Source organism: Mytilus galloprovincialis, chromosome 1 (genome assembly GCF_965363235.1).
Source record: "Mytilus galloprovincialis chromosome 1, xbMytGall1.hap1.1, whole genome shotgun sequence".
Lineage (NCBI taxonomy): Eukaryota > Metazoa > Mollusca > Bivalvia > Mytilida > Mytilidae > Mytilus > Mytilus galloprovincialis.
Window position 1 is genome coordinate 107,525,467 of NC_134838.1, and position 72,089 is coordinate 107,597,555.

At 31.6% G+C, this 72,089-nt stretch overlaps 3 protein-coding genes and 1 long non-coding RNA gene across 4 annotated transcripts in view; 3 read left to right on the top strand and 1 right to left on the bottom strand.

Moving 5' to 3' along the window:
• Positions 1–2,020: 2,020 nt before the first annotated feature.
• On the top strand, positions 2,021–18,830 carry LOC143053568 (uncharacterized). The gene is made up of 4 exons (XM_076226398.1): positions 2,021–2,088; positions 13,750–13,996; positions 16,567–16,743; positions 18,621–18,830. Exons 2-4 carry the CDS (start codon positions 13,774–13,776, stop codon positions 18,722–18,724), a joined length of 504 nt encoding a protein of 167 aa, XP_076082513.1. The 5' UTR covers positions 2,021–2,088; positions 13,750–13,773; the 3' UTR covers positions 18,725–18,830.
• Positions 18,831–34,655: 15,825 nt separating this feature from the next.
• LOC143053674 (uncharacterized) lies at positions 34,656–36,765 on the bottom strand. The gene is made up of 2 exons (XM_076226495.1): positions 36,460–36,765; positions 34,656–35,279 (listed from the first exon to the last, which is right to left on the bottom strand). The coding sequence occupies exons 1-2, from the start codon at positions 36,658–36,660 to the stop codon at positions 34,863–34,865; spliced, it is 618 nt and encodes a 205-aa protein (XP_076082610.1). The 5' UTR covers positions 36,661–36,765; the 3' UTR covers positions 34,656–34,862.
• A 20,189-nt stretch (positions 36,766–56,954) lies between these two features.
• Positions 56,955–57,982, top strand: LOC143049706 (uncharacterized). Its single transcript, XR_012970293.1, has 2 exons — positions 56,955–57,230; positions 57,773–57,982. It is a non-coding gene; the product is annotated as an uncharacterized LOC143049706 (long non-coding RNA).
• A 12,642-nt stretch (positions 57,983–70,624) lies between these two features.
• LOC143049709 (uncharacterized) overlaps positions 70,625–72,089 on the top strand; it is a 1,546-nt gene continuing 81 nt past the window's right edge. The window contains exons 1-3 of the mRNA XM_076223387.1: positions 70,625–70,883; positions 71,108–71,546; positions 71,965–72,089. The exon at positions 71,965–72,089 is cut by the window's right edge and continues 81 nt beyond it. Of these exons, the coding sequence (XP_076079502.1) occupies positions 70,671–70,883; positions 71,108–71,365 (471 nt within the window). The 5' untranslated portion in view covers positions 70,625–70,670 and the 3' untranslated portion in view covers positions 71,366–71,546; positions 71,965–72,089. The remainder of the gene's footprint in view (positions 70,884–71,107; positions 71,547–71,964) is intronic.

The window sequence follows — 72,089 nt, forward strand, 5'->3', positions numbered from 1 at the left end:
ATTGTGTACATCAAACACAGTACCCTAAGATTATTTGAAGATGACAGTATAATTTACAAAACAACACGAAACAAAGAAGACACACAAAAACTGCAAGAAGACACACAAAAACTGCAAGAAGACCTTACATCGACAGCAAAATGGGAGAAGGACTGGCTCAAGTCATTCCATCCAGACAAATGCTCAGTCCATCAGATAATAACCAAGAAAACCCATTAAAACTCGACTATACTCTCCATCAACATGTGCTGCAAAAAGAAACATCAATGCATAAGATATCAGGGCATAACCATACAAACTGACCTAAAATGGAACAAACCTGTAAACAACATCACAGCTGCAGCCACACAAAAGCTGAACTTCATTAAGAGAAATTTAAAGGTAAATTCAAAAACAGTTAAAGAAAAAGCATATATATATATAGCACTTGTTAGACCAAAGCAGTTTAGCTAGAATACAGCAGATGCGTCTGGGACCCACATACCAAATCACAAACACACAAACTTTAGATGGTTTAGCGCAGAGCACCTAGGTACACATGGAACCTTAGTGCAACAGATACCTTAACACCAGCTCAGTCGCTGAAATGGTACAAACACTATATTGGATAGCATCTTCTTCTACAAATTAGTACACCATCTTGCAGTCATATACCCGTAAGATCTCTCACACAATCTGATACAAGGACACGACAACATTCACATACTAGTATTCTTTCAGACCTATACATACCACTAAAGATTCATACAAATACTCAGTTTACCCAAGAACAATATTGCAATGGAACCCTTCTTCCAGTAGCTGCAGTTCAATGCACTACTCTTGACAGTTTCCGAGAACAGATTCCATATGTTCTCAATGTACATCTAAACATATAAATGAAGTCTACAAAGTATATAGTTTTAACCAAAATGTATAGTACAAAAACTATAATTATTTGTATAAGACTTTTTCTGTTTCTGTGTTATATCTGTTCCGAGGTGAACATTGATTATTATTAGTCATTAAAAGATCGAGGCGTCTTCTTGTTTCTGTTTTAGCTATTGATAATTATGTTAGCAGAGATTATAATTGGTCACGGTAACGTTTGACTTTTTCTTCGTTCTGTGTTAGCAGTTAATATGTTAGCAGTCGTTATTATTGTTAAAGGCCGAAGTGTCTTTCTGTTTCGATGTTAGCTGTTTTGATATATTAGCAGTTGTTATTATTTGTAAAGATCGAGGCATCTTCTACGTTCTGTGTTAGCTGTTGGTATGTTAGCAGTTGCTATTATTTGTATTTGTGTTTCTGTGGTATCTGTTGGTATACTATCAGTGTATGGTTTTTTTCTGTAAAGATCGAGGCATTTTCTTGTTTCTGTGTTATATTACTATTGGTATGTGAGCAGTTTTATTATTCGTATTTGTGTTTCTGTGTTATCTGTTGGTATGCTAGCATTATATGGTTATTATTTATAAAGATCGAGGCGTCTTATTGTTTCTGTGTTAGCTGAAGTTATTACTTGCTCGTTCATTTTCGTAATCAAAATTTGCAGTTGCAACCTGCCTCATAGGAATATTTAGTCAATGACATTTTTGTGTCGTTTCAATCTGTATTGTCAGTCTGAACAATAACAAGCTTATATAACTATGCACGATAGTTTCTAACATCTGACTTAACTGTTTAAATTACAAATCATTTATATTACTATATTTGGAACTTGGAAAGATAACTGCTATCGCTTTTCCTAAAGATGAAAATTCACGTACTCGGACTTTCCACATCCATCAATTAAACTGAAATTAATTACTGAAACGCCAAAGGTCTAAAACTCTGGTTAACTTAATTCCACATATTACATCACCGTCGAATGTATTTTGGCAAGTTAATAAAAATCTTATCGCAATTAATTTTCTTGTACAGATTATTACCGACAATTGCACAACAAGATTTTCTATAGAACTGTCTGTATTGAGTTATTTACGATGGTTCTTAACAACCTTAAAATAGTATATATATAAAATTCAACAAATAAATATTTGTAATTTAATGTTTAGAACTAATCAGAAGAAACACCAGGGGATAAATTAAAACTACAGTATTCATACTGTAAGTATATGTATATTTAATTTTGCAATAAATAACACCCAATAATAAATAAATGAAATACAAAACAAAACCAACATATATCATAATTACATTTATCAATTACTGCAAAAATGGTATATTTTGACAGTTATAATGAGATGAGGTTTGCTGTCATCACGTCAACCGAAATCCAATAGGAATCACTCTAGTTTTGTTTTAAAGGCATACAACAGAATTGTTTGTTTAAATCTTACAGAGACAAGCGAAACATATTTTTCAAATAAACTAGAATTTCGATTTTAAGCCTTATCAGAACCAAATTACAATAGTATTTATAATAAATAATTTTAAACCTATAATAACAAATGGCCCTTTCTTGTTAACATGTAACAACTTCAGGAATGTTTCGGTGAAAACTGAAGTATTGATTGATTGATTGATTTATTTATTGGTTGGTGGTTAACGCCACTATCAGCACTATTTCATCGCGCCCATTTTGTTATGGCGGAGAAAGCTGGAATACAAGAAGAGAACCACAGACCTTCGACAGTAAGAAACAATAAGAAGTATTTGTATGTGCAAATCTGTAAAAAAGTCAATTGTATTATCAAAAGGCGGACAGAATCAGAAAATAAGAACGATGTATTTCAATATGGTTTAACATTATGATAAGTATTTAAGAAAGCCCAAAGTTTAAAGTCACATGAAACGAATTCCAGTGATTCTATTATTACAGAAATTATTTTAAAAATCAACCAATACATGTACATGTTCTGGACCTATATTCCGTCATATGGTGCGACCCATACGCGAATGGTCCGTGTATTTAACCAGATGATCGTTGAAATGGTGTACCATAAATTAAGAGTTTCTGAAAATGAAATAATCATGGTTACATGATGGATAAAAAAAAGTTTTTTTACTTACTAGTAAGAATTACAGTAAAATAGTTTTTACAATGGTTATTATTCAATTTGGTTTGACCTGATACTCACTGCAATATATGTCGACTTCAGAAAATATCTTCAAAAAATATCTTAATATAATGTCAAATAAAAAGTCAATTGCTTAACTCACAGAAATTGTGATAATTGAAACCTCTCTCCTTTTCGTCTTTGAAAAATATATTTTGATAAATTTGTTTTTATCAAATTAAATATTTCAAATTGTTTTTATTTATCTAATGCGTTTTTGCTCTTATACATGCGATCTTACAATGACAGTAAGATCGAAAGAATGGGAGCAAATTCACATCAATTAAATGAAAATATTTAGACATAAGAAGAATTTCATGTCATAAATAATAATTTAAACAGTGAAGAAAAAAAGATAATATTTATGTAAAAAATATTTTCATTATGTTTCTACTAAAATCTGCTTGCGTTTATCTGGTGAAATAGAAAAACGTTAGGTGTTTCTTGGATAGAAATGTATAAAATCCGAAATTTTTAGTAAATGTCTAAAACTTCGACCAAAGTCTGGTCACGTATTGCCTTTCATGATCAAAATTAACCATTGTACGATCTTTCACGATCAACTTTGATTTACTTCAAAGTAACTCCCCCTCCCCCCTTTAAAAAGTAGAATTATATTAACATTTTAAAGGAGGAATAAACATTTACATTTCACTATACTTTCCGAGACATCATAGTTAAACTTTTGAAAAAGATTTACCTTTAATGTGTATATATATCTCTGGCTTCAAGTATATAATGATAAATTGGAATGTGACCATTAAAGAAATCCCGTTAAAATATTGAATCATTTCGGACTCTAGTAATTGTACAACAATATCTTTCAGTGATTTGACTACTAATAGCAGTTCTTTCGCTAATATAAAAAAAATGATCAGTTATTTTTGTTATAAAGCAAATGAAAATACTGGAATTAACAATTTTTTAGTGTAATTTTTTTTATTTGTTTTAGATCGTGTGACATTACGTGCGTTTGATGGTCTTTTGTATTCGGTGAACAGCTTTGGCTTTTAATTGTTTATACTACATGCGCTTACACACAGCCTTATCAAATTTAAGTTTTTCTATTCAACTGGATGGTCGTTTAAAAATGTGAATTTTGATTTATCTGGTATTAAAAGCGCTCTTTTGTAATTAAAAAGGTATGCTAGATACTTACTGGAAGTGCAATGATGCCAGCAAAGCTGCAAATGTTATTCTTGACAATTTATATACGTTTCAGTAATAAAGTTTATCTACATATTGTAGGTATTCCCGGTATGGGCAACAACTGTACTCCTTTAAAAGCAGAATTGATCATATGTACTGTTATGAATCAAGGATTATGGCCAAACTCAGATTAACCCCGTCTAAATTCTATTTATCTTGATGATATATGTTTCCGTTGAATAATCAAGAATTCTATAAATATACTGCCAAACTTTACACAAAGAAACTTACTTTAAACAAATCAAATATAAACTGTCCTTTCCTAGTTTTTTTTTACAAGAGAAACTTTACGCAAATATTAACAACAGAAGGGACAATTATTCGTTCTCTATTGTTAATTTCCTCTTTTATAATCACTTTGCGTCCGTCGTCCGTCGTCGTAGTCGTCGTCGTCTGTTAACTTTTACAAAAATCTTCTCCTCTGAAACTACTAGGTCAAATTCAACCAAACTTGGCCACAATCATCATTGGGGTATCTAGTTTAACAAATGTGTCCGGTGACCCCGCCAACCAACCAAGATGGCCGCCATGGCTAAAAATAGAACTAAGGGTTAAAATGTAGATTTTGGCTCATATCTCTGAAACCAAAGTATTTAGAGCAAATCTGACAGGGGTAAAATTGTTTATCAGATGAAGATCTATCTGCCCTGAAATTTTCAGATGTATCGGATAACCTGTTGTTGGGTTGCTGCCACTAAATTGGTAATTTTAAGAAATTTTTGCAGTTTTTGGTTATTATTTTGAATAGTATTATAAAGATAGAGATAAACTGTAAACATCATAATGTTCAGCAAAGTATGATCTACAAATAAGTCAACATGACCAAAATGTTCAGTTGACCCCTTAAGGAGTTATTGCCCTTTATAGTCATTTTTTAACCAGGTTTTCGTAAATTTTTGTAATCTTCTACAAAAATCTTTTCCTCTGAAACTACTGGGCCAAATTTGATCAAACTTAGCCACAATCATTATTAGGGTATCAAGTTTAAAAAATGTGTGCGGTGACCCGGCAACCAACCAATAGAACATAGGGGTAAAATATAGATTTTGGCTTATAACTTTGAAACCAAAGCATTTAAAGCAAATCTGACAAGCAGTTAAATTGTTTATCAAGTTAATATCTATCTGCCCTGAAATTTTCAGATGAATTGGCATCTGGTTGTTAGGTTGCTGTCCCCCCAATTGGTAATTTTTAAAGAAATTTTGCCGTTTTTGGTTATTATTTGAATACTATTATAGATAGAGATAAACTGTAAACAGCAATAATGTTTAGCAAAGTAAGATCTACAAATAAGTCAAACATGACCAAAATGGTCAGTTGATCCCTTGAGGAGTTATTGCCCTTATAGTCAATTTTTAACAATTTTCATTAATTTGGTAAATTTTTGTAAATTTTTACAAAATATTTTCCTCTGTAACGAAAGGGCCAAGTTTATTATAGATAGAGAAAATTGCAAGTAGCAAGAATTTCAATAAATAAAGATCTACAAACACATCACCATCATCAAAACACAATTTTGTCATGAATCCATCTGTGTAATTTGTTTAATATGCACATAGACCAAGGTGAGCGACACAGGCTCTTAAGAGCCTCTAGTTTAGGAGGGTGAGGTTCCTTTTGGCACCATCTTATGTGGTGTTTTTTTATATCCCAATTCGTTCGCTATGAATGTGTCTGAAGTGACGTTTTGGACTCTAATGAACGTAATATATCTATTTCTTCAAATCTTTACTAAATTCTGTCATAGAAACAAAGATTTAGTTTCGAAATTTGGCTCACCTGTAGAAAATTTATAACAAAATGGAAAGCACATAATTATTTTTACTGTGATGTAAACCGAGACCGTCAATTTATATGCGATCCGGGTAACCTTATCGAGTCTTTGATAAAGTTGTTAATAATCGAAAAGGTATCAAATTCTTTACTGGTTTTTTTAATACTTGAAACTAGTTTTATTTTTATAAACATCTAGATCAAACACAGATAAACATTATTGTTATACATATAAATACATATGAATTCACGGTATTTCGATATCTAGATTTTGATGAGTTGGGCCTTTTCAATTAATTTGTAAAGTTTGTTCTTATGTCACGCTGTTACACACCTGTCCCACTGAAGTCTGAAGTCTATAAACACGTGAAATCCCACCTTATCATGCATATGCTTGTCCAAAGGAGGAGCCTGTAATTTAGTGGCTTTCGTTTGCTGTTGTTATCATATTTGATTGTTCGTTCATTGTTTTTTCTCTCTCTCGTTAAAATTGTTTTATATTTATCATTTCGAGTCTTTTCATAGCTTGCTATGTTGTATGTGTTTTGTTCATTGTTGAAGACTGTTTTTTAACATATTGTTAATACCATTCTTCGTCATTTATCATTTATTTTCTGGTGGAGAGTCTCATTGGCAATCATACCACATTTTATTAAAAAAAAGAAAGATTTAAAACGCGTATTTTCTTATAGAACTTCCTTTGTTTTCGCCTTTTTCTGATATAACGTAAGCTCACTGTGTCTAAACCACACCGGCAAAATTTGCTCAGACTCGATGGTATCTAACATCCGGCACAATGACGGAACACCAATAGACAAAAGAAAGGTAGGTTTCTCCTTATTTTTTTATTTTTTTTATGATATCGAAGAACATATATACATATACAACTATTTTCTATTGTGAGATGCAATATTTTCTACAACCGTTCTATATTAACGGAGAAATAACTCAAAATGCATGTCAAAATGACGAATTGAGTGAACCTTGCCTCGAAATTGTTTAATTTCTCGTTAAACTGTTCACATTGTACGGAAAGAAAGGTACGGGAAGATAGATATTGACACGGAGATTGCAAATTTAGTTATTATGAGCATCTCAATAATTGTATTTCTGTGTATGGAACGAAAGAAAAGGGTCATGTCAAATTAAAATAAACCGGTTTCGTCAATGTTGTTACTACACAATCACCCGGTTTCGTCTATATATATCACCCGGTTTTTTTTTGGTTTTTTTTAACAAACAATTTATGAAGAGAAACTGTGGCACGGATCTGAACATTGTCTTTCGAGAATTTAAATATATATTTATTGTAAAGTAAACTTGGCGTGTTAAAATCTATTTTAAACGGGCACTTTTGGACATAGTTAATTATGATAATACACATTTTCCTAATGAAAGGCGTACCCCTTATTTCACTTAACTTCAAACTAATTTTATATGGAATATAAATACTGAATAGCAAACACTGGTATCTAATTATTTTGTTACATTATTATATTTTCTTTGTTTATAATAGTAGTATGTAAAGATGAAAAATAAAAGGATGTGTTTTGATTGTGCCATAATTTTAATTTACTATACTATATTATATACACTTTGTTTACAATATTTACTATCAATTATTAATACATTTATGCATTCAATCATTGACGAACAGTCCCAAACCGACTATAGTCTATACTGTTCTGCACAAATTAATCATGCATGCAGTCCTGCCAGATTTTCTGGTACTATATATACTGTGTTACTTGCGCACTAAAGCGAGTTTTCACACTTAAGCATCCATAACATAGCAGTGAGATTTGTAACTTTCTCCCCGTTTCTGGTAGGCACATTTATTTTCATAGGCATGTTTTTCACATTTTTTTTTACAGTTCAAATTCATTTTTTGTACAGTTCAAATTCAATTGAAACTTCAAGATAACTTTCGAAAACAATATCTGACAGTTTTGTATTTTCAATGTGAATAAAAGTTGGTTTGCAAAACATGACCGTCATTTATATCTAGGTCTTATTAAGAAGAAGTGACGGTGACCACTTATCCCATAAGCATTGACAATGAGACAACTTTCTTTTAGACACACACATTATGTTGAATTAATCAAGTTTAGGTCAGCGTATGCCTTAAACAATGAGAAAAACACACAAACTGCATGAAGCAAGCTATAACAGGGCCCTAAATTATAAATGTAAAACAATTCAAACAAGAAAACTACCTGCCTATTTTATGTTCAAAACGCATATGGTATAAAGCAACCAAAGACAACCATGGAATTACAAGCGTGTGATTCGGGAATGGACTGAGTCAAAGTGTTGTCGCTGACACAAACAGTACAACAAAAAGTACAAATAATAACCAGGTGCTCCGCAGGGCGCAGCTTTATACGACCGCAGAGGTCGAACCCTGAACAGTTGGGGCAAGTATGGACAAAACATTCTAGCGTGATACAGCTCTGAATTTGGATTGTGATCAAATTTTTGACATTACATGGTTTTTTTTTACACAAAACAAATGTCAAGATTTTACAAATTTTACAATTAAAGATTTCTTCTTCAAACTTTTTAAATCTAAAATTAAATAGTTGACACAGCATAGGTTTCTGACACAGAATGAATGTGGTCTAATGAACTTAAAAGTTTGTTTTTGCCTTTTAGCAATTCACTATGCTGTTGAATATTAATCCTCTCAAAAAACTGTTTGAAGAAATTTTCTTTTTATTTATGAAATCTGAAATGAGAAAAATTTACCCCCCCCTTTTTTCACATCCCCGTTTCCCTTTTTCCAAAACTGATATCAATTCAAATTTCTAATGGAGTTTGCAACAATAACTACTCTTTTAAATACATCATAAAATATTAAAATGTAAAATAAAGTGCTTGTTATCACTGAATGGTAAAGATTGGTTGGTAGTAAAAGTGAATATACATTGTTTATTGTATAAAACAATAAAAAAAACTTCATCAGCAACATTTTATATTGGCAAATTTCCAATGAAGTTATTTACATAAAGTTATTGGCAAATAAATATAGAAAATGACATCATAGTCATGTCTGGCAAATGTCCAACATACATTATCTAAAAACATTTTAGATAAGATAAGGAAATAAGATGTAAAAAAACTGCTTGTTATCACTGAATGGTAAAGATTATTTTAATTTATCAGTTGGTAGTAAAAAGTGAATATACATTGTATATTGTATATAACAAAGATTTAAGTTGATTCTGGACAAAGAAAGATAACTCTAATTAAAAAAAAATCTTGCTATTGCACAATATTTTGCAATTTGATATTTCTTGCTTACTATTCTGGACAAAGAAAGATAACTCTAATTAAAAAAAATTTGCTATTGCACAATATTGTGCAATTAGATATTTCTTGCCATTGCGCAATACTGTGCAATTGAAAAGACTTGCTATTGCACAATACTTAATATTATAATTTTAGATCCTGATTTGGACCAACTTGAAAACTGGGCCCATAATAAAAAATCTAAGTACATTTTTGGATTCAGCATATCAAAGAACCCCAAGATTTCAATTTTTGTTAAAATCAGACTAAGTTTAATTTTGGACCCTTTGGACTTTAGTGTAGACCAATTTGAAAACAGGACCAAAAATGAAGAATCTACACACACAGTTAGATTTGGTATATCAAAGAACCCCATTTATTCAATTTTTGATGAAATCAAACAAAGTTTAATTTTGGACCCCGATTTGGACCAACTTGAAAACTGGGCCAATAATCAAGAATCAAAGTACATTTTTAGATTCAGCATATCAAAGAACCTAACTGATTCATTTTTTGTCAAAATCAAACTAAGTTTAATTTTGGACCCTTTGGACCTTAATGTAGACGAATTTGAAAACGGGACCAAAAGTTAAGAATCTACATACACAGTCATGACAGTTAGATTCGGCATATCAAAGAACCCCAATTATTCAATTTTGATGAAATCAAACAAAGTTTAATTTTGGACCCTTTGGGCCCCTTATTCTGTTGGGACCAAAACTCCCAAAATCAATACCAACCTTCCTTTTATGGTCATAAACCTTGTGTTTAAATTTCATAGATTTCTGTTTACTTATACTAACGTTATGGTGCGAAAACCAAGAAAAATGCTTATTTGGGTCCCTTTTTGGCCCCTAATTCCTAAACTATTGGGACCTAAACTCCCAAAATCAATACCAACCTTCCTTTTGTAGTCATTAACATTGTGTTTAAATTTCATTGATTTCTATTTACTTAAACTAAAGTTATTGTGCGAAAACCAAGAATAATGCTTATTTGGGCCCTTTTTTGGCCCCTAATTCCTAAACTGTTGAAACCAAAACTCCCAAAATCAATCCCAACCGTTCTTTTGTGGTCATAAACCTTGTGTCAAAATTTCATAGATTTCTATTAACTTAAACTAAAGTTATAGTGCGAAAACCAAGAAAATGCTTATTTGGGCCCTTTTTGGCCCCTAATTCCTAAAATGTTGGGACCAAAACTCCCAAAATCAATACCAACCTTCCTTTTGTTGTCATAAACCTTGTGTTAAAATTTCATAGATTTCCATTCACTTTTACTAAAGTTAGAGTGCGAAAACTAAAAGTATTCGGACGACGACGACGACGACGACGCCAACGTGATAGCAATATACGACGAAAATTTTTTCAAATTTTGCGGTCGTATAAAAAATGATGAAAAAACCTTAACTCGTCCGATGACAGAGTCTGTATAGTAAATGCGCGATGTGTACCAAAACTTGTATCATAGTTAAAATTATCCCTTAAATATAATAAATATACATATATTCGCAGTTTACTATGAAGTCCGGACTATCACTGAACTAGTATAAACATTTATTAAGGGGCCAGCTAAAGGACGCCACCGGATGCGGGAGTTTCTCGCTTCATTGAAGACCCATTGTGGCCTTCGGCTGTTTTCTGCTCTATGGTTGGGTTGTTGTCGCTTGGAATTTGTATGAACTTTTCATGTTGATAGACATTTTTGAATAATACGTCCACTTTGAAATAAACTGAATCCGTCTGAACGTATATATTGTCAAAATATATTGACCAACGTCAGTGTATGATCATCATAACACAACGGCGACAATACAGACTCGTTTTTTTTAGTAATGTTAACAAAATAATTATTATTGAACTTTGTCGATGACCTGAGACTATTATACTATTATACTAATTTGTACATATATAACAGTATAGTTACAATAAGGGATAAAAAAAACATATTTTAATGCATGGTAGTTGTAATCCTACATTCATTTTCTATGTCGATTATGCATGCATATACAGTTGTCTTATTATCACCGTTTATCCTAAGATTTATTTTTAACGATTGTAGAAAAGATTACACACATAGAATGATTAGATTACTTATAAAGGTGTCCATCCTATTGTGCGAGAAAATCACATATCAATTGTGTGTTTCGATTTTTAAGACCGTAAACTTTAATTTCAAGTTTAAACATGTTCAACATATTTTCCCATAACTCATATAGAAAACGCATATTTAGAGAGCTTTAATCTCAATATGCTGTTAAAAAATTTCGGAATGCAAAGTAAATTAAAATATTTGTGTTCTATAAGAGTAGGAATTCAAGTTTTTGCTTATTATTTTTTTTGAATCTGAGACTCATATAAATAATAAGCCGTTGTCCGGTGAACGAATTTGTTTTCCAACGACCCACAAAACTCCTTTTGAACGCTGAAGTTAAATAATCAATTATAATGTAATGCGATTATGATTTTTTTTATTTGACCAAACCGGGTTATCCATTTTGAAATCTATGACGAAACCGGGTTGTATACATTGACGAAACCGGCCAGTTCCATTTTGACATGACCCATTTCTTTCGTTCCATACACAGAGATACAATTATGGAGATGCTCATAATAACTAAATTTGCAATCTCCGTGTCAATATCTATCTTCCCGTACCTTTCTTTCCGTACAATGTGAACAATGTAACGAGATATTAAACAATTTCGAGGCAAGGTTCACTCAATTCGTCATTTTGACATGCATTTTGACTTATTTCTCCGTTAATATAGAACGGTTGTAGAAAATATTGCATCTCACAATAGAAAATAGTTGTATATGTATATATATTCTTCGATATCATGAAAAAAATAAAAAAATAAGGAGAAACCTACCTTTCTTTTGTCTATTGGTGTTCCGTCATTGTGTCGGATGTTAGATACCATCGAGTCTGAGCAAATTTTGCCGGTGTGGTTTAGACACAGTGAAGCTATTCATGTTAAATCCCGATAATGATAATTTTTTCCCGTCTTTATTTTTATGCTTACATGACAGACGTTCAAAATGTTTGCTGAAGCCTTTTTTCTCGTATTCTATACTTTACAACTGCACACTTTAATTACTATAACTCGCATACCAAAGTATGAAAAATATCTATTGTTTTTTGTGTTATAATTTGGGAAATATATAATAGTTGATTTGTTAGTGGAATGTTTCATGCCAATAATTAAATATAGTGGATAAAATTGTCTACAACTGTCTGCAACTAACAAACAAACAAAAGAAAATCGAAATAGATTTTTATAAATAAAAAAAAAACCAAATTAAACATGAAAAGAATATATAACGTAATATTAGTCCTTTGGTGGGTTTAATTTTTATTAAGCAGTAGACTGTATATTTTACTGTATTTTATTTGTATCTACCGAGGACGGAAAGGTAAAGCATGTATTTTGACATTCTAGCTTAAGGATACATCTAAGGGTGTATTATAAATTAAGCAGATGAGTGACAATTTCTTATTATTATATATGAGTTAAACTAAATTTATTTTAATTGACAAAAGCACAGCTGTCTTGGCAGTCAATTTTTCTTCAATAGGATCCTCGAAGAGTGACTTGGGAATAGAAAATTGCAACTCCTGGGATTCTTTCTGGCTAAATGGCAAACCTTTTGCTGTGACTGTTTTTCGATGTATATCTGTGTTTGGCAAGAATGCTGCTTATTGCATGGTGACATTCAACTCGGAATTTGGGATTATGTTGCGCTTTCCCTGTTTAAGAAAGCTGAAAATACCAAATGGATATTTCAACTCATAAGTCGTCGAAAGACTATAAACCACCAAACGACAATGTAGTATACAAAACATAGACACTTAAAACTAAGCAACGTGAAAATCATCAAAAACCGGGGGTGATATAAGGTGCTACGGAAGGTTAAGCAGATCCGATGCCACATTACTCATGAAAATACATATTCGGTGATAACGATCAATTCGGTGTTATCACATTCGAAGAAAGGTAAACGGGATTGTGGTTACGAAAATAAGAACATACCCGTTACGAGACAGATGTTCGACAACGGTCATCCAAGTGAACTCGTGGTGACGTCCGTAAAATTTTGGAAGGGATAACTTTAACCGTTTGCCCCTATTAACCCTTGGTCATAGAAGCCAATCAATAGCTATTTATTCGGTTTGCAGATTATTGTTAGCTTATCAAAGTTTTGAAAGCCTTTACTGAAGCTAAGATTGTTTTATTTGCTGTTGTCCTGAACATGCATAGACATCGGAAGTTAAAAAAACAAATGTCCATAGCTCCGGGTTGTAATATTGACTGTTCTCAATATTTACTATGACTTTGAGTCGTTAAAAAATGTACATATACAAACCATTTTCAGCAATGGTAGTTATTCTCAATACAAGTACATGAATACATACATTTTTTTCTAACTTTCAGGTCACAAATTAAACCAAGTGAACCATGTTCCTGTTGGTTTTGTTAACAGTGCTGTTTACCATTTCCTTGTGTCATGGTTGTAGCCAGAGGAACACAGTATCTATTGAAGACAATCTTAAAACATCTCATCTTGTTATAGGTGCAACGATCATTGGTGAAAATATTACTTTTTATAAAGCAAATGTGTTATGTGTGATTAAGAACAGCAAGAACTTAAAAGAACGATACGTATTAATCCCAAAAGAAGGTATGTAAAACTTATACCTTCTTTAAAAGATCTATATTACATTTACTGTTTCAAAGTGCTACGAGCTGTTGAAATATTAAGCGGACGAGACAACCTCTTGTTCTAGCTTCTAACCATTTGTATCGGATACGTTCAATGACAAAAGTTAGGGAAATCGATTACATTAAACGTTTGTAGATATCGAGTAGAATGGCCATATGGTACGTTTTGCTTAAAAGTTAGTTAACCAGAAAAACAACAGTAGAGTAGGGACTTGTTTATCTTTTCGTCGTCTTTCGATGTCTGTTATGTCATGATTTGTTTTGAATGTACCATTGGTATTTACCGTCTCTCGAAAGCATTTTTAATTGAATTTTGATCTGTATTCTGCAAATCGGTTTTAATGTTCAATTTAACTGAGATTGTAATACCTTATACAACATAAACAAACTGAGTCTTTTGGCTCTTAGCTGGAGGTATAGTTGGTTTTATATGTTCTTTATTTGTATAAGGTCTGCCATGATCTGATATCCGTTATTTTACTCTTACACTGTTTCACATTTTGACATGAAATAGCCATCTATAGCTTTCTTTAAGGGATGATTTTTGCTCACTGTTAAAGACCGCATAGGTACCCGTCTTGTTTTACATCTTTGTCCTTCCATCTTCCAACAATAGTTGTCCAATTGGTAATACCGCATCTTCCTATTTTCAATTACCATATATGAGCTACCATATTGCGTATGCTATTGAGTACATGGGTGTACGGTGGATTTATACTGGCAATATTGCACAATGTATATAAAAATTTGAAATTGGATAAAAAAATATAATTAGGCATTAAAATTAGAAAGATAATATCATAGGGAACATGTGTACTAAGTTTCAAGTTGATTGGACTTCAACTTCATCAAAAACTAACTTGACCAAAAACTTTAACTTGAAACATGCACTTTCATTTTCTATGTTCAGTGGACCGTGAAATTGGGGTCAAAAGTTTAATTTGGTTTTAAAATTAGAAAGATCATATCATAAGGAACATGTGTACTAAGTTTCAAGTTGATTGGACTTCAACTTCATCAAAAACTACCTTGACCAAAAACTTTAACCTGAAGCGGGACAGACGGACGAACGAACAGACGAACGAACGAACGAACGAACGGACGAACGAACGAACGGACAGACGGACGGACGAACGGACGCACAGACCAGAAAACATAATGCCCCTCTACTATCGTAGGTGGGGCATAAAAATGAGTTATGATTCTTTACATATTGTCCAATTGGTAATACCGCATCTTCCTATTTTCAATGACCATATATATGAACTACCATATTGTGTAGGCTTTTGAGTATATGGGTGTACGGTGGATTTATACTGGCAATATTGCACATCTACGTATATAGAAATTAGAGTTATGGTTCTTTACATATGAGGAAACTAAAAAAAAACACACTTCTGTAAATAGAAAAATTAGAGCACAATCAAGCACTCTCTCAACATTGAGTTATGCTCCTTTGTACATGTGATCACAAAATAAGAGTAACAATTGTTGTACTATTTGGCGTCTTCCATTAAAACCAGCAGATATATCTTGAATACCCTTCAGTCTTATTATATACTGAGTCAAATATGACACCCTTTTTCTATATGTGCACTATAGACAAGAACGGGGTTTGCAGAAGTCAAAACACAGCCTTAAATCACATTTACCAGAGGAAGCTGCAATCGACAACGTACTTTTCAACTGAATATTATCAATTAAAATGAAACAATTAAAATGTTTACCACTGGTCAAGAATTGGATGGTTCATAGGTTAGCTACAACAATTTTAATGTTATAATGACATAATTTAAAGTAGTATGGCGGTTTACACTAAAACTGCTAGAATAAGTTCATACTTTTGTCAAAATGTAGTTTCCATTGTACTACTATAAAAAGTGGGATAAAAGTAAGAAGTCACCAAAGTTTTCAAACTACAGGATGTGAAAAATTATAAGAATTATAAACTAAACAAAATATTGCTATGTGAATAAAAAGAAAATTAAATAACAGATCTGAAGAACAAATATAAATCGACAGTACACTGTTTCAGAAATTATAAAAAATAAAAAAAATAGTGCGACCTTTCTCTTTCGTTGCTTTTATACAAAGTAGAAACAATTACTGCACATTTCTCTAAAAAAATCTCCCGTTATAAGACTAAATTTTGTTTTTATTAATCAAGCCCAAATATTCTCTTTTGGAAAAACAGTCGAAACAATGTGATTACAACTGAATTGAATTCTTACCTATTTTTTTATAATTATTATTACGGTAAAAATCAAGACCAATTATTTTCAGCTATTAAAGATCCAAGATGTCTGAAGATTATTTTTTAATCGGCATATTACCAACAAAGCACATACAATATTCAAATAATACTTTGCGAGTTGCGAGGAGCAAAATAAGAAAAATGAGGAAAACAAAACTTTTGGAAAAATGAGGAAAACAAAACTTTCATTGATTAGAATATCAAATCTATTATCCATGTAGCATGCTTTAAGATCAATTGATGTTAAAAATGACGTATAATATTTTTTTTTGTAGGTACTCATAGTGATGGTCTTTGTTTTGAAAACAATTTCGAGTACTATATGAAGTACATACTATTCTTAAGAGAGCTTGTACCGAGTGCACCTTTATATAGAACGTACAGTGCCGAGCTTCCTTTTAGTAGACTCACAGAGGTTAAAGATATCTGTGAAAATTCAAACATATGCGAAGGTAAACATGATATATATGTGTTTTCCCTTCTAAATGAACTAAACGAGACACAAGAAAACTTGAAAACAACAATTTGAATTCATAACAAATTTGTTTGTAAGATTTAAGGCCATAATATAGTTGTCTGTCATAAGCATTTTTCATTTATCATTTATCAACCTCTTCCGTTAGCCAGTTGTACAAATGTTATGAATTGACGATCAATACATGTACATAACTGTTGTCCTCTGCTCACCACTGGGAGGTGGAAGTAGGGTTTCGAGCAGGATAAATCAGTATTAAAGCTAAATATTTACATACTTTAAAACCTAAGATAAAAGCACTCTGCTAATGCTAAAATGAAGAATTATGAATCTATTTACAGCATTCAAATCCATAAAAACGGAATACATTCAAATCATAAATCTGTTCTTGTCGAGTGTTTATAGGCAACACATCCAATATATTCCTTTCTTGTGATTTCGTCTCTTCTATATTTGGCATAATGGCCGATAACGAGGTCCATCTTTTCTTTGTCTGGCTTACGTACTGCTGTGGGCATTTCTGGAGTTCGCTGGTGGATAGCGTTTATACATTGTGCATATATATGTACTAAGAATGTAAGACATTCATGTCATCAGAAGGAGTGTCAGACATATTGTCAAACGTGAAGCAGTCATCGACTTCATTTGGGGGAAGGAATGGTAACCCGAAAAAATGGGATAGCCATTGACCAATGTTGCTTAATTTGTCTGTATACTCTGTGCTCAGCCCATGTAAAAGTATTAACTTACCTGTAAATTACCTGTAAATCCAATTTAAAAATAAAATCGGCGCAAATGAAAAAATGAAATCGGCGCAAATGAAAGAATGAAAATTTTCAAAATTGGCGCAAATGTCATACGCCCATTAATTCATTAATAGAATCATTTTTTTTTAAACGTGGACAATACCATTTCTTGGCGCGCTTAGGTTATCGGATTACTGGGTCATGTTAGGTGAACGTACGTCTGAAACACGCACTTGACATATCGTACGAGTTATAGACATTCAAATTGTAAGGTCGTCAAGTGTTCTACGCATAAATCAAACAATACGAATAACTAGCAGAGGACTAAACCTTCTGTGTCGATTTAGATGTTATATACTTAATCCTTCTTTTTGTTCTCGCTCAACTACAAGTAACTCATTCTTTTATTCTATTTAAATTCCCACTGGAACGCCTCTGAGTGAGCGTAAAATCACTGTTATCGGTAGCCGATGACAAACAAGTAAAACATGGTCAAGGTAAATGATGCAGTATTACTACCATTATAAGTATTGCGGTTGTCCACGCTGTTATGCAATTGATTCAACATTGCCTCTTGATTTTTTTTACATGTAGTACTTTCATTTATTCTTTAATTAAACAAGATCGACCAATGTTATCTCTATTTTTCCTCAAAATATTTGATGAAAGTTGAAAGTTGATTATTGTGGTTCGCTTCTTGACAAGTTATGGTAAATTTTGAGAAAAATGAATATCGAATGTTCTTTGTATATATATACATGAACTTTCATTTAAAAACACCCAGACGTAATCAAATTATCACCGTATCACAACTGGCCTAAAAGAAATAAAGAGTAAAATAGAATCAAAAACAGAAAAAAAGCGCTAAAACATTGTTGAAATGAAAATCATGAAATTGTTCTTAAAGCAAATAAAATAAGTCATTGACAAATGAAATAATATCATAGAACTTTACAAAATATTTCAAATTTAATCATTCAACATTTGGTACTTTCTTTATGTATTTCATAACTTGGTAAAAAATAAAATATTCGCACGTTGCGATTTTGCGTGTTTCGGAAAAAATAAAAAAAAATTAGTTGAAGCAGACATTTTTGTCTACTTACAGAAGGTAAAGATAGCTGCTTCAGTGGGACAGGTACTACAGCCAGATATGTGTGGACAATTATGTGTGTTCCTTTGTTACTGATGTACTTTGGATATTTTACATGAGAAACACACTGAAAAGTAAGACATCGTATGACATTTTGAATTGTTTATTGAGAAACATACTTGTTTTAACCAAGAGAAAACATTTTACATATTTAATTCATGTTGTAAAATCACATTGTTATGATCAAATATTAATTTCATTTGTCGTTTCCACATAATGTGTTCATTTAGAGGTAGTGATCAATTCGTTGTGTGACTTTTGAATATTGCAACATTTCGTCGTATTTTTGGTATTAAACGTTACCACACTATAAATGTCTTTTCAAAAAGATGTCTCAAAACTGCAATTTTGGTCGATTTTGACAAAAAAAAGTTCTATATTTTTATACAATTTAACCATTCCTATAACCAAAACTAAAATCCTATATAAAATGTCGCTACATTGTATATATGTATTGTTTTTCTGATACTTGCATATTCATCTATGCAGTTCGATGCAAAAAAAATAAAGAACCATCAAAATCTAAACAAATAAAACCATGCATGATTTGCCATAATGAAACTGTATAAACATTGTCTTATTTTGTTTTATACTGAATACATTTTGTTTTATGGATATATACATATGAAATAAATTGAGTATACCATAGTCTACCTTCCGGATTTTTACCTTGTGAAAACAACAAATACAGCATTGAAATTAATTCAACCTGTTCAAAAGCAGATTTTAGGAGGACTTACCTCTAATTTTGGCCAAATAATATATGATGATGATATGAAAAGGTATATCGAGATTTGGAGATTCACTGAAGGCATGGAAAGGTATTATATGTTATTTAGACCTGCAACAATCATTCGCCAAATATCTATATATACCGGTATATTTATCTAATATACTGTATTAGAACTATTATTCTGTTCTTTTGTGTTACAAAGAAATGTCACATTGTATTTTTTAAAGTATAAGAAACTTCTGTGTCATTCTCCTATTAACAGATAAAAAACTAATACGAACAGCAACTATTTTACTGTTAACTTGCGTGTGTCCAGAATGGTCCTGAAGGGACAAGTATAAACAGAGATAACGAAATAACTTAATGACAATTTTACTACAACCGTTGTCAAAATGGCGACAATAATGTATGATTGTCGTTAGATCTTGTAAATTATGATTAATTGCAGTATGTGAACGGACGGTGCTTAACCTTGGGCGATCAATGTTTACAAACAAAACAGAAAAAGGTTGATTTTGTCAAATCCACCTCAATTTTGTCCATTATCTAAGACACTTGAATAAAAGTTAACGAAATGAGGAATCCATTTTAATTGCAGAACAGTAAATTTCTTAAATTATCCGGATAAGTTTGATTCAAGACCTAAAAACACTAATAGACGTACATGTACGTTTCAAATACTGTTTACCAGAACTTAAAAACTATAATAAAAAAACAAAGGATATTGGGTATCTATCCATGATGATAGCACAAAAACAGTACATACAAAACGCATAGGAACAGCTAGAGCTCTGCTCATGTCACTGTCGACGTATAGACTCTGTTCGACGGTTACTTTGCTTGTGTGATCGACTTCATTCATGCATACAACCACAGTGTGGGAACGGAACTGTACGGTTTTCTATTAATTTGGTCATTCGGGAGACTGTCAAGCGGTGCTCCGACATTTGCAAAATAACAAGTTGCTTGATGGAAACTTTGATGAACTCTTATGTTGCTATATAACGTTTCTGCTTCAAGTTTTGATAGCTAAAACATTCTTTATGTAAATATGAACCAATAAAATAATAAGAAAGATATATGTATTCAAACGTTTTCCTTAGAATGATGGAGCTCCGTGTAAAACGATCAAAATTGTCACACAACAGCGATAAAAAATGTCAAATAAACATCGAAAAATCAATGTTTGCTACCTGAATTTTCACATGTACCTTTTCTGATATATAGTCTTACCTATCTGAAAGTTTCAAAGCCATTGTCCCAGTAGAAATCAAAATATATTCATTTTCTCCATGTCGGATATTTTTATTGACTGTACAATCGCTTGCAAGTTCACTGTAATATCACTCGGAGCCTTCCTGTACAATCGCTTGGAGCTTTCCTGTAGAATTGCTTGGCCAAATTTATTAAATACATTGTATATGCACTGCATTGGTTGTTTCTTGCTGTTCTATTAAATTCATCTATGGTATTTGAAGTGAAAATAAGCATAAAACCGGTCATTTTGACAATTTAGATTCTATCAAGGAACCCTTTTAAGGCGACTATATCAGAGACAAAAACAAAATGTGTACAATAGATATAAAAATGAAGGTGTGGTATGATTGCCAAAGAGACAACTCTCCACAAGAGACCAAAATGAAACAGAAATTACCAACTATAGGTCACCGTACGGTCGTCAACAATGAGCAAAGCCCATACCGCATGGTCAGCTATAAAATGCCCCGAAAAAACAATGTAAAACGAGAAAACTAATGGCTTATTTATGTACAAAAAATGAACGAAAAACAAATATGTAACACATAAACACAAAACCACTGGATAAATATACAAAACAAAAAGAAAAGGACAGTACAAAATATGTTAAGAATCTAATCTAAAATAGAACTGAAAATAATCCTGTTACAAAATAAATATTTACTAGAACACACCCGCGAAATCGCGGGGAAATAGAGTGTATGTAAATTGTAAAAAAAATATACTGACTGGAGAATTTCAGGAGAAATATCAAAAGTCAAAGGTACTTAGGGACTGGGCACATTTTGTTGCCCTCCCCCTATTTTCCAAATACCGATTTTTATACCTTCTGTTTTTCTGTACTCTATGAACATGCATATATACTTTAATTACTATACAGAGAATTTCAAGAGAGGTATCAAAAGTCAAGGGTACTTAGGGACTGGGCACATTTGTTTGCCCTCCCCCTGTTTTCCAAATACCGATTTTTATACCTTCTGTTTTTCTGTACTCTATGAACATGCATATATACTTTAATTACTATACAGAGAATTTCAGTAGAGGTATCAAAAGTCAAAGGTACTTACATATATATACATATACATCAGTGAACGTCATGAATAGTAAAGAGCCCCCCCCCCCCCCCAAGATAACCATTGGAATTTATAGTAAATTATAACAAATACAGTTATTCATAGTAAATGTATGTATACAGAAATATATCCGCAGTGGCCGCCGTTGATAATAAACCATAGGCGGATCCCAGGGGCGGACCGTTGAAAAAGAATGTTGATTATATGGGGAATCACTGAAGTATGAGAGGAACGCCCCCCCCCCTTTTAGGTCAGTCAGTGCCCTCCTCCCTTATGAAAAGTTCTGGATCCGCCACTGTGAACTAAATGATAGTAAATAACAAATATTATTCATTTTCGTTTTCCTCCCAAAATAACCCAAACTGAAACACGTTAAGCAAGTATGATAAATGCTAGAACTCAAAATGATAGCAGAAAGCAAATTTATATACTTTATTCATAGTCTTTGTATGTTCAAGGTACAGAAAAGAAATTTGTACTAAATTATAACAAATACAGTTATTCATAGTTAATGTATGTAAGTATGTACAGAAATATATCCGCAGTGACCGCCGTTGATTATAAACCATAGGCGGATCCCATTGGGGGGGGGGGGGGCTGGGGGCCCTGCCCCCCATTTCGTTAAAACAATTTGTTGATTATATGGGGAATCACTGAAGCATGAGAGGAACCCCCTCCCTTTTAGGTCAGTCAGTGCTCCCTCCCTTTATATGAAAAGTTCTGGATCCGCCACTGTAAACTAATTGATAGTAAATAGCAAATATTATTCATTTTCGTTTTCCTCCTAAAATAACCCAAACTGAAACACGTTAAGCAAGGATGATACATGCTAGAACCCCATTTCGTTGAAACAATTTGTTGATTATATGGGGAATCACTGAAGCATGAGAGGAACCCCCTCCCTTTTAGGTCAGTCAGTGCCCCCCTCCCTTTATATGAAAAGTTCTGGATCCGCCACTGTAAACTAATTGATAGTAAATAGCAAATATTATTCATTTTCGTTTTCCTCCTAAAATAACCCAAACTGAAACACGTTAAGCAAGGATGATACATGCCAGAACCCCATTTCGTTGAAACAATTTGTTGATTATATGGGGAATCACTGAAGCATGAGAGGAACCCCCTCCCTTTTAGGTCAGTCAGTGCCCCCCCCTCCCTTTATATGAAAAGTTCTGGATCCGCCACTGTAAACTAATTGATAGTAAATAGCAAATATTATTCATTTTCGTTTTCCTCCCAAAATAACCCAAACTTAAACACGTTAAGCAATGATGATACATGCTAGAACTCAAAATGACAGCAAAAAAGCAAATTCATATACTTTATTCATAGTCTTTGTATGTTCAAAGTACAGAAACAATCGTAACTACTCGGCCATTCTCGCTACGCAGTACAATAGCTTATTTCTTCGTGCAACCAGAAAGGCCGAGTTGTTCCGATTGGTACAGAAAAACACAAACCGGAAGTCTAATCTGACTTAAAGTTTTGTCCAATGACGGGAAAATATCCGGACGCATTCTTTTTCGTTTTTATCCCAAAATAACCCAAACTGAATGATCATAAGAATGGATGACAAATGCGACTATACATGTTACCTATAGGACATAGAGGCATGATGATTAATTTATTGTGGAAGGAGGAGAAGCGACACCCAAAATGAGGTCTTCTCGTTTAATAGTATAGATATATACCGAAAAGGTGACTAGATTCTCTTTAAGGGTAATTAGCATAATTTGAATTTTACTTAATATATTATTTACCAGCAATTTAAAAAATAATAATAAATACATATTTGAACAATACAACAAAATATTTTCATCACAGGATCGGGATATTGTAACTTGATATGTACCATAGTTTGTCTGATTTTCCATTGAAAAAGGTGTGATGGTATCGACACATACACCACAGTTCCACATCGACCCTCTGATTGGTTTACCAGAAGATTGAAAATGGTCATGTGGTGTATGTTAGATACCCCATACTTTTAGTCAGAAACTACAATGTAACACATTTTCTTTCCTGCGATATCAGCGAAGCTTTCTCGTGAAATTTAGCTCCTCCTATGGTGTATCTACACATACCCAACACTTTTTAATTTGGTAACTATAACAAGGAATTCGAATGTGGAATGGTGGTAGATAACCACTGATCCAAGAAAAGACACGTATATGTCAATAAACATGATATTAAAATAAGAAGATGTGGTATAATTTCAAATGAGATGTCTGTTTATTACAAGCTATAGCTACCTGTAGAAAAAGGTCCTGTAAAATTAAATTTTATCAAGGATGGGAGAGGACTTATAATCTGAAAAACAGAGAAAACACAAAATCCTTCAACATGATTTTTTTTTTATATCAATGTCACGATTCAGCAACTTTTCAATATTCCCCACTATAGCATCCGACAAACGAACGAACGTTGTTTTTTTTTTTTAGTAAGAACAACATTTTTAGCAAACCACATTTATATCTTCAATTTAAAAATAAGGAGATGTGATATGATTGTCAAAGTTCAAAAAATAAATGGATTTAAGCAATTATTATAGTCGGCTATAAAAGGTCCCGACATGAAAAATAAGAATCAATACCTTTCGAATTTAACTGAGGGCCTATTTCATAATAGACTAAAACAATTTACAAAAAATATATATGACAGACATGAACCAACGACAACCACTAAACTACGAGCTCTTAATTGACTTGAAACTAGTACATAAAGAATTTGGCAGGGTTAAAAATGCCTGTGTGCGCTCATTTCTCCCCAAAACTAGCACAGCACAAGACCAAACTATAAAAATCAGATGAATGATCGGATCATCATACTATAATTACGATATCAGACCAGGTGCGGATCCCGCCTTTCTGCAAAAGGGGTGTCCAAACCACGGAACACACTGAAACGTCCACAAAATAAAAAAAATAATCGGGAAAAATGGGGTTTCAACCACCAAAACTCCCTCTCCCCGCATACCGGATCCGCTAATGCAGGCTGCATCCATTCAAATAAAAGCTTCAAACATCATTAACACTTTTAAGTGTGTAATTTAGGTTTAAAAAAATGAAAAAAACAATACCAAATAAGTAACTGTTTAATCGTAACAGAAAAAAAGGAGAGAAAAATCATGCCAGACATATATTGTATTGGATTGCAGTAGTTTTAATAAATATTTATATGACAAAAGTATCATGGAAAACATAAACTGATCACGAATGTGGCAGAAGAGATAGTAGTAAGCATTATCTACTTAAGAGTTATAATTAGTCATATGCCACTAGAAACGATTACAGCAAAATGCAATGAGTGTGTAGGAAAAAGTAATACCTTTGGCTAGCTTGCTTGCTAGCTGGACCGTGAAGTCATAACAAGGTAAAGTAGGTTACCCTCCTTTCGGAGTTGTCTAGTTGGCCAAACGATGAAAAGAAAAGCTCCAAGCGATTGTACAGAAAGGCTCCGAGTGATATTACAGTAAACTTGCAAGCGATTGTACAGTCTATAAAAATATCCGACATGGAGAAAATGAATATATTTTGATTTCTACTGGGACAATGGCTTTGAAACTTTCAGATAGGTAAGACTATATATCCGAAAAGGTACATGTGAAAATTCAGGTAGCAAACATTGATTTTTCGATGTTTATTTGACATTTTTGATCGCTGTTGTGTGACAATTTTGATCGTTTTACACGGAGCTCCATCATTCTAAGGAAAACGTTTGAATGCATATATCTTTCTTATTATTTTATTGGTTCATATTTACATAAAGAATGTTTTAGCTATCAAAACTTGAAGCAGAAACGTTATATAGCAACATAAGAGTTCATCAAAGTTTCCATCAAGCAACTTGTTATTTTGCAAATGTCGGAGCACCGCTTGACAGTCTCCCGAATGACCAAATTAGTAGAAAACCGTACAGTTCCGTTCCCACACTGTGACAACTGTCACCTTGGTGTATAAGTTAGATTACTTGTTCATCAATCTTGTTTCACAAACCCGATTAGATCAGTAGAACGTATTAACTGAATACTAAACCTAAACACAGATATTGTACAAATTTAAAACAGTTTTACTTTCATGAGTCCGAGCGCTTTTCTCGATCTTTCTTCACCAAGAACGCTTAAAACCGAATACTGTAAAGACAATGCAGAATCAGAACCGATAAAAACTTTATTGATGTACAATGATGGATTTCATAAAAATGGACATAGCGTAAAAGTAAAAAAAATGTCATTCAAGCATAAAAGATAAGAAATATCGAGCCAGCGTTCACTAAATATACAAGACGACATTATAATATGAAGTGCCATTAATATTTGAACACGTGTTGCCCAGTCTTCCATTCACTATGTTGTGTTTTGTATCATGTTGCTTGTCTTTTTTTGATTTTTTTTCTCATTTTTACGCTGATGTTGTTTATAGAGCTTTATATATGTTGTTTAGATATATAGACCAAAGCAAGCTAATTGATCCTCTAAATGAACATAATTTTAAATGCTGTCAATTCAACACCATATCAATGTCTTTGGATATTATTTTTATCGGTACTAATATTGATAAATGATAAATAACTTAGTATGTATTGCTAAAAAAAAATGTAATCGTATGGTCCTATACAACCTGTCGATACTGTGTACTATAGTTTAACACTACATAAGGTTGTACTTTTCTCAAAGTGCTTATGACGCAATTATACTAAATTCGTTGGATGCGTACTGATTGATACCAGTTGTAATTTACTTTGAACTATATAAAACATAGCTATCATTAACTGTGAGTACTTTTAGACAGATACTTTGTGCCTGCTGCCCTTGTGTTAGTTCATTATACGGAGTGTCTATTCGTCCGGCTAGCCGGACGAATAGTTAAAAATCTCTATTCGTCCGGCCATCCGTCTGCGGATGCATAAATTATAGGTATATTGATCCAATATCCACCCGTTTATAGTATGGATCACATTTCCGACCTTACATTGATTACGTGCTACGTGTACAATGTTTCGAGTTCTTTCGGAATTATATTCCAGGTAACTCTCTTCAGAGGTCGTCCGTTTTATTTTTATTTTCTAAATGATTGTTTGTTTATTATTTTGTACATTTTATTTATTATTGTACCTTTTATTTATTATTGTTCGTTTTATCAGCGTATGGATAACTGGTTTTGGTTATTAGATTTAGTTTAAGATACGTTTCAATATGCATTTTTCATTGTCAACGCACCTTCCTTTGGTTTTAGTGTAACTGTCTAATTAATTTCTATTGGGAGACATTGATTTATTTCAAGTGTTTCTTAACGATTTCCCCAATGTTCCTGTTTCTTTTGAATGCTATTGTAGGTTTTTTATCAAAGAGATTTTTGAACTGTGGGTTGTCTTGAATTAAATGCCAATGTTTTCTTATAATGGTTTGTAAATTTTCCGCATTAGCGTGGTATTGTGTTATGAAAGATATATTATAGTTATCTGTGTTTTTGTTTATGCTTGTTTCTTTGTTTGTTAATTTGTTTAATCTTTCTGTATGGGAAATATTTCTTAATATTTTATTTACAAAAGCGATTTTGTAACCTCTTTGTATTAATTTTTCTGTAAATAAGTTTATTCTTTCATTAAAGTTGTCAGCATCAGAGGTATTTCTAAGAATTCGTATTCCTTCACCTTTAATAAAGGATTTAAAACAACTTTTAGCGTGGTTAGAATTTTGGTGTAGATATTGGAATTTTTCAGTTGGTTTTGTGAAACATTTAATATCTAAGATATTTTCTTTTTGAAATCTCTGTCCTTTATACGTTTCTAAGTCTAGAAATTTCAAACTTTGTCTGTCAATTTCATAAGTAAATTGCAGTAGGTTGTGGTTTGTGTTTGCTATTTCGAAAAGAAGTTTAACTTCTTCCGTAGTACCTTGAAATAAAATATATCCATCATCTTTCATACGTTTATGAAATAATATTTTGTTTTTGTGTGGAAAGATGTTTAGAATTTTATTTATATGTTGGTATATAGCTATATCTGAGATTTGAGGACTTGCTACATGGCCTTGGCTAGCTCCTATAATTTGCCTATAACATTTTTTGTTGAAGGTAAATTCGTTATTAAGGAGAATTAAGTTTGTTATTTGTAGTAAATAGTCAAAACTGGGTTTTATTATGTTATATTCTAGGTTTTCATAGCAAGTAGCAAGTCCTCAAATCTCAGAGCAAATATCGGTACTCCTTATATCAAGGAAACATACTAAGAAATCTTATACAACTCTAAAACGCAAATAGACAAACTAATACCTATATCTCAACATGGCAGAAAACGTAGACTTCAATATTGTAATTGAAAATGATGAAAATACAGATACAAACGAGGATAACAACTCGGAAGTCAATGATATTCCAAGTGGACAAATACCTAGAAATGAGATACAAATAGCTGAAGATACAATAAGGGATATAAACAAGCTCAACAAACAGAGATATCCACTGCTCACACTTGTGTCTCTGATGAAATATCAGAAGAAATGTAACACTAGAAATGGAGTACTGAATGTGTCGTTTAAAGGAAGTGTCGGTGCGAAAGAAAATAGTGAAATTACCGCTAGCATAAACAATGCCATTCAGACATCTAAGGATACATTGTATGCATCCATACTTGAAACACTCACTACCAAAATAAGTGACATTGGCCGGCAGCTAAATCAGACATATTCTGAAAATATGGAAATAATTGGTACCGAAACAGCACAGAGTGGTGAAGCCAGAACCAGACTGAGCTCAAAAAACAAAGACATAAATGAACATTTCACACATAAACTGAAAGTCTACACAGCTTCTCTGAAACCAAGAACAGACAACCAGCCATATCAAAAGAGAGCAGAAAACCAAAATTACCAAAAGAAAACTTGGACAACGTCAAAACCAAAAGCTGACAAACATGTTCTTAGAGAACTACAAGATCTTGTGGCAAAACTGAACAATTGAATATTTTCGCCACTAGACATTTAAACAAATAGAACTTAATTTTGTGAAAAACGCCAGTGAGTTAAGGATTGATAAACAATTCAATCACTAGGATACTTATAGCATATTCATCTTGTAAGTTTCATACTTTATTATAGTGTCATATATAGTCTTGATAGACTTGAATAAGAATAAAAATAAATATATATATGTTATTTATATTTTTAGTTATATTTGAAAAAAACTTCTGACTACGTTTAAAAACTGTTACTTTAATTAAGCATACAATCTAAGTCAGAATATATATAAAAAAAACTAAAATGCTCAATATACAGAGTCAAATAAAGAAATTATGATGTTTGGATTATTGATGATTTTACACGGCAAATCAATAAAATTGCAAATCCTGAATTTGTAATTTTATTGATTTTCCATTGGACGTCAACAAATCAAACTACACAATTATCTTTACACAATTATCTTAACACAATCATTCTAACAGATGTATTATAGAAGAAACGCAACACACATAGCTAATAAAACTATTGATAGAATTAAATTCATAATTGATAGAGGAAAACAAGATTATCTAAACCCAAATGATTCCTGACTAATCAGGACACCTAGAGATATCGTTACATGATACACTGTATGCCATTCAAACATTATCACGCCTTCTCATTTGTTGAGGAATAGACTGACCAATCAAAAAATCGATATACAATTATCTAATTAAACTGATGTTATCTCTGCAGATGTAAATTAATACCACCAAGCATCTATGATACCACACAGTCTAACTGTGAAACATGTCTAAACACAGACGATTCAGCCGAAAAAGCAAAAAAGCAAAAAATGCTTATAAATTCATTAACAAAAAACAGCAATTAAATATTGCCAAACAAAATAGCAACCTAAAAACTGCCAAACAATTTGTTTTAAACCTCTCAAATAGAAAATTAACAAATACAGAAATTATGACGTTGGGAAAAGGCTTAAACTTCATACCTACGGACAAAATCTCTAGGACAAATATCATGAAAGATTTCAAAAAATTTGAAAGGAAACTAAGATTAAAGCATTTCTTTCATGAATACAAAACTATTCCGAAAACAAATCATCCATTTAAAGAAAAGTCTAAATTTAGTGTTCCTATTATAGGCGACAATCCTATAGAACAGTACATATTCCACACAAAAATGGAACTTTCAAATTATAAACCAAATAAAACCAAAAACATGACGAAAGAAGAAACGCAATGTCTACGTACTTTACGACACATTGAAACAATAACTATCCACAAAGCGGATAAAAACAACATAACAGTAGTTCAAAATAAAAAAGACTACGCCAATGAGGGTGAACGTCAATTAAACGACGGAATACACTATATTGAAATACCAGAAATCAACATAAAAAATACCATGAATAAAATTAATGAAATTGTGTACAACATGAACAAAGACAATTACTTAGACGAAATAACATTTAAATACATCAAATACGAAAACCAATATATAACAACACCCTTTGCCTACTTTCTGCCTAAAATCCATAAAGTGGATAACGAAATACTGAAAGATATTTATAAACAACAAACTGAAATTAAAATACAAGTACCAGCAAGGCCAATCATTTCACAATGCAACGGTCCTTTAGAAAGAATCGGGCGGTACTTGGATTTCTTCCTATTACCAATAGTTAAAACACAAACTACATACATATCTGATACAGGTAGCTTTATACGTCTACTCGAAAAATCAAAGATAGAAACTGATACTTTACTGGTGACTTATGATATCACATCCCTTTACACAAATCTAAGATTTAGCGAAATTATTGCCGCTCTAAACAGTGTTACGGGGATATATGAAAACCTAGAATATAACATAATAAAACCCAGTTTTGACTATTTACTACAAATAACAAACTTAATTCTCCTTAATAACGAATTTACCTTCAACAAAAAATGTTATAGGCAAATTATAGGAGCTAGCCAAGGCCATGTAGCAAGTCCTCAAATCTCAGATATAGCTATATACCAACATATAAATAAAATTCTAAACATCTTTCCACACAAAAACAAAATATTATTTCATAAACGTATGAAAGATGATGGATATATTTTATTTCAAGGTACTACGGAAGAAGTTAAACTTCTTTTCGAAATAGCAAACACAAACCACAACCTACTGCAATTTACTTATGAAATTGACAGACAAAGTTTGAAATTTCTAGACTTAGAAACGTATAAAGGACAGAGATTTCAAAAAGAAAATATCTTAGATATTAAATGTCTCACAAAACCAACTGAAAAATTCCAATATCTACACCAAAATTCTAACCACGCTAAAAGTTGTTTTAAATCCTTTATTAAAGGTGAAGGAATACGAATTCTTAGAAATACCTCTGATCCTGACAATTTTAATGAAAGAATAAACTTGTTTACAGAAAAAATTAATACAAAGAGGTTACAAAATCGCTTTTGTAAATAAAATATTAAGAAATATTTCCCATACAGAAAGATTAAACAAATTAACAAACAAAGAAACAAGCATAAACAAAAACACAGATAACTATAATATATCTTTCATAACACAATACCATCCTAATGCGGAAAATTTACAAACCATTATAAGAAAACATTGGCATTTAATTCAAGACAACCCACAGTTCAAAAATCTCTTTGATAAAAAACCTACAATAGCATTCAAAAGAAACAGGAACATTGGGAAAATCGTTAAGAAACACTTGAAATAAATCAATGTCTCCCAATAGAAATTAATTAGACAGTTACACTAAAACCAAAGGAAGGTGCGTTGACAATGAAAAATGCATATTGAAACGTATCTTAAACTAAATCTAATAACCAAAACCAGTTATCCATACGCTGATAAAACGAACAATAATAAATAAAAGGTACAATAATAAATAAAATGTACAAAATAATAAACAAACAAACATTTAGAAAATAAAAATAAAACGGACGACCTCTGAAGAGAGTTACCTGGAATATAATTCCGAAAGAACTCGAAACATTGTACACGTAGCACGTAATCAATGTAAGGTCGGAAATGTGATCCATACTATAAACGGGTGGATATTGGATCAATATACCTATAATTTATGCGGATGAATAGACATTTTTGACTATTTGTCCGGCTAGCCGGACGAATAGCCACTGCCTTCATTATATTCTAGCTAACATAATTAGATAAGCTATTTCCAACTGATTTTACAAATCAAACTATGTTTTACTGTTACACGACTGTCCGAGGTCAGTGTGAGAGTGTTGGGATCTTATAAATCATGTTGTAACTCCATCACATTCTTTATGTACATGTCCGAAGCCACTACCCTGATATTTAATAGTTGTCGTTTATTGTTTTTCATAAACCAGGTCATTAATTGGTTTTACTTTTAAATTTTTCCCATTTTCCCCATTTTGCCATAAACTGACTGCACGTTTATGTTTATGTTGTGCTGTTACATGCACCACTATCCCAGGTAGGGGAGGGTTGAATGCTTACAACTATGTTTAATTCCGCCACATTCTTTATGTGCCTATTCGAAGTCAGGAGCATGTGTAGTTCGGTGGTTGTAATTGGTTTATGTCTGTCATATTCGTTTTTGGTAAATTGTTTTTTTTTTATAAGTTATAGGCCTTTTGTTTTCTCAATTGAATTGTTCATAGTTTTATGTCGCAGCCGCTTATAAAGCCGATTGTACGGTATGGGTGTTCTCATTGTTGAAGGCCATACGATTGCCTATAAATGCTTAAATCCACTAAATTTGAACTTTGGTTGATAGAGTTGTCTCATTAGCAATCATACCACATATCCTTATTTTTATATATACGGTATGCGTTTTTATCAATGTTGTAAGCCGTACGTCACAGTGTCGGTATAAGTCACGACAATATGGTCTTATCTACTCACGGAAAACATTTGAATAGACCACGATTGTGTAAAATCATTTCTATATACAATGTATGCACACTGCTTGAAAGTATGTGTTTTTACTCGCTATATATATATATGAAACCAGAGAAAAGTCCGGCGAGCATCGCATTTTGTCTTGTTTCTAAAGCTCGTACCTGTTTGCATACTTCCGAAAATGTATATACATGTAGTTGTATATCTATAATACTAAAATAACGAGGTCCAATTTGTCAGCCGTCATGGGGTAAAAACGAAAAATCAAAGATTTCAACTTTATATATAGCTAATATAGGACAATGGTGTTGATTAAAAATAACACCACCCCAGACCCTTTTGTTGTCCACTTAATTAATATTGCCAATAATTAACAAATTCCGGGTCGAATCCGATACCGATACCAATAGTATATTCACCTGTTACCTATTATCTTATATGTACGTTCCGCATCTTACGGGTGCACCAACATACGGTGTATTTAGGATTTTGCTATATACACGGGTCATTACCACAGGGTTAACACTACTAAATTCAATCATTGTCACATTGTTCCCTATTGTAGTATTTTAATCAGTATGACTTTCTAAGATGACAACGAATACTAAACATTAAGGCGTATAGGTACAGTTTTCAATTTGTTAGCCGGCATGACGTCAAATAATTCAATTTTATTTATAAGTAATATAGAACAATATAGAGCTGTTGATTAAAAAGCACTCCATTCCAGGCCCTTTTGTTTTCCAAAAAAATAATATTACCAATAATTGATAAGTTCCAGGTCGATGGGTTAAAACAGAAAGATTTTGAAGGCAGAGAAAACTGTGCATCTTATAATCAGCATGACTTTATCAGATGACAATACCAATAATGTAATTAGGCTTATGCATAGTTACATGTATATACTTTAATTCAGTCACGGACCCGCGATATCACGGGTGTGTTCTAGTATATAGAAATGATATATTATTATAATATAGACTATTTCTATTTCACAATTTTCCATGTAGACGTATATCAACGTATTGGACTGATCCATGAAAACACAATATTTACTAAACTTAACAATAAAATTGAGAATAGAATGGAGAATGTGCATATCAAAGAGACAACAACCTGACACAAGAGCAGCCATAGCCACCAATGGGGCTTCAACACAGCCGCGGTGATCACCATCTTTGAACAGCTTTTATATACACGGTTTTAATTTTGAATATGTATCCCTGTCTTCAGATTTTTTTCAATTATGAACTATACTTTTTTAAAAACAAAGCGTGTTTTCATGGCTGCTGTTAAACCAAATATGATGAGTTGCTCGTATAAAAGTTTTGCTATTGTGACTTTACGTTGGGTTGGAACTACAAGTTTTTGGTTTGTAAGTTTAATACGCAGTTTCAATAAATTAAGTTTAGTCACACAAATAGTGTATATGCACCGACATCCAAAATCAGGCATAAAAGGTTCTAATTGGAATTCAGTTTCTTATTTGTTTTTCTCTTCTTCTGTGTTTAAAAGTTGTATTTTTTTTTATTTTTTTTTTATATTAAACGATAATGACAAACAAAAATGTTACAATTCATAACAGATAATCGATTTAATATAAATATTTTTGACTAGAACATTGTTAATAAATATATAAATTGAAATTGCCATATATCCCATCTTGCGGTCTTCTACACAATTAGGAAGTTATCTGAAAAGATAATATAAAACATTTTATTAAATTATGAATTAAAAGGAATAAATGATAAAACAAAATTAATAAAAGTCTGAAATTTTGTTTCACTAATAATTTATCGTTCAACCTATTTCGATGAATTATTCAATATAAAACCATAAAACTAGAAATGTTATGAAATATTTGTTCTTTGTAAACAATTTAACATAATAAAATCCCCATAAGCTTTATTGTTACAAAGTATTAATATCAGAAGATTAACTAGTATATAATTCTGTACAGTCCGGTTGTGGTTATATTGGACAATATTAAACAATGATTGAAAATTAGATTAAATATGTGATAACTTAAGTTATTATCTGATAATGTTTGAATTTACCTGCCGGTTATATTTTCTTCCGCCAGGTTTGTTTTTCTTGTTCTACCCGTCTGTCTGTGGTCTGCTCATTAATTATAGATTATTATCCGGGACTAACTGTCCACGATCGTGTTCAATTGATTGATTTATGCGAGACTAATGTGCCAACATGATTGAATATTAGATAATGTCTGTATTTTGGCGGGGACTGACCACTATTGACCACTACAAGGTCACTTCGACATCTGTTTGATAGTCTTCTGTCTCATCATAACCAGAATCCATAGAGAAATTACCTCTACCGTGAATAATACGTCTTTTTGTGCCATCTATAATCATTTCTTTTTCTACGAATTTATAATTGTCCAGATTTTGAGATTTTTTCACACTTGTACAACTGTCTGAAGTAACTTTGATGGAAGGAATATGAGGAACTGCAAGTCTTTCACACTGTGTATCACAACTTTGTTTTTGCACTTCATTGTCACCAACATACCACTCACTGTTGTCAAGGTTACACGAGCTCGTTCCCATGGAGTTACTATTCGACCCATGAAGCCTTTTGAATTTTATTTCCTCTATTGTTTCATTAAGCGTCAACAGTTGTTTCATAAGAGACAGATCCTGGTCCATTAAGGAAGCCTAAAATACATAAATGAAATATAAAATAAAATTTAAACGGTACTTTTGCCCTTTAAAATTACAAAGAAGACTGTGTTTAAACCAATTACATCAGTCATTCCACACACATAAAATATTGTTTTTTTTGGTCAAATAATCTGTAATTATTTTTATTTTTTTCTAGGAGCTTACGTCATTTATTTGGACACTTCAATTGTCAAGCATTAAGGACACAGGAAGAATTTTAAAACTTGTCAATATTTCTGGAATCACTTGAAGGTTCTACATATATTTAACTTAGTTTTTCGTCGCCAGAAGCTTACTTCTGTCGTATCAGCATGCATTCTCACAAAGTAGGGGGTATGTCAAGATTTAAAGATAGAGCTAATTTAAAAAGAGGTCAAAAGGTAATTTCTATGTCATATCATCCGAATTCCACAGTTCTTTTTCCATTTAACTTATCTGACTCTTTGATCAGCAGTTTACAGTTAAGTATAATATAGCCAATTATAATATGAGATTGACAGTGATACGTAGGGTCTATTGAGATTGTGTATTGCTTTAAAGGCCCTTCACCTGCGACATATACCTGTCCAGGTGTGACAGATTGTTGATGTGTTATCTTTTTCCTTTGATGGTCCAGTTTGAATACCTACATAATAGTTTGTTACACCCCCTGTGAGCCATCCTTTTATGTAGATTTGCTATATCATAGTAGTTTGTTACAAATGTTGCATTAACACAATAAAATCTGAAGTATTCAATGGACAATTGTTGCTTAGATTGCTGGTATGTCTGGAATTTCCAATAACAGACAATTAAATTGTGAACAAATTAAAACATGTCAACATTTATTTTACGAAATAAAACGAAAGTAAAAAAAGCCAAGACAATTTGACATGTTTGACCTATACCAACAACTGGCAACGTAAACATTCCTACTGATGCTTATATAAAAATAAGAAAATATGGTATGATCGCAAACAAGACGACTCTTCAAAATTGCATATCAGACCATTCTTGGTCAATTGATATATGCATTGCATTTGTTTCATCGAGGCAACGACGAAATAAATCTTAGCAGGATACAAATGTAACCTATAATGAAGTTTAGCCTTACTTGCACTTTCAAATTTTTTTCCAATACATATACGTGCAATTTATTTACAGAGGTATGTTAGAAATTAAACAAAAAGCTTACCATTTCTGTTCTAAGCGTTTCCATAGCACTATCAATTTTCGTAGTTTTTCTTTTAGAATGTTGTTGACAAGATGCATTTGATTGTGCAGCTTGTCGTTTAAAATCTTCCGTAGCCTTAAGTCTTGTCATGTAAAATTGTCTACACGAATTTGAAAAGTCAATTGATTCACATTGTTTATCTACAGTGTCTAAATATTCCATTTTTAATTATTGCAAATTCCGCAGCTTCTTTACAGAGATTATCAGCTGTTCACCTGCTATAATATATATCTTGTGTGTCCCTTGTTGGATTTTTACCTTTAATACAATAAGGTAATATACAACAACAATGAATATATTACTTACCTGTTTACACGTGACTTATGGTCAGTTGATTTCATTGGTTCATGGCACGAAAGGATATAGTGTACTAATGTACTCGGTTGGAAAAAGGTCTACTTCAATTACTGCATATTTGTAAAATGATGTACAATACACACCTAAGGGGGATTGTATGCTGTCTTTGTTGTGGGAAATAGACTGAACTGTTCAAACAAAATGCATTGAACGCGTTATCTTAAAATGTTCTTGTGGTTTGTTTAATTTAGATGCAAGCATCAGATTATGGTTATTTTACGGAAAATCGCATTTCACGGTACATTAATCGGTTGAAAGGGTTTTAAATTGTTCATCTATGTAGAAATGTTATTTAGAAATAGAGGTAAAGCGAAATATTATTATTGAAAAACTTTTGAGACATTCCTTTAAGAACACTTCCGGTGGTTGGTGTATCTGTACTTCAAACATCCCGTATTCAATAAAAAATAAAACCAATTCTAATTATACATAAGATATAATGGTTTACTTTTATAAATTGTGACTTTGATGGAGAGTTGTCTCATTGGCACTCATACCACATCTTCCTATATCTATATAATGAGCTCTTACATTTTTCTCTAAAAAAATCCAAGAAGACAGCATATTTTTATATAATAAAATTCTTTCAGAAATTATGTATACCAGTTTCTTCAAAACAGAATGCTGACATAATATAATAAGACATAATTATATAAGTAAAGACCATCGGGAATTTCTTTGAAGGATAAGAACCTTTTTTTTTGTTTTCTCCGTGCGGTAACCCTAAGCCCGTCTCGACTCGTATGGGTCTGACAAAATATCACCTAGACATCGTATACATTGCATTTACATGTGAAAGTATAGTATAATAAAATAATTCTGGTAAACCTCTTCAAGAAGAGGAAGGATATGGTTTGAGGTTGCAATACTACTTCCCGGGCAGGAACCATATCCTGTCAAATAACAAGCCAAACTAGTCTAATGACATTGATACCAAAGTGCGATTAACTATTTAGACAATTTATCATTTTTGTCTTTGTGAGCTTATCATTCATCAATAACGTAGGAGTCCTTGAAATTGAATTTCTTTTATGATCTAGCCCTCCTGGTTTTATATCCGAGTGCAAGTTACTCCAGAGATCACTTTAAGATAACAAATGCATATAAGATAGCTTGAAGTATCAATTTGGTTTCCTGGGTAAATATGCGTTGTGACGAAAAATGTCCTTTCGGTAACAGATGACAACAGCCTTAGTCATTTTATTATACAACTTGAACGAAGTAAACATCATTGCACTTAAAGTTGACCATATAACATGTAAAAGGTTTTAAAAGTAAACAAAAGTACATAGTTTGTGAACTAGACATGCAAACCAGTTAAGAGAAGCAATAGCCCGCGAAGTATATTTTTTGGTCGACACTTTAAAACAGTTTAGTAAATTCTTTTTGTTACAATTAAATTTTTATAAATGTTTTTTTTTTGCTGAATACATAGCTGAAGATAATTCTAGGTTGAGGAAAGGAAGCAAAGGTTTTTTTTTAGGATGAAATTTGAAAAAAATAGGCAGGACAGGAGTTTTGAGTAAAAAAAAAAGGCAGGATGAGACAATTGCCAAAAAAAAGAAGTCAGGACGACAATTTAGGTAAAAAAAAGTCAGGATAAACTAAAAACAAAAAAGCAGGACCAAACAGAGTAAAAAATAAAAAGGCAGGACAGAGATTACAGTTAAAAAAATGCAGGACAACATTTTTCATCCTAGCCCCCCCCCCCCCCCCCCCCCATAAAAATCAAATGGTAGCTCCCTAAAAACAACAAACACGCTTCATTTCATTAAGATGCAAATGCTTTATAGAAGTACGAAGTTTACCAGTCCGATAATTCACATTGTTTCTACAAATCTTCTAGTATTTACCATCAATATGTATGGTATCTAAAATCTGAATACTTTATAGTTTTATAATAATCCTAAATCATTTTGGCTCATCAATGGAATACATGTTACATGCAATTGACTTTAATTTTATTTAATAAGGCTCATACTATGCAAAATATCTGAATTACTTTGCTTTTTTTACTACTTGCACTTTTTGACGTCATATCAATGTGTGAAATAAGAAACAAATTGTATAACATTAATTGTTTTAACACAAATGACATATAATGTTTGCATGCTTGAATAACACGATGATTTCGACCTTAGCGACATTTAGAATGAATAATCACACTGTATGCAAACATTTTTTTCTCAACCAAACATTTTACTTGCGTCACTTAATGATTACTAGACTTAATTCAGTATGTAGCTTGGAGATATGCTGGCGGTTTGTCTGTGAATAAGTGCAAATATCTGGAATTCAGTCAGGAAGTGAATGAGCGACAGTAAAACATGTGTGAAAAAGTAAAATAGCAAAAATACCGACCTCCAAGAAAATTCAAAACAGAAAGTCCTTATCAAATGGCAAAATCAAAAGCTTAAACACATCAAACGAATGAAACTAACTACCATACAATTATTTCCTCATGTTGAAAATGGTGGATTAAACCTGTTTTTTTAGCAGCTACACCTCTCACTTGTATGACAGTCGTATAGAATTCCATTATATTGACAAAAAAGGGAGCAAAACTGACAAAGTTGGCAAAAGTAGGGATACAACAGTAAAAATTCTTATTTTTCGCAGGCATTTCGAGTAAAAGGTTTCCAGAGATTATATTCATAATTTAAAGTGCAAAACCTATAGTTCTTGCGTTAATCCTAATAAAACATTGTTGTTTGTCGCCTTCTAAGGAATTGACAATATAATGCTTGTAAATCTTTGATTTTTTTTTATGAAAATAGAAGGATAATAAGCAGGAAATATAAAATCGAATGAGGTTGGCCGCAAAAACAACAACAAACAACCCCAAAACTAAATACAAAAAGAAGATGTGGTATGATTGCCAATGAGACAAATCTCTACAAACAAACGTTTGCATTTAGATAATTTAAGTTTCTTTTTTATTATAAGAAGAACTTCGCTATACTTCTTTTCTATTCTGAATATTCGATACAAGTAGAGGCCACGAGTTCGAACTCCGCTCGTGCACTTGACTTCAGTCTTAATTGACTAGGGTTCTCAGTTTTCTTATCGAAGGTCGGTGATTTTTTCCAGCACTCCGGCTACCTCCAACAATAAAAACTGGCCGCCACGAAATAGCCAAAAAGCGGTGCTTAAAAGTGGCGTTAAAGCACAGAAAATCAAATCAAATCAATTTAATACAAGAATTTTCAATATCGAAAAGTCGATATCAAAGAAAACGATAAGTATATTATTAAAGAACAACATGTAGATCATAAAGTTTCAAGGTGAAAAATTATGCTTAAGCACACAACATAGAAATATGTATGCTAACCTATTTTCAACGAATAATTAGAAAACCACAAATATGTCAATTTAAATGAAATTTCTCATAAATAACATAAGATGCACACCTTGTCTGAATAAAACTTCATAGCTACCACACGATGATGTAAAACTAGACATAGTGATGTACATGACTACAAGGCATTTATAATCCTTCTTATTTTTTTCATTTATCTTAGATTATATCATGCAATATTTTCTTAAGAAAACAATTTTTTAATCCAGTATACTGCATGTTTATTCAGAAGCTAAAATGAGTATTATGATACCAAATTTGCGACAGGATGAATGCTGCAGTGGAATACTGCAACAGTAAAACATGCATTTAACTCTCTCTCCGATAACATTCTTTCATGTGTTTCTGTACAAAAACTGCTATATAAAGTTAAGGGTATATGGTGGATTACCAGACAGAACATATATATCAACTCCAAGACAAATCGGAATTATATAATGTTTTCGTGTGGTAATCTATCATAAAACACGACGACAAAGCAAGTATATATCAACTGGGGACTCCAAGGAATCTGTATCGCATATATGGCATTGTTGCATAAAACTTATACAATAGAACTAAACTATTTGTGCTAAATGAAAATAGTCATGTGGGGCAATACCATATCTTAATATATTTTAGCCAGACATAAATTTAGGTTGATCCATTTTTGGGTTAGTAGAAAAAAATTACAATTGTAAGTTGGGAACAATAATTAAAAAAAAAAAGTCAATGGACGATTCACTCATTTGACTTGCTTATAGATCTTGTGTTGCCGATCAAATTAATTTAAGTCTTCAAGTGATTCGGTTAAACCCTAAAATTATTAAAAAATTAGCAATTAAGCTGATAGACATTGGTCGACCGTTTATATAAGTTTTTGCCCATTTCGGTGTATTTGGTGAAATTACATCAGATAGATAGAGACAGCGTATAGCAAACAATGAACCCCGTCAAGATCTACTAATAAGTTTAATGACCAAACTCATCGCTCGACTCATACCGGAGTTATTGCAAGTTACAAAAGCTATTTTTAAGCGATTTATTTCAAATTTTCAAAATTGTCAAGATAGAGAGTGGTTTGAGAATCTGATCTCTTTCTGCAATTTTCTGGTTATATGCATACGCACATAGAGATAAACATGATATATCTATAAGTACTTAAGTACTCAAATTCCCAGCAGACTTGAAGAGCAGGAATTCAAAATAATTCAAGTGGTAACAACATATTTGTCCAACTTTAGGATTATGAAATTAAAGCGATTTCATTCGGTTTATATATACTATGCAAACTATGCTTATTTTTAATAAGATTTATTTTTTCAAGTTGACATTTATTAGAAATGAAACAAATTTATGAATAAGTCCACACCTTTACGTTTAATATAGGTCGAATCATCTAACCATAGTTTGTGTAGGAGGACCATATATCTGGCAAACCAACAAATATTTTTATTTAATGAATTTAATAACATTTTCATTCAAGTTTTAAGTAGATCTTTGTTAAACACTTAATATGTATGTCCATATTTGGAAATTTTCTCACGCCTGAGTGTATTGGTAATACATATAAGCTTCAAAGAACCCCTAAACACGCACTTTGATATGGAACTAAATACATCGGCTTTGTGCAAGAACAAAAAACAAAGAAACAATAAAAATGGCTTGGCAAAGATTGAATATAGCTTTTGTTTTTGCTGAATTCTTTTAAGGGATTGTTTTTATAACATTTATATTCTTTCATTTTTATCTAATATACATGCGATCTGACAAGATCAAAATGTACGAAAAAACTGATTTGGCGTAAACATTGTATTTGAAAAACCTAGCATGATCGGGGCAATGCATGGTAACTATTCAATTTTCAATCCGTGAATGATGCAAATAATTTCAGAAAGACAGAGACAAATCGTGTTAAGAGTTATTGTTATTCAATGGTTAACATAATGTAGTATGCTGGGTTTTTGAAAACGAAAACACCTTAGTTGATGGGAACTTTTAAAAATACAAAACCTGTTTGAAAGTTAATCAGGTACTTAGGCGAACACAACCGATAGTGCATTTTGTACAAATATACACCAGGCTCTCTGAATGCACTGATCTTGCAAAGTGGACTCATTTAGCTGTGTAGAGTAATTAAATATTAAATCACCACCCGGTCTCTTTGCAGATTTTATAAATACAAGACACATTATTCACCTTTCAATAAATACAAAAGTTTGGTTTTGAAGTTGGGTGAACCTGTAGAAATCTTATTTGAAACGGGATACCACTTTCTTCCTATAAAGGAGATATTGTTTACTAAGCCCGGAAATTTATATAGGATCCGGGTAAAGTTATTCTAAATAAATTTTATCTATATAAAAGGTAAACAATTCAACACTGTAATTAGATATTTGAAAGTTGTTTTAATGATATAAATATCAGTATATTAACATCAAACGTAATATATTATTGTTACACACATCTGTAAATTCATGATACTCTGTCGATACCTGTATCTTGGCATTGTACTAGGTCATGTTTTTCGCTGCTTGATTCTAATAATGACGTCTTTAGCTAAATAATTGGATGCTGGATGTGTTCTGGTTTATATTTTAGTCTTATATGCATGTTTTCTTTATTAGTTGTCATTGGTTTGTATCTAGCTGTCAGTAACTTCGAGTACATTCAGATCTATACTTAGTGTCTTTTTTCTATGTGGGGATGTATAAATACCAAGCATCCATAATATTTTTTTTTACTTAGGAAGTTCAATAAATTATCAGTAACCTTTACGTACTGTTTGTCCTATTGTCTGATATATTAACAATGTCACAAAGATCATTGTGTTCTTTTTGCTTAAGGCTGATATGTTCAAGCTTCCATTTCAAATATAGATAAAGTTTAATTTCCTGACTTATAAACCGTTGACCTCAGAAATATGGCTAAATTCGCACATACTGTGGAATTTATTTACATTTCTAAATCAATGTTGATATGATGAACATTATTCTCTTTTCAGTCGAATATTGAAATATCCTTCCTTTTAAATCTCTATATGTATGGTTATTTTCATGTTACAATCACTCTACTTTTACAAAACACTAACAGAAATAGTAATTCCCTCCCCAATATTAACAACACAAAACCCGCAAAATTCTCGATCAATCCGTGCACACACTGATACACGTGTCTTTACGAATATATTTTAGAAGGCACAATTGAGACCAAAAGTTCGGCACGCACAAATGTACACCATGTTGAGAGCATGAATCGCAATCGGACTTTTAACAATTGCAATGCTTTTTGTTTTTAAAAGAAATAATATGAAATTGATCATTCAGAATAACTCAATTTAAGTATCAGTAGGTAATCGATTTTCAAACATCGTAAATCGATTAAGAATTTATTTGGAAAAACTCTCTTAATAAAAGGTTTCATAATAACGATTATTGAAGTAGTATGGAGTGTGTATATACATTGTCAGTTCAAAGTCAGTATAGTATGAAATTCAAAACAGTGTAACTGTGGCCATTGATTGACACATTAAAATCATTCATTGACTGGGACAATTTAGGTGAACGTTTGTATGTAACGACCAATGCTCACTATGTACTTTTTAAAGACACTTAAACTATGGGGTCACCAAAGGTTCTCAACACCTAAATAAAGTAATTCGAAAAATTAATCAGAAATAACACGATATTTTGATTTATATCAATTATATAAATCAAAACACAAAGGTTATTCCTGATTAATTTTTCGAATTATTTTATAATTAAAGGCGTTAAGAAACCTTTGTTGACCCCACAGTTTAAATGTCTATCGTAGGTACGTCATGAACAGTGGTTGTTACAGACAAACGTTCACGTAAATTGTCCCAGTCAATGAATGATTTTGATGGGTCAATCAATGGCCACAGCTACACTGTTTTGAATTTCATACTAAACTATTTAATGCGATTTATGGCAACACAGTATGAAGAAAAGATGAGAACTGTAACTAACAATACTAAAAACCAAAAAATAATAAACAAACAAAATATTTGTAGGTATCAATCGGTCTTTAAAATTCAACCGGTGTCGATTCAATTAGACAAGACCTCGAATAACAAAGATTTACAATCAACACAACATTTTAGAATTAATTGCATAACAGTGTGGTCGACAGTAAAACGTTTGTAGGTTGTAACTTGTTTGTCAACGGCTATGATTTTATGCTCACCCAGTCTGTCAGAGGCCTTCCAGTGGGGATTGAAATTCACTTGTTACACATTCCGATACATAAAATGAAACTTTCTTTTTACAAAGCTTGAAAGGAATTTGTTTTAAATATTTATTATAATCATCACATACAACCGTGTCATTTATAAGAATAATAATGTTCAGAGATGATATTATTTAATAATAATAAAAAAATAGGTTTATCCATTATAAAAAAAAACTATTAAGTTGATGGGGTTAATTCACAAAATATCTCATTGATTAAGAGCACAACTACTTCTACGGTGTGATCATTTAAGAATGGCCTACTATTTATTCAATGCGTATACATGTGGGTTTTGTTTGTGAAGAGTTCTGGATAATTAAAAAAACATTTGATTTCTTTGTTTAATACCATAAAACGATTCATTCTTTCAGATATTTGTCACTTTGCCTTATCTTCAAGTCCAACACAATTTCTCACGTTTCTTACAAAACTTATATTCTTGTGATGTATTCTTTTGTTGAAAAAAAATATGTATAGATATAGGAAGATGTGGTATGAGTGCCAATGAGACAACTCTCCTCCCAAGTAATAATTCATAAAAGTAAACCATTATAGGTCAAGGTACGACCTGCAACACGGAGCCTTGGCTCACACCGAACAGCAAGTTATAGAGGGCCCCAAAACTACTAGTGTAAAACCATTCAAACGGGAAAACCAACGAGAAACGAAAAACACATATGAACTACATAAACAGACGACATCATGCATTGTAACTTTTAAAGCCAATTAAGTAAAAAAAATTATCTGAAAGAACGTGCGATATCATATTAGGAAAATTGATGGTCAAACCATAACAAAAAATCAAGTAAAGAATTTTAAGTATTCAACCTTTATAGCTTGCTGTTCGGTGTGAGCCAAGACTCCGTGTTGAAGGCCATTTTTATTTATTTTCAAATTACAAAGGTTATTTCTGATTAGTATTTTTAATTATTTTATTTAGGCGTTTAGAACCTTTGGTGACCTCACAGTTTAAGTTTCTATGATAAGTACGTCGTGAGCAGTGGGCATTACAGACGAACGTTCACCTAATTTCCCCCAGTCAATGAATGGCCATAGCTACACTGTTATGAATTTCATTCTAATAGTGTCTTGATATAATATGAAGAAAAAGATTAGTTATTCTGCAATGAATATTAAATCCAAATTTCAGCAGAATGATTCAAAATACTAGTACGACAAAGGAGAACAAGTAATACATGTTTTATTCATTTTCCCCGATGTTTTCCCTTTACGAACGAGATCATATACATGAACTTCATTTATGCGCAATAGCTCAAGTTCAATAGTTCCTACAAATTGGACACAACATCCTCGAATTGTCATTTTTTAGTATTTATTATAAAAACTTGTGATATATCTTAGTTGTGTTTTAACAGAATATTACAAGATATGAAGGAGTTGTTTTTTGTTTATTCAAAAAAACGTAATACGTTATCATTCAGTTACAGCGCAAAAATAGAATCTAGATTGACAAAGTACACATGGATGAAAGGGGAGAGCAAATCATCATTTGTTTCTGCTGTCTGCTGTGTACCTTATTTATATCCCTATTGTTGCAAGTTGACACATTTTATATTAGTAAGTTGCTGACTCTGACTATTTGTTATTGGTATACAATATCAAAAGTATAAATAAGGACATTACACTATAAAACCATTCGTCACTGTTTAATAACGAATGTTTTTAATGTCTATCTTTTCTCATTACAGTTACAAATTGTTTGCTTTGTTTCTATTAAATAATAGATGAAATGTCGTTTGCTTAAAACCCCCTTTTAATGACAAAATCAGACAACAAAAAATAAATAATTTCCAAATCAAAGAAGCGTGACGGACTTCTTATAGAACAAATTTAATACACTCGATTTTCAGACAAATCTAGTTTTAGGAGTTTTATTTACAATGTGAACCATCGACAGGACACAGTAGTTTCAAACAAGATTGTGGAAATTTTTGAAGGACGTTGATATTGTGTATCCTCTATCCGCTTATATGATTATCCATTATTCTATTTCAACACATGAATAAATTAAATACATTTAGAATTGTAGATAGCTCAGAATGCATAGTAGACAACGAAATTTCCCTTTTCTTGACCGGACACTCATCAACTCATCATAGTTAGAATTCCTCTCAGGGTCCCAAGATGAATTGTATATTTTTTTTCTCTCGTGTATAATGTTTATCTCTTGTTTTTTCCTGCTTCTGTTTTGTACTAAAATTGTTTTCTTTTCATCCTTTGAATAAACGGCGATAAGATCTGCATACTATTTGCCTAAAGCCTTCCACCAATGTCTGAGGTAACTATCGTTTTGATTAGCTTCTGTCTTTACTGAACTTATTTCATACCTTTTTTGCCATTTTTGATTTGGATGTTTGTATGGAATCAACGCTCTCTTTCGGTTTATCTAACTCGTCTTGTTCTTCAGTTCCGCATAAATGTTTGACTCGTGCTTAAATTTTACTGTGTAATTTTAGAAAAATGTGAAATCACAAAAATACGGAACTCCGAGGAAAATTCAAAACGGAAATTGAATGGCAAAAATCCAAAGTGCCACATACTAAAACTTTTTTTTTACGAAGAGTTTTTCATTTACCTCCTGTATTCCAGACATAAAAAAGCTGACATTTAGCCAAGGTATTTTGAAATAGATATATTTCATTATTAAATGGTCAGATAAATCTAGTTATGATTATGGCTATCTCTAAATTGATATAATGATTTCAGATATATTATCGAGCTGTTGAAATTTTGCAAGACGAATACGAATCCGATTACAGAATTGTGTCTTCAAACTTTGGTTAAAGATCTGTCAAATGAGTTGTGATTTTTACAATATAATGTTTGTACATCAATCAAATTATTACGTCAAAGAAAACGTTTAATTTGTTTTGTATCATTTAGGCATTGTATGGTGTACCCTTGATATGCTTACCATGTTTGTCAATACTTACTTAAAAAGAGCTCTTAGTTAGTTTAGCCAATTTCAAAACACAAATACAATGACATTACATTTAGATAACAAATGTTCAATGAATTTGAAAAACATAACTGCCAATAACATTTGTATAACGGATAATATACAAAATATCCCATGTAGAAATTGGTCAAAGTTAACCTTGACAAAAGCTTGTTACGGTCTTTAATCTTACTCAGTTCAATTCTCCAAGGCAGAATATCTTAAGAGTTCTACATATACACAGATATATTTCAACATGAATGAATTCTGCTGTATTGGCATTCAGAGAGTTGCATGTTTCTTACACAATAAACTTTCAATATATATTATGTTGTAAATTTGCATGGTCTTAAATACTGGTGTCTGTAATATTCCTGCAATACCAGCATGAGCCTCGAATTAATTTTAAATTAATTTAATTTTATGTTTTCGAACCACTACATATCTTCACTATTCTATTTTAAGAACAACAATGTGATAGTTTAGCATATTGAAGGTGAGTACTTTATAAGTCACATGATAAAGCATTTTCAAAGATTTATGGTCAGATAATCTAGTTATGATTATGGTAATATCTTAATTGATATAAAGATTTCACATATACTATCAAGCTGCTGACATTTTGCAAAACGAATACGAGTTCGAATACAGAATTGTGTCTTTATACTTTGGTTAAAAACGTATGTTAAATAAAGGCAGCAGTAGTATACCGCTATTCGAAATTCATAAATCGATCGAGAAAAAAAAAACAAAACCGAGTAACAAACTAAAACTGAGAGAAATACGTCAAATATAAGAGGAAAACTACGACACAACATAAACGCAACACTAAAATGTAATACCTACGAAGTGGACTTTTAACACCCCAACGCATTTGCATCTATCTTACATACAATAAATAATTAATAGTTATCCCACAAAGATAAGATCATCCCGATGGCCGGAGGCCTAGAGTGTGATCTTACATTGACACACCAAGTACGAATGGGATAACTATTTTACATCCCAGCTGTTTAAGATTAGACGAAAAACCATTTACAATTCATAAAATCTAGTTTAGAACGCCACACAACTATTATTATATACTTTATATATTACTATATGATGTATATCCTTTATGACCCCCTATCACGATGAGTAGATATCAAACAATGTCAGCTCGCCCCACTGGCCAATCGGCCAACACTATATCGTCACTTTATGAAAAAAATTGCCCCACTCTTGTAACCGACTCGCCCAACTTTAAAAAAGTGTAAAATCAAATTGAACAATCAGTCTGACAACTCATTTATTTAACGAAAAGGGTTTAAACCCCACTGAGTAAAGGTCTGCCAACTTGCCCCAGTTATAAGAAATATCTTGCTTCCTTTAAGTATGTTAAATTTCCGATAGTTCGTATCCAGCCGTCCTGGTGAAGTGGTATGTGTCGTGATTTGATATGCTAAAGGTCTTGAGTTCGAATCCCAGCATATACACTGGATTTTTTTCTACGTGAATTTTGATAGTCTTCTCCGTATAATTAATTATAAGTTTTATACTGGATTTGACATTCCCGCCAAAATGTTACAGAACAAAGGAAAGCATGCATAACAAAGACACTTTAACTCAGATCACCCCTGTTAGAACAAAGGAGCTGGGATGTAAACAAAGTAATTACCTACCATACAGCATTTCATTTCATTTCATAAACGAACTATAATATAATAATGGCCAATCCCCGTTAAATGAGGAACTTTTTTACACAAAAATGTTTGAACATTAATCAAATTACTACGTCAAAGAAAACGTTTAATTTATTTTGTATCATTTATGCCTTCTATGGTTTACCCTTGATATGCTTACCATATTTGTCAATTCTAAAGTAAAACTTTTAATTAGTTTGGCCGATTTCAAAACAAAAGTACAAGGATATTAAATTTAGATAATAACAGTTAAATGAGTTATAAAAACATAACTTCAATAACACTTGTTTAACGGATAATGGTCAAGAGTGATCGAATTAATATCCATTGGAATGAACAAAATATCGAATGTAGATGTTGGGTCAAAGTTAACCTTGACAAAAGCTTGTTATGGTCTTTAATCTTACTCAGTTCAATTCTTCAAAGCAGGGCATTAGATACACACAAAGACATTTCAACATGAATGAATAATGCTGTATTGTCGTCAGAGAGAAGCATAATCTGTTTACATAATAAGCGTTGAAAAGTTGCTTGGTCTTAAAAACTCAGATAGAAAGTAAAATCGTTTTCTTTGTAAGCGACACGTAAGTTAAAAATGCAAAACAGCAAAGAGACAGTTAATAAGGGCTCACGATTCATTGACCAGCTAAGAGCGAAGCTGGTCTGACTGTCCGTGAGTAATTATTAAGAACAGCGAAGGAGGTTGTTTTCTCTTTTTTTTTTAAATAATAGAATGTAACATCATCACTGGTTAAATTATAAAACAATCTTTCTTGTCGAAATTGTCAAATTTGAAGCATTTATTTTAGTTTTTGATCAGTGGCAGTTTATTGTATTCATTCAATGTGCAAATATTCAGCTTTGGATTTCATTTGAAAAAAACCGAAATGTTTCTTCCACATGTTTTGTATGATTTTGTGTCAAGTTTTGGCAGTGAAATCAGTCTTTATTAGTTCTTCAAAAAAATGTAAAAGGTTCGGATATAACAAAATTGTCTGATATTAAGCATTGAGCATCAATGAATAGACAATTATCGTCAAAGCTCACGTCTAGTACAGTAAATTTGGCACAGCTTAATGATGTCCATAACTTCATTGTCTGTTCTTTTGCAAAAGTGAACTTTAATATCTTTGTACAAAATTATATATAAAGGAATAGCTGAATTGCCAATCAAAGATAAAATAGTTTGTGAATAACATGTATCCAATACAAACGATAAGATTATTGAAATGCTATTAAATGTATGGCATTGTCAACGACATGCCATAAAAGCTGTTTGGTATTTGACAACATGGAGTCTAATTACAAAATGTAGGCTCTGTTAATTCAGTCTTTGCCAAAAATGTAAAATTTCGCAGACAACAGACATAATCCGAATTAAAATGTGGTTATCTAAAATGTTAGTGCGACCTACACAAAAAAGATAGCGAGAAAAATTAAGCTTCATATGAAAGCTTTCAACAATTTTTCCCCAAAATGTTCATATTTTGTTAATAAGATCTTTTATATATTCTCTTGGTTTAGTGTTGGTAACTGGACATATGATAGACGTGGTTTGCTTTAAAAAGAGTTGTCTCTCAAAAATACAATTAAAAATAATTATGATAAATAAACTCATCATAGATACCAGGATTAAAATTTTATATATACGCCAGACGCGCGTTTTGTCTACAAAAGACTCATCAGTGATGCTCGAGTTAAAAAATGTTTAAAAGGCCAAAAATGTACAAAGTTGAAGAGCATTGAAGACCAAAAATTCCTAAAAGGTTTGCCTAATACAGCTAAGGTAATTTATTCCTGAGGTAGAAAAGTGATAGTATTTCAAAAAATCAAAGTTTTGTTAACAGTTAATTTATTATTATGAAATGCTGTATGGTAGGTAATTACTTTGTTTATTTAATGTATGTAAGATAGATGCAGATGCGTTGGGGTGTTAAAAGTCCACTTACCGACACACATTGAGTTGTTGCGAGCCTTATTTACCAGTGGCACAGCACAGTAGCTCCTAACAAAGTGATTCACATATGTACCAGAAAATTATTATGATTAAATTTGCATAGTTAAAATGAACTTTAACATTCAATGTCTAACTTCATAGCACCTGAGACCACCCCATATCTTTGGTGGGGTTCGTGTTGCTTATTCTTTAGTTTTCTATGTTGTGTCTTCTGTACTGCTTGTCTTCTTCATTTTTAGCCAGGCGTTGTCAGTTATTTTTCGATTTATGAGTTTGTCTGTCCCTCTTTCATGTCGTGCAGGAAAACAAATTGTTGCACAGCAAAAGTATTAACAGATTTTTCTGACTTTTGAATTTTATACTGTAATGTATCGATTCCCAGCAATTCACTGTGGTTCATTTTATTCAAGATCTCACCATGAAGCACGATGATCCCCTAAGAGGGCTGTCACTTTTAAATTTGAAGTTTACCAAATATTTTCCAAAGATTTGTTGGCACATAAAAGTAACTACTTTCTTTTAAGTAAAACAGTGCAGAAGTATTGTAAAAACTATTTATCGTTTAAATGTTGCATTTTAAGAGACCTGGCGGTTTTAGGTATAGGTGAATTTAAGTATTCAACAAAATTTATGTTCGTACCATAGACTTAAGAAATTGGAAAAACTGATCAAATACACTATCCACTAAAATACAAAATTAGAGTGTTCCTTTGGTATCTGTCGCCTTTTTCTGTTAGCTAGTTCTACGAAAATTGGTAGGAATAAAAACAATAAAGCTACACTATTTCAGCATAAAATTGACAATTTAAATATTAGCCAAAATTTAAACCAAGATCTATTTAGACCAATACGTACGTGGTCAAAAGGTGGACCCCTTGTTTTTGTCCTATATTATTTCTGTAAACATTATGCAAATGGTAACACCAACGAAACCTTACATTATGTTTACATTTATTGGCATACTAGGAGGTCATACTAAATTTTAATGATCAAATTGGTCAATTTTTAAAGTAAAAGTATCAATTAGTGCGACAGATTTAAACTTTTAATAGGATGACACTTAAATTTGATCATAACATTTGAATCATCCATCAGATAAACATAATGTTTCAATAATATTTGTATATTGGATAATGGTCAAGGTGACCTAAGTAATATCAATATGTACAATCACTCATTACTGTTGATGTAGATCAGAGCTAAATTTGACATAACATGCTATTTATTAGAATGTCAAAATAAATTTGAGCCACAACATCTTATGCAAGTTATGCTATGGAAAAAAAAACACTCTACAAAGATAATTGGCGGGTCTTTTCACAAAATATCTTACGACTGAAAGATATCGTTTGTTATATTGAAATGGTTATGACTTTCCAGTATGGAAGTATTGTATTGACAATATTTGATATTTCGTGAAAATTGTGATCGATTTAAAATTATAAAATACGATGACATTAACAATTTGATCACATACTTGAATGACAATAATATTTGTACAATAGATAATGTTCAGAGTTGATCTAATTAATATCATTTGTAATGTTAAAAATCAACATCCCCTGAGTTCAACCCAGAATTTGTGTGAATCATTTGGAACACTCTGAAATTTTCTGTGTACTGATTTGTATACCGTTTGCTATGTGTTTTTTCTCTCGTTTGGACGTGATTGTTTTGTCGCACTGATATCTTCACGCATTTTTTATATCAACAATGTATCAACAATAGAAACCTCCCTTATGCAGAGCCAATAAAAAATATTTATATGTTTTATTAGCTTCATATCCACAGAAACTACTAAAATATTTAACAAAGGTTTTTGAGCATTTACCACCCGTGTTTCTAGACATGATACACAAGGCATATAGCCAAAATATATTTAATTTAAATATATTTTATTAGTAAATGGCCAATCAATCAAATAATGATTATGATCATCTTAAATTAAATTGAAACATTGTCTCTCAAACAAATTATGAATTGTTGACATTTTTGCAAAACTAGAACGAGTTCAATTACAGATTTGTGTCTTTATTGCATTCAAGCTTATAAAATTATGTCATCGGCAAGAAATAATATATTTATTGATAACAAATTTGTGTAATTGTACTTTACTACGACAGATTATAATTATTAATGGTTGTAATATTTATTTGACACAACTTCAAGACTATTATCAACACGTAGGAGCTCAGCAAATGCTCTGACTTCTGTCTATAAAATATACTGATTTTTTTTCTACATTTCGCAATGGATTATGTCGAAGTAAAATTTGCATTTGTATTTAATATTTTTATGTCTTCTATGTTTGTCAATTTAAAAGTAAAAGCTCTTAATGGGTTCGTACAACTTCAAAACACAAAACACGATGACATTAAATTTTAGTTTACAATAGTGGAATGATAGAAAAACATAATTTTCAATAATATTTGTGTATTGGACTATGGTCAGGGGTGTCCTAATTGATATACATTACAATTTACAAAATAAATAATGTAGGTGTAGGTTAGAGCTAACCTTGACACAGGCTTGTTATGTATATTAAGGTTACTGAGTTCCATATTATAAGTCGGTATATCTCACAGGTTTAACATTAAAAGATTTCAGAGAAAGTATTCTGCTTTATTTTATTGAGAGACACTTTATCACTTTTTTTTCTCTCTTTAAACTTTCAGTAGGTCGACCATCAGCTTGATCTTAAATGCTAGTGCCATATATCAGTTAACAAATTGAAATCGAATAAACTGTCATATCTTTTACACAAAGAGATGCAAAAACTATTGTCTCAACTGATGGATACTTCTACCATATTTTTTTGTTCTTTTATTTCCTGAACCATTATTGTCGGCAGTATAAACTCATCAAATATACTAGGCTTATAATTTGGTACGCTAAAAAGTAAAATCACAAAAATACTGAACTCCGAGGACAATTCGAACAGAGAAGTCCCTAATCAAATGGTAAATTCAAAAGCTCAAACACATCAAACGAATGGACACGCGCGTTTCGTCCACAGAAAAAACATTATTGTGATAGCATTAAGGTTGTCATTTGAAATGAACCCTCAAATTAACTTAATTGTTGACATTTATATAAGATATGATTATTTTATTGTGTAATAACATATGAAAAAAAAAAAAAAAAATCCGCGACAATCAGGCTTTGAACACAACCAGTTAAGACATATAGTATTCCCTTATAATGAGGTGTCAACTTCTATATCTAGATAGTTTCCTTCATTTCAAAATATGAAATAAGCCGAAAACTTTATTCGAAAACATATGATATCAAACAATGATTTCAATATTTTATGACAGTATAAAAGTAAAATACACAAAATTGTTTAGAGCACATATTCAACAGGACTTGAATTTTAAATGGTCATAGATACTATTGAGTTTCTCAGACAAAGGGGCATCCTTAGCTATTAAACGATTGTGTAATTATACCCCCGCTTTAAAAAAGGGGGGGTATACTGTTTTACCTCTGTCTGTCAGTCCGTCCGTCAGTCCGTCCGTCCATCAGTCCGTCAGTCCATCAGTCCGTCAGTCAGTCCGTCCCATGAAACTTTCGTCACATTTTTCTCAGGAACTACACATCCACCCTTTCTTTAATTTGGTATCAACATTTATATATGTTAGCCATACCGTGTGATGCGTTTTCAGATTCATCACTTGACAACTTCCTGTTTACCGAACACTTGTATGATTTTACACATGATAGCCAAGTTGAAAATTTTCGTCACATTTTTCTCAGGAACTACACATCCACCCTTTCTGTAATTTGGTATCAACATTTATATATTTTAGCCATACCGTGTGATGCGTTTTCAGATTCATCACTTGACAACTTCCTGTTTACCGAACACTTGTATGATTTTACACATGATAGCCAAGTTGAAAATTTTCGTCACATTTTTCTCAGCAACTACAATACAAGGATTTCTGAAATTTGGTTTCAGGATTTATATAAGTCAGCTATACCGTGTGATGCGTATTCAGATTCATCACTCGACAACTTCCTGTTTACCGAACACTTGTATGATTTTACACTGATAGCCAAGTTGAAAATTTTCGTCACATTTTTCTCAGAAACTACAATACAAGGATTTCTGAAATTTGGTTTCAGGATTTATATAAGTCAGCTATACCGTGTGATGCGTTTTCAGATTCATCACTTGACAACTTCCTGTTTACCGAACACTTGCATATTTTTACACTATTAATATTATCCACTTGCGGCGGGGGTATCATCAGTGAGCAGTAGCTCGCAGTTTCACTTGTTTAAAATCTGTATATTTTTACCCCCAATATATAGCTTTATTACAAGCACTGGCTATATTTTCCATCGGACACTGACCATACCCAAACTAATAATAATAAGCATGGTACTGATTTCAATGCACATAGCTAACCTTTTCTTTTTTTTTTTTTTATAAAAGTCACCTGCTCAATCTAGATTGGACCACTAGTATCCATATAGTGATCACTGAGTCGATAATGGAATAATTGAAACAGTTTAATAAAATGGCTTAAATAAAGAATTGCTTCGAATAAGTTTTAAATATAATTAACGAAAATAAATTAAGGTGAAAACGTTTTAAAAGGCATAAAATACTTTGTAACAACAAATATATTTATTATGAAGGCAAACACAGTTTCACAATATTATGAAAATATAATTGTATTGTGTGATATTGCTTATATATCAACAAACAGGACTTCAGAATTATTGAAAATATTTGAAGCTTACTTATACTAAAATAAGTGTTCTTTTGTAACTCTGAACTATTTGCTTTGCCAGTATCCTTATAACAGTAAATCCTATTTTATTATCTGTATGAATAATCAGGACAAGGATTTATAATATTTGGTAAAATATGTATAAAAATTCTATTTATTTGTACATTTCTACGTTTATCTTGATTCGCAAATGTACACTTTACCAAACTAAAAATCCGTCGAAAAGTGCCAAACTCATATCGATACACAGCAAACAAAGACACAAAGACAAAAAGTACAGATATGAGAGTACTCACAGTTACTAAAAGCTAGTTCAAAGCCTATAACAACTAATAAAAAATAATTTATCTGAGACTACCATATCAATCAGAAAAAAAAAATGAATGAATGCAATGTAAAGTCGTCATTAATAGTCAGACACGTGTCCAAAAAAATAATTGGGAAAAGACAACTATATTGTAACAAGTCAATTTACAGAACTGAAAAAAATACTAAAACGAAGAGGTATATAACGTAAGAAGGTTCTGTACAACAGTTTATAACCTTAAAAATAAGCAAACACAAAAATCACATTTTGATCAATATCTTTTTTCTTTTAAAGTTTATGCTCAAATATTTAAAAAAAAAATGAATTTTATGCTCGAGTCATGTAACTTTTTATCTATTTATGACAATAACCACACATTTCAAGGAACAAATACATCCATTGTGTTATTCTGATTGTCAAAAAGTCTCAAATGAATGATATCTGGGGTTCGTGTTGCTTATTATTATTAAGTTTTCTATATTGTGTCATGTGTACCATTGTTTGTTTGTCTTTTTCATTTTTAGCCGTGGCGTTGTCAGTTTATTTTCGATTTATGAGTTTGACTGTCCCTCTGGCATCTTTCGTCCCTCTTTCTTAGCAGATGGTGACACTATTAAAAGTATTTTTTTTCTAATTTTATTTGCCATCATGTGGTAAATTTACATTTACAGCTATTGGATAAAAGCCAAGGAAGTAAAAACAAGTTGTCGTAGTCAAAAAGCATTTGTCCTACATAAAGTGGAATACCGTAAGTTTGCTTACTCCACCATGAACATAATATTTACCTGTAAGTTTTAACCAATCAGAACAATCGAGTGTAGGCTTTTAACTATAAAAAGACTTTGTAAAGTAATGCTCAAATCATTTAATTTTGCTTTTAAACTATAAAGATCTACAACACGTATACTTATAAACATGGTTTTGGAATTAAGCATGTCGAATCAGAATATTCCTGATATTACTGTTGACAAATATGAAGAAAATGTGGATCTACAAAATAATTGTAGATCATTTTACTTGAATCGTAAGAAGGCGTCAGAAGATTTCAAGCAATCACTTAATGAACATAGTGAAAAGAATGTCGGTACAGGGAAAAGAACCTCACTTTCTACGGCTATGGATAAGCTACGAGAAGAAATGGTGAGTCAATACAAATAGTTTACTTATACTTATATTCTATCTTGTATTTGTTATGATCAATCTACTTTTTCATTCTTTATATTTTTAATAAAGTCTACCAGCTGTTATAGATTTCCCATTTAAAACCAAGCTAATAACAGAAAAAATGAAGTTTACAGATTTAAAAATGACAATTGCTTTCTATTGCCAACCTTTTCGAACTCTTATTTTGCATACTTTGTAACGTACAAGCATCGATACGTAATGTAATTAAAAAAGTTTATGAAAGAATATATATATATATATATAATAATTGCATTGAAAAATAAATGAAAGAACATTGAAAAATTTGGTTGAAATGTCTTCTTTTCCTGGTCGTTATAACACACAAGTGTTTTCGTTATCAATATGTCTCAAATTTAAACCTTAGTCATGTATGGATCTATTTAAAGCACTGTATATGTAAATATATATATAATTTCTTAAGATAATGAGTCATCGGGTAAACTGAATCTTGCTATATCATTCCCTTTAAATAAAAACTATGAAATGTTTTTTTCCAGGCTTCGCTTGTGGACCAAGACTTATCATTGATGAAGCAACTAATGACATTGAATGAAACAATAGAAGAAATAAAAACCAAGAGACTGTATGGCGTGAGCAAAGACTCTGTAGCGGAAAGTATAGATGGTGTTGACAGGAGAGAAACAAATATGCCCCAAAGTATGTCTACTCTATCATTAAACAGTGACCACTGAAGTTAAAGTAGTAATGTGGAAATGCAAACTACGCAGGAATGCCAACAGAGAATTTCCAAAACAGTGGTCCAATATTCTGCTACTGATTCTGGATATGGATAACTAGCAGAATCGCTATTCTAGTCTTAGGTGATATAGATTGATCTCAGAACATTGAACATCACTAAATCTTACAACATCATTGTCCATTGTAAGTATATAGATTTATGGATTATATATATACAAGTGTTTTGTATATGATTACGGTTTCAAAAGGATCAAGATCTGATATACATGTATATATATAAAAAAACTGGTTGTTAAAAGAAAATAAATAACATCTTATAATTACAATACAAATGATTATGAAAACCGTCACTTAAAACTGAGATAACACTTTTATTGCATGAGAATCAATTATAACAACACATTTACACGAGCATCACTGAAGAGACATGTATTGTCGAAATGCGCATCTGGTGCAAGAAAATTAGTACCGTAAATTTTATTACAATGTACGGAAACAAAACATTTTTTAAATTTAGACTTTTTCAAATACTCAAGGGTAAACACATTTGTGTATAAAGATCCATAGATCACCATATGTTTCAAGTTTGTCCAGTATCAATAATATTTTATTCTTTACATTTCAGATGTCAATTATACATGTGCACTGTGGTTCAGCATACGAGCATCCCTAGTAGTGAAAATCGCAAGCAGACTATTTCTCATCTGAACTTGTAGAAATACAATACTCATGACTCGTTGTTCTTTCATTTGATTATCTTGTTATTGTTTATATTGTCTTTATATATATTTTTTGATAAAAAAATATGTTGTTATGAATTGATTATATGTGAGCAAATAAACTCATCATAAATACCAGTTTTACTATTTTGTACGCCAGATTGCAAAGGAATCAACCGGAGAGTGAAATATTGTTTAACCTGTGAACGGGAAGTGAATTAAATGGTCCTGCTATTTTCATTAGTTGTAAGCGGAAGGAGTTTCGTAAAACCTTTTACAGTTTGGTTATCCCTTTTAATATATTTCGCATTTGTACACAAGGAAGACGTTTTTAAACATATTTAAAGTTATTATAAAAATAAACGCTTGATTTATGAGGTAAAATTATTCTTGAATATTGTTTACAATTTTAACTTATAGGGAAGTTAAAGTTGTTTAGTTTAATGGTGATCCGCCAAACTCCTCATAACACTTTTAGGAAGTTTTTTTTTCAAATCAAAGTTAAAGATAATTTATTCAAAAGTGTGTTCTACGTGTATGGGTGTTGGAACGTTTTGTTTAAACATTAGAAAATGTCTGATAAAAGACTTTACCGACTACATTCGAAAGACAGGCTCAATAGGATAATACAGAAATCTTACAAATCAACATCAACAAAACAAGTAAACAGACTATTCCCAGCAGTACTATACCCTGTGTCCCATTGTATAGCGTATAGACTTAATAAATTGGGTCGTTCCTCACCCACCCCAGAAGTGCTACAAGGAATGGAATATTGACCGAAAATGCCACTACACAATTTTTACGATAACCACAACGAATTTGTTGACGGATAGATGTACAATGTGTCCATGTATCAACTCTCTAGCGACATTTTTCGCAGTCTTTAGGCTTCATATGACCTTTAATTTTACCTACTGTATCCTCTTCCCAAGTTTGACATTTGAGGAGTTGCGTTTCGGGGGACACATGCTAAAGCAGAAGACTCCGACCCTGACAATGAATCTGATGGAGTATATGCGATTTCCTTAGCTGTTGATTGTTACCAATATGTGTCTTCTTAATCGATTAATGAGATTTGAACATTAGTTTACTATTGTTGTCTTCATTTAAAAACTCGAATCCACACCATTTTTTTTTTGTTGGATTCTTCTTGCTTTTCGTTTGTTTTCATGGGCATGTTTATGTCTTTCTCTTTTGTCTTTTTATTTATGATTTTTCGTTTTGTTTCCATTATAGTTGATATGTTTCCTTCGGTTTTAGTTTGTAACCCGGATTTGTTTTCTCTCAATCGATTTAAGACTTTTGAACAGCGGTATACTACTGTTGTCTTTATTTGATTGTCCTCTCTTGGTATATTTTTCCTTTGTGCCAAACGTTGTTCTAGACAAGAAACGAAGTTACTGTTATGCTTTAATTGCAGTCTTTAAAATGATAGATCAAGGCCTTTCGAACATTTTTGATCAGTTAACCCATTGACATTAAAATAAACAATAATAATACAACAAGCGAATTTTAGTAGCCATGCAACCTGAGGTAATATAATCGATTGAAAACGAAGCTGAAAGACCAAAATTTCCATAGCTAACATTCATGACATTTTGACGCCACATCATCGAAGATAATGTTCAATCTATATGACCAACTTTTTAGAGTTGTTATTGTCCTATCTTTGGTTTATGGGGAAATATCATTTACTGTTTTTCTTATTTCTATTTAATTCATGTTTGTTGTCTTTGTTCAATTTAAACAAAAAATGATTTTAACTTGATATATTCCAATAGCCTAAGAGTGTTCCTGGTTAAGTTAAATCAAGAATAATACTTCGAACGGAACAAAATGATAAAGCATGATTTGTTCCTCCAAACTTTTCTTGATAAATGTTATTTATACATATAGTGTTTTTTCTTTTACAAATTGTGACTTGGATGGAGAGTTGTCTCATTGGCACTCATACCACATCTTCTCATATCTTTATAATTTGACATTGCAATAATTCTCCAAAACAGTTTATTATGTTAAGCTAATGATTTGAAAAATGATGCTGTATATGTTTTGGAAAATATAATTTACGAATGCTTAAGCGGAATGAATATTAAAGGTGTCACAAAACTTGATATTATTAAACATGGCATATAACATGTTCAATTGACATATATCAGGAAAGAAATAATAATTTATTAGTTTGTATAATGAAATGAGTCATCAATTATATTAAATCCTACTCATTAGCTTATATGATATATGTTATATGTTACTGTATACAATTGTTTCCAGGACTGAAAAATATTTCAAAACCATGAACGTCTTGCATGCGAACAAACATCATAAACTGCATGAATGCAAAATATTGCATGTAATTACTTTATCGGCAGAATAGTTGTTCACCCTTTCAGTCAAATTTTAAAAGAATTTATTATCAGATGTGCTCGGAAATAACCAATGGGTTGTGTACGTTTCACTTTTATTAGAAGAAAGACTAGAAGTTAGCAATATCCTTTAACTCTACTTTCCGCTATATAGATGATGTTCTTTCACTAAATAATTCAAAATTTGGTGACTATGTGGCACGCATCTATCCAATCGAATTAGAGATAAAGGATACTACAGATACGGTTAAGTCAGCCTCATATCTTGACTTACATCTAGAAATTGACAATGAGGGTCGATTGAAAACAAAACTTTACGACAAAAGAGATGATTTCAGCTTTCCAATTGTGAACTTTCCATTTCTAAGTAGCAACATTCCAGCAGCACCTGCATACGAAGTATATATCTCCCAATTGATACGATATTCCCGTGCTTGCATTTCCTATCATGATTTTCTTGATAGAGGGTTGCTGCTCACAAGGAAGCTATTAAACCAAGAGTTCCAAATGGTGAAGTTGCAATCATCCCTTCGTAAATTTTACTGACCCCATCAAGAGTTGGTTGACCGTTATGAAATAAACGTTTCACAAATGATATCGGATATGTTCCTTACGTTGTAACTACAATCCCCTTCCTTTTCATGAATGTGACCTACCGAATTAGACTATTTACCAGATTTGTTATCACATAAGCAACACGACGGGTGCCACATGTGGAGCAGGATCTGCTTACCATTCCGGAGCACCTGAGATCACCCCTAGTTTTTGGTGGGGTTCGTGTTGCTTATTCTTAGTTTTCTATGTTGTGTCATGTGTGCTATGTGTTTGTCGGTTTGTCTTTTTCATTTTTAGCCATGTCGTTGTCAGTTTATTTTAGATTTCTGAGTTTGACTGTCCCTTTGGTATCTTTCGTCCCTCTTTTATTGGAGAATTGATTTTAAGCATCAATTCAAATTATAAAATTGCAATAATTATAAAATTCTTGTTCTATAAAAACTCTTTTAATTACAATCGAAGGAAAATTTAACCAAGTTAGTTCCACTAACATGGAAGACAAAACAGACAAGACAAGAAAGCCATACTCATTATGGAGATGTGCCATTTCAATTACGGATATATTCTTCATATTGCAAAGGAGGTTATAAGTAAGTCAAGTTGTTCTCATGAACTTGTATCGATGACGAGGGGAATGCGTGAAAGTAAGAGTCACGCCAAAATAATAGAATGAAAGACCTCGTGATGATGATACTCTTTTTGTTTTCATTGAAGATTTAGTGGAAGACGTAACAGTGGTTATCCATTCGTTTGATGTGTTTGAGCGTTTGATTTTGCCATTTGATTGAGTACTTCCAGATTTGAATTTTGCTCAGAGTTCGGTATTTTTGTGAATTTACTTAGTGAAGTTACCTTTTCTGACTAGTAAAAAATGCAATTGTCACTATAATTGACATATTATTGTAAAACTCCGTGTGTAGTACGACTTTCTTCATAAAACACATTTCCCCGTCACATAAAAATGCTTAGCCAGTTATTGCATGGTATTCATACTAACATCAGTACAATAGATGACTGTCGCTAGCTAATGTTAATTCTTTTTCAGCTACCCAGAACGTGAAATAATGGAGATATTTTTTGCTTTAATGCTCCTCTTTTTCGTGTCAGTGTGTTACCTAGATTTCAGAAATATGTTTGGCAATTCTAATGTCAAAGTTGCTTCGATACGTTTTGAATGGACTTAATGTTGTGGGTGAATATTTACTCAAGTACAAACTAAGTTGTTTTACGTTCATTGATACTGTCCTTACACCAACAACAACAACCCATATCATTGTTTGTATGGCTCCACTGAAATTTTAAACGGGCACTAGCTACGAGATATATGAAAAATCTAAAGTTTGATTTTTTTCTGTTCAATCAATAATGAAAGTGAAATAGTGAAATGACAATTCGCTTTTTGCAGCCAAAAAGGTTCAATTTTGTCAAATTACGCTAAGAAACATTGATAGTTAGTTATTCACTTGCAAGTGAATGAGTCGACCTCTTTAAATCCGTAATCATGTGAACTTCAATGTAACCGCTAGCTAGAAATTGACAACGCATGCATTGTACGTGTACTGGTTATTTAAAGAAAAAGAATGTCAACAATGAAAGTGAAACTACGGTAAATCATTTGATTACTAATTCGATGCACATAAAATCATTCTTATACGGTTAAAAACAATGAGAAACATCTATGTTTAATCTATAGAATAAAATCAAACAGACCTATAAAAATCCAATCGCACGTGCTGGATTAATCTATTCATATCTATATTTATGTTTACATCGCTTATATGGTCATCTGAGGTCAAATCGATAGTTAATTAGATGGCGCCTGGACTATAATACAAACGAAACGAACCTATATATTATCTACCCCATGCTCTGTAAACTGTTTATTTTAGACTTTTGAAGTTTAAATAAATGTTTTACATTGTTATAAATCAAATATGAGAATTTGAGTCAATGACCATGAATTTGACAGCTAGTGCCCCTTTAAAAGAGTTGACACCCTGTTTAATTAAATTCATTTCATTAAACTTTGTAAACAAACTTAAGGTTAAAGAAAACATTCCAAACAATATACTACTGTTTATTTATATTGATGCTCAAAAATAGAGTGCATGTGTTTCGTTCATTAAGTTATTTTTCTCATTTATCACGCTTACAACTAATTTCTGGATATTACTTTTTTTTCAAATTTACAATTTGGAATCAGTTTTCTTCCTAATAAATTATCTTATATCAGGAAATAAATGTACATAATTATAAAAATTTTCGTATAACCACAATGTGTTTCACGCACGTTTTAGTTTTCCCCACAAGTTAAAAAACAAGAGTGCAGTTGAAGAATATTTGGAAATGATAAAATAGAAACGAATAACATATAAACATGAACGGACGCCAAATCGAATACAGTTAATGTCGCAGTGTATGAAGACTGTCTTTATTTGAACATGTATCAATGATTTAGCTTAGACTAGTATTTTTGTTAAAAGTATGCAGGCCGTTTTACCACGAATGCCACAGATTGAAATAGATCTGGCCGCAAAACTAATTCCATAAAAGACAAAAAAAAATAAATAAAACAAGATTAATCATCAAAGTTCAACCTTCATTGGCTTCTAGACCTATGGACTTACAAACCATATGAATACTTTTAGAAGAATTGAATGTGTAATTAAAGACAATCAATGAAATGCTCAGAAATATCGACAAAATTTAAATAAGAATAGTTTTCGAGCCAAATGTGAACAATGTGTACAAAATTAAAAATACTTAGTACAAACTGTACAATAACATAAACATGGTCCTTTTTTTAAATTTTCAAAACGTATATGCTTATGTTCGTGTAAGTTTGTTATGAAACACATTTTGTATTCAAAGTAATCATTTATGAAAATGCATTACTATAATCGTGTAAATTAATTGTCATTGTGAGTAATTGTAATAACATTGTCGGGCCAAATAAAAAGCATTAATAAAAATTTGCTGATTTAGCAATCACTGAAGTTGTCGTGGTTATATTATAGAAATATTAGACCATGTGTTTTAATGAATTGATTCATTATTGTTAACATGCACGAGTCATTTAATCATTTTCCATTTCTTGCTTGAGTTTGATAATTGATCTTAATTGTAACTGCGAGACATCATCATTCAGTCCATCCAAACTATTTGCCGCCTAGGATACTTACATTATTGTACTGCCAAGTTATCTCGATATGCCCTACTGGTTTCTTAATGTTTGTACTGTTTTTGTGAAATAAATGAAGATTTTCGGGAAAGTTATGACAATATTTGTAAAATATCTTCTCCCGTTTCAGTCGGATATTCCCCCAAATTCATGTTCTTTTATGCACAGATGTAGCGATGTCGTCATATAGAAAAAAAGTCGCCGCAATCGGTGATAGAGTGGGGTCGTCCAGAACTGAGTTTATTACTTTTCAAGTAAAACAGTATTTTGGTACTGGCAATTTCGACACTAAAAAAAAAAAAAGACGAATACAAAAAAATGAATAAAACTTAGGTTGTTCATGTATTTCAATCCTTTGTTCTGCTTCTAACGCCTGGTTTTGCTTATGCTAAGTGATTTTCTATAGTTTTACTTCAACGATTTATTTATTTTGTCAACTGATGATATTGTGGTCATCAAGGGAATATCAAATTGAAATACGGATCATGAACATTATTGACTAAGTACTTTAAAAATGAGGCAAGAACAGTAATTAAAATACAGAAGAAGACATCAGGAAATCGTGTCCGGTATATGAGTTCATAAATATTAAGTAAAATTGTCATGTTGAGTTGCCTGATAACCTAAATATTTTTTTTGTTTATTTTTTTAGATACTTTGGCTATTCAACTTTTAACTTTCAACTCTCTTACTGGAGGTAATATCAGATATGATGTTCGTAAAACATACAAAAAGATTATGCTTTACTTTGATTTGCAATACATTGTATAATGTTTGCCTACTGAAATACTAGTATTACATTTAACATATACTCTTCCAAAGATCTTTTATTGTATAATCGTAGTATAGAGATTTTTGTAATCCTCTCTATTATAATATTTGATGTACCGAAGTTCTTCTGTATTATTTTCCAAAAAGCATCAATCATCAATTTGAATGGAAAGTATTTTGTTAGTATTTGCAAGTTTAAAAAATCACAAATAACATGTTGTTTATGTCACAGGTTTTATTTTCAATTATTTAAAAGTGAATATTTCTTATTTATAAAGTTGTTTATTAATAATATGGATGGGTAGTTTTATTATCTATCAACATCCCCACGAAGCTTAATGATATGCAAAAAGGACGGGTAGCTTGACGCAGCGATTCTTAAACGCTATCTGAATTTTAATGTGAAAATAATGACTAAGTTAAAATAGAAAATACATGTCCTGTGGGTGGGTTATTTATTTTTCGAAAGTAGAAAATAAACAACTTGAAATACACAGTAAACCGAAAATCTTAACAAGAACTGTTTACTGGGGTTGCTTAATATTACATGTATGTAGAATATGTTGTAAAATTCATAATGCCTCACTTCTCGTATATCTTCTCAAGTTACACACATATATTTTGTAAAACAACCTCGGGAAACTTTACCATAAAACGTAAACAACTATTAAAGAAGGATGTCTATACTTTTGCTGTTTATTGAATATAATTATTCCTATGATTTTCAGACACCCAACCTTCTTTTTTGTTTAAACCTATATTTTCATTGCTTCTAGTAATCTGATTTATGTTGTTTTTTTGTATCTTTGATTTTCTGTTATTTGATAGTTGGTCCAAAGTTCGTACCAAGTAATTTCCAATGATTAACATCCTTATATGTTGAACATGTTTTCTTTAATGGATTCATTCGTTCCAGTTTCTTACTCTCGCTTTTCTCGAAAATATATAGAATAAATTGGAAAACTAGTTCAGTTTTGCTATTAAGTTAGTGTGTGTTTACATTTTGTTCAATAAATCTCGGGTATATCATAATAAAACATACTATACAAATATAATATTTAAACTTATTAAGTGTCTCTTTGGTTTCTTTTCTTTTTTTCAAATTTTAACGCGACTGTTTCAATCTACTGAAAACCCAAATCACCTTTATGTTTTTTGCACTATTATAACAGTTAATGTCATGTGTTCTATTGTTTGTCTGTTTGTCATTTTCATTTTTAGCCATGGCGTTGTCAGTTTATTTTCGATTTATGAGTTTAACTGTCCCTTTGGTATCTTTCGTCCCTCTTTTTTAAAACACTTTTATTTAATAACTGTACCATAACTGTTTTAGAATAATGAAGGGTTTTACCGAAAACATGTGAAACTATCAATTGCGAAAATCAACGCAGACAAGCCTTATAAAAACATAAGGGCATAAATAACAAAATAGTAAAGTCAAGTTCTTTCTAAACAGATTATTTCTAGTGTATCATTATCAAATTATATTTATTTACACCTCAACAATTTTCAAAGCCGTACAATTATATAAGTAAATTATTATTGTATTCAAAAAGACAAATTGCGAACGTTTAACCTTACAAGGAGCCAAATGTGCTAAATCACAAATAAAAAGTTTTTAAAATACAATATAAATATTTATTCTTTTGATAAAACTTGCAGGAGGTCTGATAAAATCATTGATATGTATATATATTTATTCGTGGATCAAAAGAAAATTCAAAAAGAAATCACATATATTTATTTTACCTATTCAGAGAAACACTTGTAAGCAATACTAAACCCATTAAACGTCTTTAAAGGTTATCAGTTTGCTATTCATACTACTGTTTACACCATATGTAAAGCGATAAGTCACTGAAAAGTACGGAGGGCTTACGATTGTACGTTTTATGTCATATTAACGTTGCAGTTTTTGTTTGTCCTTCAATAATGATAACATGTATTTATAACCAAAGATTTAGACCAATATCCATAACTTAATATGTCAGCTACCTTTGTTTAAACAATGACATTATATATATATATATATATATATGTATTAGTATCTATCATACAGTAATGTTCTGTCACTGAATACTGCACAGGTTGCGTAAATATTGAGGTCTTTTGTATGAAAGAGGCAACACACATCTTTTCATTATACCATTATACCATAACTAGACCTTTCCTTTTTCAAATTTATACCAAACTGGACAGATAATCATATGAAATTGTGAACAATATCATACCAATGGACGAAGAGTTTACGAAAAACTCTTTTAATTATGGCCAAGTATTTTTTTTCATATTGTTTTCCTTACTTAGATACTGTTCAATCTGACAAAAAATTTAGCACTGCGCTTAGATAGAAAAAAAATCACAAAAGGATGCAATGTTAGTCAAATCCAGATAACGTTGATATTGAATAGTATGATCATGTCCATTTTATGTCTGGAGCTCCACATGATGCCATTATTTGACTTTCAATTTTAATATTTACAATACAATATATTAAAAATATTCAAGTAAAATAACACCGTTTCATGTTTGGTAAAAAATATATTATAAAACACAAAAGTTCTACAGATGCAATAATATAACAAAACTTAATAGCAATATAGGAAACACACAATCAAAAGACAGATCATTCGGCGACCGCAATGCGTATGATATACGCGAACTCAGCAATTAATGTCTTTACAAAGTGAGACGTATCATATTAGAACAAGGAAAATTCATTGACACTACATGTAAATCGTCAAAGCATTTAGTCTCCCTTTTTATATTATCATGCACAAAATTAACCACAATTACTATTTGTTTCAGGAAATACACAACAAGTAAACAATACAGCCAAAACAAATTTAAAATGGTACACATATTTTAATTGCTAAAACGTTTAATTGATTTTTTTGTTTTTCTATTTAGTGTCACGTCTCGTTAAAGTCATTCGTATTTGAAATGTGGTTTTAATATTGCATATGATTTTCCCGAACATTTATTATCTAAACTTCCTTCAAGTCATCGTGTTCACTTCTGTTGTTTTATTTGCGTCTTACCAAACGGCAACTGCCACTGCAAACACCTACCGGACGTAAAAATAATGTTTAATTAGTGTTGAATCTTTATCCTTTGCAAATGGTAAAGTTTTTTGTAACAACTTGTTTCTTTCCGGAAATGATATTTAACAGTGATATATTAATCCCCGATGCACGAATATTATATATTGTTCTGTATATCATGTCTTTAAATTCTAAATACTATTTTTGTTTCCCCCCCAGATGTTTACGATTGCTTTCAGGAGGTAGACATGCTACTTCCCAGTTGACTTCCTCTTTAATTCCTTTTTTCAGAGCTTTATACAATCATGTATTTTATTCGGGAAGTTACATTTAAAGAATGAAACATAAGGAAGTGTTTTAACTGCCAATGTAAGATGAGTTTGTTGTTACCTGTTTTTTTTTATAATCCCAGTTACATTTGTACAGTTATTTGGACTAAGACCGCCATTAAAAAGAGTGCGACTGTTTATTTCTGCATTGGTTTGTCTCTATGATTGATTCGAGCCCCTGGTAAATACAACGAATGATACTGAGAGCACTACATTGAATACGGTTTACTGACTAACAATTTGAAGACATTACTCAGCAGAATACTTAAAAGAAATAACATGCTCTATCAAATAAGATTGATGCACATATTTTAAATGCATCAATATTAAATAGAATGAAACTTAAAAAATATTAGATTGTCCTCAATCACATCATGTTCCCATTAGAGATATTTATCACTTTAATAGTATATTTTTTTTCCAACGAAAAAGTTAACACCATGATGAAGCTAAATTTTGAATTTATCAGTCGCCTCAATGATTTATGAGATTGTCATTGATAACTGCATATTGAGAATATTTACAACAAAGTAAATACCTTAATACGATATCCTTTTGCTTGAATTAATGGAGAAGAAAACTAACGTATAAATGTATGTTGTGCATCTTCGTACTTTCATAATGCATGTACGAGGCTTTTTCATACAACATTAACGTTTTACTTGTAACTTTAAAAAAACTTTAATTGGATTTTATTAGTTTTCCTTACGTTTGATCACCTATGCACACAATTTCAAGGTTGTAAAAATAACAAAAAAAAAAAAAAATCTACATTTTTTTTTTTATGTCAGATGGTTTCTTTTCACTTAAATCACAACCTTTATAGACTCTGGACGGCTTAGAGTTTTGCATATGCTTATAGACAATATTACAAAAAACTGTATGATGTGCTCTGTATGTATTTTGGTGTGTAAGTCGTTGGGTTTTATGATCACATCATAGTTTACGTTGATATATACATATTTTTAAATATGATAATAAAGTGTAATTGTGAAAAAATTTAGTAGATACATTAACATACTCTGTATAAACGAGCTGCAACATCCGCATCTGAAAGTGGTTACTGTATCAACCATTATGTTCTATTGTTTATCAAAAGTTTTTCTAATCAAGTAGTATATTTTAATCTGTAATTGGATATAACAAAATCCTCAAGGTTTCTAGACTCGAAACAGAATTTAATTCGGATGACTAAATGGCTTCCTACCACATACAAAGAAATAAAAGATTAGAAAAACAAAGATAGCTACAAAATTAGAACATAAGTGATATATCTACATGTCTTGTTTTGTCTTAGGTGTTGACTTATCAACGTATACCCCACATCTCCTATTGTTCCGAATATGGAATCACTTGTATCTATTTTGATACAAAGATTAACTTTGGTCTTTTTAGATCTAACGTGTAATTAATTGTAGGTTTACTGTATAGTATACCTCCTTTGGTTTTTATCTAAAGCAGAACAATGTGGAATCTAAATACATCTATATACAAACAAGACCTCATGCAAATAAATTTTATATAAATTTTAAATAATCTTTTGAATAATCAGAATCATTTGAATTTTAAATGTATACCATTACTTAGCAGGTTTACTCCAGCGTAGCTTGTATTATTATAGCCAATCATAACGCGCCTTGGGGACATCAGATATATAAAGGTATGAAGAGTGTTATTATTCACACTAAACATTTACAGTTAAACATATTCAACTATCTTTTTTTCAAAATGGTTTTGGAAGTGAGGAATACTAGTGACCAAATAGCAGTTCAGTCAATAGATAAATATGAAGAATCAGTAGATTTTCAAAATAACTGTAGATCGTATTATCTAGATAGAGTTGAAGCAAGTGAAAGTTTTAAGAGGAAGTTAGAGCAAAACAGAGAAAAACCAAAACAGACATCTATGTCAGCAGCTATGGACAGATTACGACAAGAAATGGTAAGTTTACAAACAACTGCTTTCTGTTCAAATATGGCGAGTTATGTCTATACAAATATCTATTTTTAATAAAGATGAAGTATTCTATAATTGCAATTGTTTATTACAAATTTGTTCTGATATTTCATAGCACATTACGCTTTAATATTTCAACCTTGCTTGAAATAAACAAACTTGTGACTGAAATGTAACAACTCTAAGTATCGTTTTCTTTATTTTTACAGACCTCACTTGTCGACCAAGATCTCTCCCTAATGAGGCAGCTACTGACACTGAATGAAACAATCGAGGAGCTAAAAAACAAGAGGCTGTATGGTGTAAGCAAAGATTCTTTAGATGACAGTGCAGGCTACCTGAAAGACAGCACGTGTCATCTGAGTAAGAGTATGTCAACTATGTCACTCAGCAGTCACACCTCTAGTGAATGTAGCAGTTCTATTATGTCGGAGGATGACACAGACATTAAAGAGTATGATGCATGAAAACACTTATGTCTCCAGGACTCGGAAGATTCTAGCTATGAATGCATAAACATTGTGGGCTTAAATCAACCACTCAACAGATAAGTTGGATGAGAAGCAAGGAAACAATGCATGGAGTTAAAACCATGAGAAATGAGAGGCAACCCACTTTCTGGTTCGATGGCTTTTGTTCTACATCCTAGTAAGTATAAGTACTTGAATAAAATAAAGTGAATGCAGTTTTTACACAATAAAATGCATATCATGTTCAAACAAATTTAGAAAATAACCTTATTAATAAACTCACCACATATACCAGGTTAATAATTTTGTACGCGTTTCGTCTACAACAGATTCATCAGAGACGTGAAGAGAAAGACTTAAATGATTTTAATAACATTTAAATCAACCTTGTCCGACCAAGGAGATGGATTTATAGGTTAATATATATTATAAATATGTACACACTATAGTTTATGATTTCACCCCAACTTAACATATGACGTATGCAATTAAATACATGAAATTTTTGTGTTGAATCCTTTTTAAATTAAAAAGATTTACAAATAAGTATACGTTTTTCAGTTATATTAAAACTTACATAATTATTTATTTTTCAGAACATTACAAAACAAGAATTGATGCAGAAGTAATGAATGCCGAATGTGGGAAAAGTGCAGAATTGACTCGGCAATATGAATAACAAAATGGCAACCGTTTTCTATGTGCAGTCCTAGATTCTATT

Excerpts from the sequence above, each read along its gene's own strand:
- LOC143053568 (XM_076226398.1), top strand. The coding sequence starts at position 13,774 with ATGTTCCTGTTGGTTTTGTTAACAGTGCTGTTTACCATTTCCTTGTGT. Across the intron at positions 13,997-16,566 it reads CGTATTAATCCCAAAAGAAG|GTACTCATAGTGATGGTCTT; the intron begins GTATGTAAAACT and ends TTTTTTTTGTAG. Across the intron at positions 16,744-18,620 it reads AAATTCAAACATATGCGAAG|AAGGTAAAGATAGCTGCTTC; the intron begins GTAAACATGATA and ends GTCTACTTACAG.
- LOC143053674 (XM_076226495.1), bottom strand. The coding sequence starts at position 36,660 with ATGGAATATTTAGACACTGTAGATAAACAATGTGAATCAATTGACTTT. Across the intron at positions 35,280-36,459 it reads AAACGCTTAGAACAGAAATG|GCTTCCTTAATGGACCAGGA; the intron begins GTAAGCTTTTTG and ends TATGTATTTTAG.